The following is a 72089-nucleotide window of genomic DNA, read 5'->3' as shown; positions in this document are numbered from 1 at the left end:
GGAGGACCTAGGACATAGAAGTGAACCATTAATATGATAGGAACACTTAAAATAGTTACTTGGAATGTAAAGGGGGCTAACCTTGCCACTAAAAGAAGGAAACTCCTAATGTATCTTAAACATAAGAAAACAGACATAGCTCTTCTGCAAGAGAAGCATTTGGATGCAACAGAATCAAAAAAGCTACAGACGGACTGGGTTGGTCAGATTTTTTACAGCACATTCTCATCCAACAAACGAGGAGTTATTATCTTGATACGCAAAAATGTAATCACCAAGGTGTATGATCAGAAAACTGATGCAGAGGGGAGATGGGTAGCGATTGACATAGACCTAATGGGAAGAAGGTGCTCATTGGTAAATATATATGCCCCCAACATAGACTCTCCCGAGTTTTTTTTATGACTTAAACACAACTATACGGAGTATGGGTAATACTGATATAATAATTGGAGGTGACTTTAATCAAGTTAGACACAATGTATTAGATAAATCAGGTGATGCAGGTAGATCTAAGCCTATTGAGAAGTCCCAGATAGCTATTGATGCCATTTCAGAGGAACTTGGTCTAGTGGATTGTGTGGAGACTCATGTATCCTCAGGAGAGGGAATATACCTTCTCCTCCAATCCCCATGCATCATATTCTAGGATTGATTACTTTTTGATATCAAAGCAAAAAAAAATACTACGAACAGGGAGAAAAGGCAGGAAGACTACTGGCTCAGAGAGTGAAACAACAACAGACCCAAACCTTGATCCCGGTGATACAGAATGAAAAAGGGGAAATTGTAATAGATAATTTAGAAATCAACAACTCTTTCAAATCATTCTACCAAAAATTGTATACGTCACAGGATACTTGTAATGTTGGTGAATTTCATGATTTTTTGTCTATGACTAGTCTGCCAGTGTTATCTGAATCAATTAGGGAGGAACTGGGGGGGCCCATTACTTTAGGAGAGGTCCAACAAGCGATTAAAGATCTTGGCGCTGGGAAATCTCCGGGGGGTGATGGACTCCCCACAGACTTCTACAAGTCATTCTCAGATTTGCTAGCCTTCTCACTGTCCTGCAGGATGCGTTCCATAGGGGAAGCCCCAGAAAGTATGCAGGACGCAATAATAACGTAAATTCATAAGAAGGGCAAAGACCCACAATTGTGTGGGAGTTATAGACCAGTGTCCTTGATTAATGTTGATGCAAAGATCTTGGCCAAGCTTTTAGCAACAAGATTAGAAGGGTGCCTACCTACACTGATTCATCCAGATCAGGTGGGATTTATCAAGGGCCGGACATCAACGGATAATCTACGTAGACTGTTACATCTTGCATGGCAAACAAGGAATAGCGCAGAACCGACGGTGGCTTTCTCTCTGGACGCAGAGAAAGCATTTGATAGAGTCGAGTGGGATTATTTGTTTGCAATTCTTGAGCGGTTTGGGATTGGTAGTTCATATAGTAAATGGGTGAAGCTGTTGTATAGATGTCCAAGGGCGTCTGTCCTCACAAATGGGAATATTTCTACCCCTTTTAAACTCTTACGCGGGACTAGACAGAGCTACCCCCTCTCTCCTCTGATCTTTGCCCTGGCTCTGGAACCTCTAGCATCAACCATTAGGGGCCATATCAATATTAAAGGCATAGTTTCAGGGCAAAAAGAACACAAATTACTTCTATATGCGGATGATATCTTACTGCTGTCAAGCAACCCAGAAACTACAGTGCCACAGATCTTGTCTTTGATTGGTTCCTTCTCATGTATATCAGGCTATAAAATCAATTGGTCTAAGTCTGAAGCAATGCCTTTATCTAAAATATGCCCCCCAAGCATTTGTAGTAACTGGCAATTTAAATGGCTTCTATCTGGATTGGTTTATTTAGGTGTTATAATCACCCCAGGATTGGAAAACATAATGAATTTAAATGTATTACCCCTTATCCAAAAAACTGAAAGTAATCTACTAAACTGGTCAAAAATGTGTCTCTCATTGATAGGAAAGATAAATACCTAAAGATAAAGATGATGGTAGTACCCCAAATTAATTATATAACATACATTCTACCTCTGGATTTCCCTCCTCCTCTTCTTGCTAGATTTAACAGAGCCATGAACAGCTTCCTATGGGCGGGCAAGAAGCCTTCTTTCAATAAGAAGAAATTATATGCATCAGTGGAGGAGGGTGGTCTAGGATGTCCAAGAATAGATTGGTACCATTATGCCTTCTCACTCAGTCAGTTATCTAAATCAAATCTACCGGAGACCCGTGCTCCTGCTTGGGTAGTGATGGAGAAAGAGCTGGTGGAGCCCTTCTCGATGCAAGCTTTCCTTACCCAGACAGGAGGGGATATACCTTGTAGAAACCTGGTGCTGTCATTTTCTAGAGACAGCTGGAGAAGAGCCCATCAGAAGTCATGTTACATGAATTGAAGCTTACCTAGCGAGTTTCAGGAGCAGGACCACACCTCAACCGCGCCTCTTCCGGCACCCCTTAAATATACCATCCTAACCCTCTGTTCCCCTTTCGCTCTCGTATTCTGCGCCAGTACAGAGAACAAGCAACTTCGCTCTAAAGCACTTCCACGCGTACGAGCAACTTAATTCATCCACTCACCTCATTCAGGGAATGGATTTCATCTCCCTCTTCCCGTCGGACGATGACCTTTTCGACAGGAACCAGGACGGCCCAGCCCAAAGCTCCCTCCAGCCCACGGCATCAGCACCGGCAGCAGAAGCCGACAACTTCCCCGTCGCCACGGTGCCTGAAACCCCGCTTACTACGGCCCGAAAGCTGGCCAGGTCGCGGGCGAGCTCGGCTGGTTCAGTCCCTTCCATGGTCCACATCCCGCCCGGTTCATCGCTCCTCAACATACGAGACTACTACAGTTCACCGGATGAATCCTCCGCGTCTCCCAGCCCACCACCTTCCTCAGGAAAAAGAGGACGCGGCGATTCAAGGCCAATCCATCGCCGTCGCCGCAGTTCTCCAACTCCTTCGCCCTCGAGGATAACTCCAGCCCCCTGCCGTCGTTCCGCTCATGTCGGCCTCACAACTCGGAGCCGGTCGCAGCGTCACCACGCTCCAGCGAGGTCCCCCGTCGGCCAGCCTCCATCTAAGATCTCCGACTGGACCGTTGCCACCCTCCAAAAAACTCTCAAGGATAAAGGAATTCCTTTCCATCGCACAGACAACAAAGCAAAACTATTCAACAACCTCATGTCTGCCTGCCGTGCCCACCGCTCCGTCAACACCAGCGCTCTTCCGGGTGACGTCATCACGCGCACCCCAACGACACGTCACGACGTCAGCCTTCCAGCTCGAAGGCAGCAAAAAGTGCAGCAACAAATCGGGTCATCAGCAAGACCACACAACACCAGGGCTTCAGCAACCACCTCCCGTCAATACTTCGCACAATCAGCCACGTCAGTTGGAGCGCCTGACACCGAAGTTCCAGGACCCTCCACCTCCCACCTAGGTTCTCATCACCAGCACCGGCAGCCTACACCATCCAGGGCAAATGACACAGCACCCCCCGCCATCCAGTTCCAGCATTTGCAACAGCTTACGCTAGCCGGGGCTTCCGGCACCGGGATGCCGGCACCCCCCACCGCCTACTTCCAGCAACCACAGCAGCGCGCTCTAGCCGGGGCTTCCGGCACCGGGATGCCGGCGCCCCCCGCCGCTTACTTCCAGCAACCACAGCAGCTCGCTCCAGCCGGGGCTTCCGGCACCGGGATGCCGGCGCCCCCCGCCGCCTACTTCCAGCAACCGCAGCAGCTCGCTCCAGCCGGGGCTTCCGGCACCGGGATGCCGGCGCCCCCCACAGCCTACTTCCAGCAACCGCAGCAGCTCGCTCCAGCCGGGGCTTCCGGCACCGGGATGCCGGCGCCCCCCGCCGCCTACTACCAGCAACCGCAGCAGCTCGCTCCAGCCGGGGGTTCCGGCACCGGGTTGCCGGCGCCCCCCGCCGCCTACTACCAGCAACCGCAGCAGCTCGCTCTAGCCGGGGCTTCCGGCACCGGGATGCCGGCACCCAGCTTTCCTCCACAGCTCTCGCTGCAGCAAGTTCCTGCTGCACCTAACTCCGGTCTTCTCTCCCAACCCATTCCAGCCCAGCAGGCAACCGTCAACTTCACCCTGTCTACAGCTAATCCTCCCATTCGTCCTCCTTACACTTTCGCCTCCCGTCCTTCTCCGGTTCCCACTAATCTACGTAAACAAATCATCAACGGTAATTACATAGATCTCGCACACCTTCTCATGCCTTCCCTCCACCAACCACCCGTTGATAGATTCCTCGAAGGACACGAAGGCACCCTTCTCCGCCTGAAAGAGGGAACACCCGCCCGTTCCAGAGAACTTACACCCGCCGAGTTCGCATACGCCTACAGAGACGTTCTCTGCTCTCAATTTCCCACCCGCCGCCAGGAACTTGACGACTACATGGCCACCGTCCTTAATCTGGCCCTCCGTTTTGGAGGCAACGGTTTTTACCAGTACCACATCCACTTCGCCTCCGAAGCCGCCGCCCGCCTTCAACAGTTCAACGAGGCCACATACTGGGGCGTTCTCGACACAGAAACCTACTGCCGTATCTTCGCGGCCCGTGCAGCCCTTACATGCCCCCTTTGTGGAGCCCCGTCTCACCCAGCCTCTTCCTGTTCCATCCCCGCTCCCGCCGAGCCAAATCAAAACCGAACCAGGGCTTCAGCGTTCTCTCGCTTGTCATCAGCGGCCCCACCAGCACCCATACCTCCAAAGCCTGTTTCATCTGCCCCATCCGTCACCTTCCCCATAACCAAGGGCATCGATAAAAAAGGCAGGCCCGTCATGCACCAAGGAGGTCGCACCATATGCAACAACTTCAATGATGCCGGTTGCAACATGTCCCAGTGCCGCTTCCTCCACGTCTGCTCCTTCTGCGGTGGTGGCCACGCTCGCCCTGCATGCCCGCACAACCCCACTCCACAGAAGCTAGGTAGGCACCTTTCGACACCTATTAACATCCCTGCCTTGGCAGCAGCTCTTCGCAACCACCCCGATCTAGCTTTCGTCAAGTTCCTCCTAAACGGATTTAAAGAAGGTTTCCACCCCGGAATTTCCGCACAACCTTCCATTTCTTTCGAGGCCAAAAATCTTCTGTCGGCCTCAAACGAGCCAGAGTTAGTCGATAGTCTGCTCGCCAAGGAAGTTAAAGAAGGCTTCATGATCGGCCCATTCGCTCATCCTCCTTTTCCTAACTTCCGCATCAGCCCCCTCGGTATCGCAACCAGGAAATACTCCGGAAAGAAACGCATCATCATCGATCTTTCAGCACCCCACGGCAGTTCCATCCCTAGCATCAACAGCTTGATTCCGAGCGAGGACTTCTCCCTTAACTACGCCACCATCAACCATGCCATTGCCCTCATTAAACTCGCCGGCAAAGGGTCGTGGCTCTCAAAAGCGGACATCACCAGTGCCTTCAAGGTTCTCCCTATTCACCCCGACTTCTGGCGGTTCTTCGGTGTCCGCTGGCGAGGTGCATACTACTTCGCGGTCAGGCTCACTTTCGGGTGCAAAAGCAGCCCCAAAATCTTCGACACCCTGTCCGAAGCCCTCTGCTGGATCCTGTCCAACAACCATAAAATTCCGTTCCTCGTCCATCTCTTGGACGATTTCCTTATCATTTCCCCTCCCTCATCGCCACCCGCTTCTGGCCTGGTCACTCTGACTTCAGTTTTCTCCAACCTCGGGGTTCCCCTGTCTGCAGAGAAAACAGAGGGCTTTCAGGCTTCTCTCCCAGTCGAAAAGCTTAATCGAATCAGCCTTCTGATCTCAAATTTCCTGCTTGCCCCGTGCTGCTCCAAACGCCAACTTCTCTCCCTCCTAGGCCATCTCAACTTCGCCCATCGCATCATTCCTCAAGGGCGGGCCTTTATCTCTCACCTGCTATCCATCGCTTCTTCCGCCCCATCTCTCTTGACCTCCATCTCCCTGGACAGTCCAAGCCGCGCCGAACTCCGTCTGTGGCTCAACCTCCTCGCCAACTGGAACGGGATCACCTTCTTTTATGATGACCATCTGACTCACCCGCATGACATCAACCTGTACACGGATGCAGCTCCTTCCGCCGGTTTTGGGGGTTTCTACAACGGCAGATGGTTCGCAACAGAATGGCCCCCAGAGCTCGCAAACGAATGCCAGGTCGCTTCCTCCGCTCTCTTCGAGATCTACCCCATAATAGCCGCTGCTATTCTGTGGGGTCACGAATGGTCCCGCAAGGCCATCCTCATCTACTCAGACAACCTCGCAGTCGTTGACATAATCAACAAAGGACGCTCCAACTCTCCATCCATCATGCCGTTCATGCGCCGCCTCGTCTGGCACTCCGTTACTCACCAATATATTCTCCGCGCAGCTCACGTTCCTGGTCATTCCAACGCCATCGCTGACTCTCTTTCTCGTTTCTCGTTTCAGAAGTTCAGAAGCTTGGCACCTCATGCAGATCCCTTCCCAACACCGGTTCCTCCATATTCAGCACTGACTTTCAACTTGTAAATCCTGTCCTAATACCCCTGATCGTCGAATCCCAGAACTCCATCATCGACAGCCTATCACCCACAACCCTATCATCCTACTGGACAGCTTGGAAACGTTTCCGCTACTTTCACGTACAGCATAATATAACCTTCCCGTCAATCGATCTCATCACCCTGACTAGCTTCATCACCTACGCCCATTCCGTGATGGCCATCAAAACACACACCATCAAAGTTTATCTTAGCGGCATCAGCTTCTTCTCCAAGCTCATAACCGGCAGTCCAAGCCTAGCTTCCAGCCATCCCCAGATAACCTCACTCCTCAAAGGACTCCTACGTCAAGAGCCAGCAAAAGATCCTCGCCGCCTTCCTCTAACTGCCGACTTACTGTGGCCTGCATCCACACCATCCGCTCCGGATACGGCACTCCCCACGTAGCTTGAACCCTAGAAGCCATGTTCCTACTCGCTTTCTTCGGTTTCCTCAGATGCTCTGAATTCACCACCTCAACCATCCACTTCGACCCACGTCGCCACGCTTTTCAGACTTGTCTCATTTTTCAGAAGACACCATGGTATTCTACCTAAAACAAACCAAAACCAACCAATCCGGTCCGCCTACACCCATCTTCTACTTCCAAGCCCAATCGCCACTGAATCCCTTCCAGACCCTCGCAGACTACTCCGCGTTCCGGAAATCCCAGAACGCAACACCTTCAGATCCTCTCTTCATCTCCGAATCCGGACAAGTGGCTACTCGATTCTGGTTCCACCATCACCTCCGCCACGTACTCTCCTTGTCCGCCATTTCTCCCGTCCACTACTCCGGACACTCCTTCCGGATCGGAGCCGCCACTTCAGCCTCCCGCAATGGCGTCCCAGAACACTTCATTCAACTCATGGGCCGCTGGTCTTCCCAAATATATCACCGCTACATCCGTTCAGATCTCAAAGATCTCAGATCCGCCCAATCTCATCTCCTTAAGTAACTGGAGGTTTTTGGGGGTCCGTCATTGCCCGGGCGCTGCGGCGGATTCCCCAAGAAGCCTCCCCACAACGCATGCGACTACCAGAACCACGCTCATCATCGTCCTCAATAAATCATTTAAATACATCTTGTTGATGGTGTGGTCCTTGTTAGTGAATTGAAGCTTACCTAGTGAGTTTCAGGAGCAGGACCACACCTCAACCGCGCCTCTTCCGGCACCCCTTAAATATACCATCCTAACCCTCTGTTCCCCTTTCGCTCTCATATTCTGCGCCCCTCCCCCCCGCCCTATTCTTTCTTCCTCTCCTTCCTCCTTCTTATAGGGTCCTGAGGGGGTCCGTCATTGCCCGGGCGCTGCGGCGGATTCCCCAAGAAGCCTCCCCACAACGCATGCGACTACCAGAACCACGCTCATCATCGTCCTCAATAAATCATTTAAATACATCTTGTTGATGGTGTGGTCCTTGCTAGTGAATTCCTATTATACCAAAGGGTCATCAATATGGTATAATAAGTCGTTGAAAATTAATAAAAAATCTATTATGTGGGAAAATTGGGTGAGAGCAGGAATAATGCTAATGGTAGACCTGTTTGATGGGAAACACTTACTCTCCTTTGAACAGCTGGTGTCTAAATATAGTATACCCAGGAGAGATTTTTGGAAGTTTATTCAAATAAGGAGTTGTATTATAACAGCAGATAGAAAGAGAAACCTTGCCCCTGTTACTTGCATTCAGGATTATAACATGCTTAGAAAACATCAATCCCCAAACTATGAGGGTGTTAAGCTCACATGGGAAAAAGACCTTGGAACACCTATTCACAGGGAAGCCTGGAAGAAAGCAGTACAGTCATGGTATTTCATAGCCCGAGACATGCAGACACTTCTAATCTCATTTAAAATAATAATAGAATAGGAATTACTGGACTCCAGCAAAAATGTCTAGGTTGGGGCTTAGGGAGGGCGATAGCTGTTGGAGATGCAACAAAGAAAGGGGTACGTTGGCCCACATGTTATATGAATGTGAAATGGTACAGGACTTCTGGACAGCTATTGTTCAATGTATCAATAATATACTGAAAACAGAGTTCATTGAGGGCCCAGCATTATGCATATTGGGTATCATGCCATTGGAGACCAACCTATCCCCACAAGTGTGTTCCTGGGTGAAATTAGCCCTCATAATGGGAAGCAGGATAGTGCTAAGGCATTGGAAATCGAAAGAGAAAAACAGTTTCTCATCTCTCCAAGAATGGAGAGATGAGCTGGCTAGGATAGCTTCTTTTGAGCAGCTTATCCATAGAGTTAATAATAGTTTAAATGTTTTCAGGAAGATCTGGGGTCCCTACTTGGAAATTATAGGTGGAGATGATTATCATGACAATTAATATTCATATACCCCTAGGGCTGGACGATAATTCAGTGTTGTCGTTTGTCGTCTTTCGGTGGAGTCGTGTTGTGATGATATGAAGATATCTTAATGTCGTGACACAGGTTTCTGCCGTCTAGGTGGATGATGGCAAGCAGGTTTTACTTGGAAACTCTGATGGGATGACGTGTGGTAGGAATATTGTTTGAAGATTTTGGTTTTTGGGATGAACGTTGATTTGATTATTTGACATGAATTTGCATGTGCAAACCATGTCATGATAAATGTTGATGTCGAGAAAGGTCCTTGTGATTATGATGATATTGATTGTAACCATATCGTCCAGCCCTATATACCCCATCCTTGGTCTCTGTACATCGTCTAATTGTCTATCCTCAGTGAATGAATATGAGATGTAATACTGTTGTATGGTAGCCTGTGTTACACACTGTCAAGAGGAATGTGCATTTTCTTTTTTTTCCCTTTTTTTTTTTTCTTTCTCTCTTTTCTTTAAATTTGAATATTGTTTGTAAATTTATAATGTATGTTCAAATGCTGAAAAAGCAATAAAAAGTTTAATCACAAAAAAAAGAAACTGCCCTTTTCCATCTTTGGAAAAGGGCAGTTTCCAAGGATGACTTCCCAGATGGTTCTGTGTAACAAACCATCTGGCAAGTCAGGTTATTGGGTCACGTCAAGTAACTCTTTTCCTCTCATACTGTTAACCCTGCTACTCTATAACCGACCACCAGTGCCATCTGGTGGCGCACTGTCACAACTGCACCAATTGCAACACTATATATTCTATTTTTCCAATAATGTGTTTTTCGCCGAAGAGACAGGAATCAAAGCAGATTCACCCCCCCCCTCTCTCACTCTCTTTCTCTCTCTCTCGCTCTCTCTCCCTCCCTATGTCTCTCTCTCTCTCTCTCTCTCTCTCTCTCGCTCTCTCTCCCTCCCTATCTCTCTCTCTCTCTCTCTCTCTCTCTCTCTCTCTCTCTCTCTCTCTCGTTGATTTCCTTGTTGAAGCTGCTACTTTCACTTCCACTTAACGGCGTGACGCAGATTATTTAAGGACAATAGGTATTGTGGGCTAGGCAACATTTTATGTGTTTGTGTAAAGGTGTTGGCTCTACTATGAGTCTGTCTGAGGAGAGAGAGGAGGGGCTCCCTCCCTCTAAAACCACTCTGTCTGGGGAACATGACAGCCAGACCAAAGCTAAGAGGTAAGATGAGGATCTCTAACTGTCCATGACTGTTCTCCATCTCCATCTCAGAGTAAAAGCTCTGTCTCTGCTGTGTTGAAGCCCAGTCAGCAGAGGTTGTAACCAATTCAGTGGTCTGTCCACTAGGGGGCGGTGATCCGTTGTGGTCCGGACCAGTTAGTAAGTGGTCTGTGGAGTGGTACTTGCGGTCCTAATCCACCTTCTCCCTTCTCTCTCCTTCTTTGGCTGTGTTGGCAACACTTTTGTTAGCGGAATAAATGTCAGAAATCCTAATCCTTTGTCTATTAACTATATTCTATTATCGATTATGCTTATATTCTTATTGTTGCACTGTATTTTGCAGTTTGTGTTATTATACCTAGATAATAATAGATCTATCTATCTATCTATCTATCTGCTTTTATTTAACTGTTTCAAAATATGCTGAACCACTGGTCCGTGGAGTGGTCCTTGTGGTCCGGCCCCGTTGTTCAGTGGTCCAGCAGTGTGGTCCTTGTGGTCCGGACCAGCTGGTCCGTGGAGTGGGGACTTGGAGTGTTCACAAGTGGACTTTCATATTGTGTGGTATTTTGAAGACAGGGTCAATATAGCCAAGTTTATCCCGGTCGGTGACACAGTGTGGTTAATGACAGACCACTTTTTCACTACCACGGACTAGTCGTTGGGGTTGAGCAATAAATGTCACGTTATTTTTGATAGTAGGACCAGGACTAGACTCCACGGACCACTCACTAACTGGTCCAGAGGTTGTCCTAACATGTCTTTGCATGTTAGTGGCCCAAAAATGTCAGGAAGAGGTAAGAGTTTGAATTTGGAGGACTTCATTACCCAGAAATCCTGTGTGATGAGGTCAGTAAACTAAACGTCTTCTTCTTAAGGTGAGGTGGGTTGGAGGAAGGAGACAATATAGATATATAGATAGATATATATAGATATATATATATAGACAAATATTTTTTTTGATTCTTGAAATTTTGATGCTTTAATTTTGAAGGCAAAATCACTTCTGTTCTAGCCGGCTTGATGGGGACTGACCACTAGTGATGTCATGCAAATCCTGTATGGAAATGCATTCAGCAGAATGACATAATAGATGCAGAGATATTCAGATGATGATTCAGTTCCAGCTGTTCACAAGTAAGATTTACAGCCCCGAGGCGTTTCCAAAGTGATCTGCATGATGTCATCTATTGACGGGCAGAAGAAGAAAAAAAGCGATAGCAGTAGAACTAAAAAAGTAGAACTACGTGAAATCTCAGAATGAGTTAGAGAAGTCAGTAACAGAGACTCAGCTTTTGTTATGGAACAGTGTGATCTAGTGGGAAAATCAATGAGATGTATTTATTTATTTATGTATCATTGTCATTTGACAGTTTTCTGATCCATCCAGTCCACTAACTGTTCCTTGTGAGTCAGTAGTACATTTTTATTTTGTACAAAAATATCCATCTGTTCCTGTAAAAGACCAAAACCTAGTAATTGACCAAACCATAATAATTCACCATAATATAATAAAATCAAATGTTATAAAGCCCATAATGAAATAAAAATCCAATAACGTGATACAATCTTGAACCTGTGATATAATAGCTTTTTTGTCCATGAAGTAATAACTTCTTATGTTTTTATTATTAGTTTATGACATTACAGGCCTGATAACAATATGTTTGCTAAATAATGTAATAACATTAACCAGGAGGAAAGGAGGAAGTAGAGGAGGAAAGGACGAGGTTGAGGAGGAGGAGAGGAGGAGGTAGTGAAGGAAAGGAGGTTGGAGGAGGTAGAGGAGAACATAGAAGTGGAAAGGAGGTAGTGGAGGAGACTAGGAGGGAGAGGCGGAGAGGAGGAAACGAGGAGGAGGGAGAGAAAAGGTGAGGAAAAAGTAGAGAAGGAGAGGAGGAGGTAGTGGAGGAAAGTAGGAGGGAGAGAAGGAGAGGAGGAGTTAGTGTTGGGATGCTCCTCATGTTTCAGTGAATATTGTAGAAACAGTGCAGAAAGCTTTCAGCCTGAAACACTTGTTCTCCTGCTGCTGCTTTTGGCAATAAATGCATTAAGATTCATTTTTGAGTGCGTCTGATTTATTCATTGAATGTGTGATATAAGTAGAAGTAATAGTAGCAGTAGTTGTGGTAATAGTAGTAGTAGTAGTAGTAGTAGTAGTACTTTAATGACTCTTTTAAATTCCACTTGTGTTTTTAATGATTATCCTGTTCTATAGTGAGGCACCTGTTTACAGACGGGATTCTGGCGATACACGCAGACTAAAAAACTAAAACGATTTCTCAGCTGCTTAAAAGAGAAATAAACTGACTATAAAATCCTAAAACTGCCTCTGTCTGTGTACTTGTGAACCAGAGACACAGAACCTTTTCGAATATCTATTCCTTTAGTGACAGTAGTAGCAGTAGGCTAGTTGTGGTAGTAGTAGTAGCAGCAGCATCCTATCAGTGTAACAGGAGTGGTTTTACCTGTGTTTACTGGATATTAAGTTAAAATACTCCTTCCCTGAACAACAGATTGTGTCTTCATTAGGTTATCCATACCTCTTATGTTTCCAGATATGTGATATGTTGTTTTTCTGATATTCTCAGATTTTTTTTCTATAATTGCAATCTGCACTGGCATAAGTAATGCACTGTGATCAAATAGGCTATAGTGCACATGCTGTTATCTAGGCTACTACAGAATATACAGAATGATAAATAAGTTCCATAGTACCATTCAGGCTATACTGTCATAAATCTACAGGACCATAAGAGAGGCAGCAACATTCACCTACTCTAGCTTTCAGGGTGAGTATGTGAGTCAGTCATTGGGTTAACAAAACGTTGTTTTTAGTAACACCAACCTGTACACACTTCTACCTTCATCAAACCCACTCAGGCCCTGTTTATGTGGGCTCTACCACAGAACATGCAGACTCTACACAGAAAGGACAAGGGTGAAGATTTGAACTGAAGACCTGCTGTGAGGCCACAGTGCTAACCACTGAGCCACGCTGCTGCCTACTGTGAGATTTTCATGTGATCAAATTCCTCCTCCTCCATGTGTCACATCGTTTTGTGCTGAGGCTGCTCCTCAGTTCACTGTAGATGACAAGGTTAATGTGCTCCATCTAGTGGACACATAGCAGAACTACATTACCTGATCTGTGATTTGCCACAGGTTTGGCAATAGGTTCGACTGGTCTGATGTCATACTGATGTTTCTAGACTTTAAGTTATGAGGATGTGACAGCAGCCTCAGATCAACAGACAGACTGATGAAGGAGGATAAGCAGCGTCTTCTCTCTCAATGTTTCCTCTACAGATGAAGGTGGAAAGTGTCTTTGACTTGATCTGGTTGTGAGTTCACCAGGTAAGGATCCTACTAGGGAACATTATAAATGTTTCATGAATAGGCTGGCTCATATCACATTGTGTTGTATAACAGTATAGAGACTTGCCTGAGATGATGATGATAGGATTTTTCAAAATGTCTATTTGATGCTTGCAGATATAAATATGCATTAGAAGAAATTACAACATTTCTGTCTCAGTTGATGACAATGATAAGAGAATGATTTACTTTTAGTGATTGCCAAGTAGAGTGAGCACCAGTTAGATTGTAATCTCAGCTTGTAAAAAATGCAGGGAGTCTCAGAACTGGTCTGACAGCTTGGATCAGCTTGACTGAAGTGCATTTTATCCACTGTTAATACTTCAAGTGTGCAAAACACAACCATCTTACCAATACTGAGATACATTTTGTTTCACTCAAACCCCTTTTGCAACGTCCATCTCAATTGTCCTAGAGGTTTAAATGTCCTGTACCTGCTCAGTCTATGTGATGGAAAGAGAAGTTATTTTTTAATATTTTGTGCACTTAATGTATATGTGACATGTTACTGACATGAATGATCACAGCAATTGAAATAATATATCCTGTGACGGAAACATTGTTGTAATGAATCAACCATAGTGTGTTTGTGTAAAGGTGTTCGCTCTACTATGAGTCTGTCTGAGGAGAGAGAGGAGGGGCTCCCTCCCTATAAAACCACTCTGTCTGGAGAACATGACAGCCAGACCAAAGCTAAGAGGTAAGATGAGGATTTGTAACTGTCCACGACTGTTCTCCATCTCAGAGCTCAGCAGTGAAATCATTAACCCATCATTATTCAGAGTAAAAGCTCTGTCTCTGTTGTGTTGAAGCCCAGTCCAGCAGGAGAGACCAGACTCCCCTGTACCCAGCTGTGTGTCCATGAAGAGTGACAAGTCTACGGATCCTCCTCTTTATTTCAAAGATGGACAGCACTCTACTGAGCAAAGGTAAGAATTGAAAACAGATGAGTTTGTTATTATTCGATTCTACTGAACAGATGAAAGAAGTCAGGATACTCTGTTGATTTAGTTTCTTCTCTCAAAACATCACATAAAATAATCAGAGCAGCATCAGAGTCAAAGGATTTCTTTATTAATTTTAAAGAACAGCATTTATCAGACAAAAAGTACATTACATTCTTTTTTTTTTAACAATTACTGTATTTATCCAGAAGGGTTACATGCTCTTTTGCAGCATTGCTCTGCTACACATCCATACGGTTACAGATATTCATACCAGAGCTGCTCAGTACAACCACAGTCTTCTGCTGTTAGTCACTGAGCAGCTCTACCTGAACAGTCTGGGGGTTGAGATCCTTGCTCAAGGTCTAATTGGTGGTAGTTGCACAGGGTGCAGAAAGAGTTACATATTCACTCTGACTTTCAAAGTTGGTACTGGGATTCAAACTGGCAACCTGCTGGTCAAAACCCTGCTTCTCTAACATTTTTACTGCCACCGCCCCTGTTTTATCAATCCTTAGCAGGATCCAGCAGGAGAGACCAGACTCCCCTGTACCCAGCTGTGTGTCCATGAAGAGTGATGCGTCTATGGGTCATCCTATTCATTTCAAAGATGGACAGCACTCTACTGAGCAAAGGTAAGAACTGAAAACAGATGAGTTTGTTATTATTCAGTTCTACTGAACAGAGGAAAGAAGTCATGATACTCTGCTGATTTAGTTTCTTCTCTCAAAACATCACATAAAATAATCAGAACAGCATTTACAGTGGTGTTCACATTGTGTTTCTAATACTAGGATCCATCATGACAGAACACAGTCACGGTTAACCGCCTGTGTGTGCTGTGTGTGTGTGTGTGTGTGTGTGTGTGTGTGTGTGTGTGTGTGTGTGTGTGACATTATATGAAACTAACACATGTTTTCTCCAGTGTCCACCAGGAGAGGTAGTCTTCAAGCTGCACTCTTCAGACCAATGGGCTTTCAGTCTATGCCAGATGGATCTAATGATGTTATTCACAATTTTAGTAAGAAAGTTTATTTCAAATATTATTCTGTTCCAGCTGCTTGAGGAGAACATTGTCACTTTTATGAAGAATGAGCTGAAGAGATTCCAGAGGGTTCTGAGTCCAGATTACCCAGAATGCTTAGAGAGGCAGAGGGAGGATGAGGAGTTGGTGGACGGTGAGGAGGAAGCAGCAGAGAGGCTTTTCTGCAGATCACACTGCTCTTCCTGAGGAGAATGAAGCAGGAGGAGCTGGCTGACTCTCTGCAGAGCAGTAAGAGGCTTTTAACATGTTTAACATGATGGAGAGGGGAAATAGTGGGAAAATGGGAGATGTTTACATCTACATCTCTGCTGTAAATATAGACATTTCTCAAAAAAGACCTATTCAGTTCCAGATTGGAAGGTAAATGAGCACAATCCTCATGAATCCTCAGCTAAAATTATTGATATGTTCATGTGGGTGTATCATGCTGAACACAGTATTGTTTATTTAAAAAGAAAATACCACCACAGTTGCCTTTCACATTCGGCTACACACACAGTCAGGACCTGTTTGTCCACCAGTGATGAGCAGAATAGATGCCATGGGGTTGGGAAAAGTATGCATTCACTGAGAAATGCTTAAACTTCTCATATTTACAGCAACATCCACTGATTGATGTAATTTGTTCATTCAGAAACTGTTGCTGCAGTGTGCCAACGTCAACTCAAATCCAATCTGAAGGAGAAGTTTCAGTGTTTGTTTGAGGGGATTGCTAAAGCAGAAAACCCAACACTTCTGAATCAGATCTACACAGAGCTCTACATCACAGAGGGAGGGAGTGGAGAGGTCAATGATGAACATGAGGTCAGACAGATTGAAGCAGCATCCAGGAAACCAGTGAGACCAGAAACAACAATCAAATGTGAAGACATCTTTAAACCCTTACCTGGAAGAGATAAACCCATCAGAACATTGATTACAAAGGGAGTGGCTGGCATTGGGAAAACAGTCTTAACACAGAAGTTCACTCTGGACTGGGCTGAAGACAAAGCCAACCCGGATATACAGTTCACATTTCCATTCACTTTCCGAGAGCTGAATCTACTGAAAGGGAAAAAGTACAGCTTGGTGGAACTTCTTCATCACTTCTTTACTGAGACCAAAGAAGCAGGAATCTGCAGATTTGAAAAGTTCCAGGTTGTGTTCATCTTTGACGGTCTGGATGAATGTCGACTTCCTCTAGACTTCCAGAACAACGAGATCTGGACTGATGTTACGGAGTCAACCTCAGTGGACGTGCTGCTGACAAACCTCATCAAGGGGAAACTGCTTCCTACTGCTCGCCTCTGGATAACCACACGACCTGCAGCAGCCAATCAGATCCCTGCTGAGTGCGTTGACATGGTGACAGAGGTGAGAGGCTTCACTGACCCACAGAAGGAGGAGTACTTCAGGAAGAGATTCACAGATGAGGAGCAGGCCAGCAGAATCATCTCCCACATCAAGACTTCACGAAGCCTCCACATCATGTGCCACATCCCAGTCTTCTGCTGGATCACTGCTACAGTTCTGGAGCATGTGTTGAAAACCAGTGAGAGAGAAGACCTGCCCAAGACCCTGACTGAGATGTACATCCACTTCCTGGTGGTTCAGTCCAAACAGAGGAACATCAAGTATCATAGGAGAGCTGAGACAGATCCACACTGGAATACAGAGACCGGGAAGATGATTTTCTCTCTGGGAAAACTGGCTTTTGAGCAGCTGGAGAAAGGCAACCTGATCTTCTATGAAGCAGATCTGACAGAGTGTGGCATTGATATCAGAGCAGCCTCATTGTACTCAGGAGTGTTCACACAGATCTTTAAAGAGGAGCATGGGCTGTACCAGGACATGGTGTTCTGCTTTGTCCATCTGAGCATTCAGGAGTTTCTGGCTGCTGTTTATGTCTTTCTGTCATTCATCAACACTGGTGTCAATCTACTGTCAGAAACTCAATCAACATCCTGGTGGTCGACACTATTAAGAGACAAATCTAAACTAAAACACCTCTACCAGAGTGCTGTGGACAAGGCCTTACAGAGTCCAAATGGACACCTGGACTTGTTCCTCCGCTTCTTCCTGGGCCTGTCACTGCAGATCAATCAGACTCTCCTACAAGGCCTGCTGACACAGACAGGAAGTGGCTCACAGACCAATCAGAAAACAGTCCAGTACATCAAGGAGAAGATCAGGGAGAATCTGTCTCCAGAGAGTAGCATCAATCTGTTCCACTGTCTGAATGAGATGCATGACCGTTCTCTATTGGAGGAGATCCAACAGCACCTGAGATCAGGAAGTCTCTCCACAGACAGACTCTCCCCTGCTCAGTGGTCGCCTCTGGTCTTCATCTTACTGTCATCAGAAGAAGAGCTGGACGTGTTTGACCTGAAGAAATACTCTGCTTCAGAGGAGGCTCTTCTGAGGCTGCTGCCAGTGGTCAAAGCCTGCAATAAATCTCTGTAGGTGCATACATAACTGGATATATTCAATATATTACATGTAAAATTGATAGAGAAGAGAAAAAATAAATATTTTGAAACTTGTTGTTCATCACTGATTCTTCCTCAGGCTGAGCTACTGTCAGCTGTCAGAGAGAAGCTGTGAAGCTCTGGCCTCAGTTCTCAGCTCCCGGTCCTCTAGTCTGAGAGAGCTGGACCTGAGTAACAACAACCTGCAGGATTCAGGAGTGAAGCTGCTCTCTGCTGGACTGGAAAGTCCACACTGTAGATTGGAGACTCTCAGGTAAAATCAGATTATGATGCTTTTGTGTAACGATATGTTGTAACTATAACATTGTATGCTGTTTTATGATAAATTTGTGGGGTTTTTTTGTTTTTTGTAGTCATAATTTTTCTACATTTGTCAAACAAGGCAAACAAGTAAAACATGTCTGTTTTGTCAGGTTGACTCAAAACAAGCTCACAAAGAAATGCTGTAAGGAGTTGTCATCAGTTTTCAGCTCCCAGTCCTCTAGTCTGAGACAGCTGGACCTGAGTAACAACAACCTGCAGGATTCAGGAGTGAAGCTGTTCTCTGCTGGACTGGAGAGTCCACACTGTAGACTGGAGACTCTCAGGTCAGTATTCCTGAACTGAAGGTGGAACTGAAGGATTTTGGGTACTAGTCCACCGGGCTGGACAAATTATTACTAGCCCATTATAGATGATGTAATATAATATTATAAGTTTATCAAGACATCCGTAGGTATCTTTATCTTGCTAACAAACAAACAAGCAGGGATGAAAAGAAAACCTCCCCCAGCTTTGTTAAAGGAGGAAACCATGCTTTAAAATTATATGTACCTCCTTTTCTGGATGAGGTTCTTAATGCTGCTGTTGTTGTTTACATTGTCTACTTCTGTCAGTGAGCTAAAGAGCTAAAAAGCTGCCTGCCTGTCGCCTCAGCTTTGAGTGTTGTTGTTATGGCAACAGTGCAGAGTTCTGATAGGCCGGCTGATGCAGAGACAAGCCCTTCAATTTTATCACAGGCATAGCATATAAAATTAACCCAACACCCCTGTTGTGGCTTTTTTCTTTTAAAGGGATAGTTCACCCAACAATGAGCATTCTGTCATTATCTACTCACCCTCATGCCTGTTGTTTGTTTGTCCACATAACACACAGGGAGGTTCCCAGCACAGCTCTCTAGCAGCTTTCTCCAAAACAACCGAAGTCAATGGAGACCGTTTCTTTAGAGTTCCAAAAATAATCACATTTACTTTGTATCTCCTTTTTTTTAGCAAATCTCTCTCGCCTGACGGGTTGTGATTTTTGTATCTGACTCGCCCGAGATGAAAAATACTCGCCACTGGCGAGTGGGCAAGTATTATTTCCAGCTCTGGTCCTGAACCTGTAAAGACAATGCATGTTTAACATCAGGATTTAAGAGCTATTTTACTTGGAAAGGAAATCTTAAAATATATTCAAAATCGGTATTCTTCTCATCCAGTTTTACATACACAGCCATAATAGCAGTGCCTAACAAAACACAGAAATCAATCATATTAAATAAAAGAGAGTAACATTTCATATGTGTACATCTCCATTGAGGCTGAGTGGCTGTAAGCTCTCAGAGAGAAGCTGTGAAGCTCTGGCCTCAGTTCTCAGCTCCCAGTCCTCTAGTCTGAGAGAGCTGAACCTGAGTAACAACGACCTGCATGATTCAGGAGTGAAGCTGCTCTCTGCTGGACTGGAGAGTCCACACTGTAGACTGGAGACTCTCAGGTAAGATCAGGTTATGATGCTTTTGTGTAATAATATGGTGTAACTATAACATTGTATGCTGTTTTATGATGGATTTGTGTGTTTTTTTTTCGTTTTTTTGTAGTCATAATTTTTCTGCATTTGTCAAACAAGGCGAACAAGTAAAACATTCCTATCTGTTTTGTCAGGCTGAATCAAAACAAGCTCACAGAGAAATGCTGTAAGGAGTTGTCATCAGGTCTCAGCTCCCAGTCCTCTAGTCTGAGAGAGCTGGACCTGAGTAACAACGACCTGCAGGATTCAGGAGTGAAACTGCTCTCTGTTGGAATAGAGAGTCCACACTGTAGACTGGAGACTCTCAGGTCAGTATCCCTCAACCTTTTCAACAGACGATCATTTACATCCTGCTTTACATACAGGTTACTATCAGCAGACAAACCCCTGTGGAGGATTTTCTGTGCTCATGTAATTTTAAAACCAATTATGATACCAACATTTAGCACTTCCTAGACTCTGTGAATTACTTTCCATGTGGACATTTCATCCTTTCCTCTCCTTGCTGCCTCAGTTGTTGAAACCTAAAATACCAGAAAAGACTTCTAATAGTCTGTCTCAAAGTGAGTGGAGAACTCTGAAACTGGAGCAAATGAAACTACAAAGCTGATCAGTCAACTGTTTGTATTTGAGGCAGTTACAGTTTTGCTAGAATTTGACCTCATTATCACAACAACCACATCTGACATGTGGCTTGATTTGTCTGTGTCTCTCTCTCTCTCTCTCTCTCTCTCTCTCTCTCTCTCTGTGTGTGTGTGTGTGTGTGTTTGTGTGTGTGTGCAGGCTGTCAGGCTGTCTGCTCACAGAGGAAGGCTGTGCTTCTCTGGCCTCAGCTCTGAGCTCCAACCCCTCCCATCTGAGAGAGCTGGACCTGAGCTACAATCATCCAGGAGCCTCAGGAGTGAAGCTGCTCTCTGCTGGACTGGAGGATCCACACTGGAGACTGGACTCTCTCAGGTCTGGAGAGGCAACGTCTGCTAGAAGGCTGAGAGTCACACACATTTTCTCTGTCATACTGAGAAGCTGAGGAGTATTGATTAATGTTTAATGGTGGATATGAGTGATGTATGGGAAATCCTTCATAGGGAAGGTTATGTTTCTATCATCAAATACAATATTCTGGTCTGACTTTGTTTCCCCCACAGTGTGGACCATGGTGGAGTCCAGTGGTTGAAACCAGGTGTGAGGAAGTGTAAGTGTGTATTTAGTTTGATTCAGGAAAACAAAGCAGCAAACATTCAACTGCTTACATGGAAAGTCCCTCTACACAGCAGTTTGTGACATCTATTCATTCAAGTCCTACTGTGAATGAAGATGATGGCTGATATAATGTGTCATCATGAAACTGTTAAGAAATTAAAGGTCAAAGTGTTAATAAATCACCAAGTAATAAACAGCTCTGTTAGAATAAAAATAGTTTCTGTATTGTGTCTTGTTCTCTCCATCAGATGCCTGTGAACTCACACTGGACCCAAACACAGCACACAGAAACCTCTTCCTGTCTAAAGGCAACAGAAAGGTGACAGCAGTGAGAGAGGAGCAGCCATATCCTGATCACCCAGACAGATTTGACTACTGGCATCAGCTGCTGTGTAGAAATGGTCTGACTGGTCGCTGTTACTGGGAGGTCAAGTGGAAAGGAGAGGTTTATATAGGAGTGACTTACAGAGGAATCAGGAGAGGAAGGGGTGAAGACTGCGGGCTTGGATGGAATGAAAAGTCCTGGAGTCTGAGCTGCTATGGTGATCATTACTCTGCCTGGCACAATAACACACCAGTATCCACAGGAATCTCGTCCTCTGGCTCTGACAGAGTAGCAGTTTATCTGGACTGGCCTGCTGGCTCTTTGTCCTTCTACAGAGTTTCCTCTGACACACTGATCCACATCCACACCTTCCACTCCACATTCACTGAACCACTCTATCCTGGATTTAGGTTTGGGTCGTTTGGTTACTCAGTGTCTCTTGTCAGATAGAGGAGGGAGAGAGAAACACTCACACTGCTGACCAAAGACAGCTGCTGAAATGATATTCACTCTGTACAGGATCACACACACACACACACACACACACACACACACACAAACTATGCCTTAAAATGAGAATATTAATGTTTGTAATCACATCATATGTAAAAGAAACCAGATATTTTATTTGGAAAATGAAATGAATGAGATATTTAACCAGACAGAATCAAATTATTGTTGTTCACCTGGGAGCACGTTGTTGAAGATTGACAGGTTAAAATCTTTCCTTTGGACCTTTGTTTTATTTGGTATTTTATTAATGTCACACCAAGCTAAACATCTATTATGTTTCCAACAATTAAACTTAAAATTAACATTGGTCATATTGGTTTCAAATAAGCATGGTTTCAAACCATTTTATTTTTTTTACTGTTTTTATTGTTTTATTTTATTGTTTGATTTGTTGTTTAAATACTAAAATTGACACTATTATTTAGCATATCACAGTGCTGATTTCGGTTTCATCTAATCTTCATCCGTCAGTTGTGTAGGTTGTGTAGAAGGACACTCGTCAGGTAACATACGACTTCATTAATAAGTGTAAATACAACCAATTGTCACCTGGTGTGCAGTGCATCCAGTGGAAAGTGAGTATAGAATAGTTGGAAGAGTGGGGAATAACTCCAATCACAGTGAATGTTAGTTAACTAGTTTATTACTTGTGTTCGTACTAGCACTATTAGCTCACCCATAATCACATGCTAGCTCACTCCTATTCACAGCAATTGGTAGTTGCATCTGTGTACATTTGTGTTACTCAAATTGTTGCTGATTACATTACCCTTGTGTTTGCCCAAATGCAATAATAGTTAATTCCTCGCCCGTCAATCATCCTGGCCCGAGCATGCGCACTAGTATTAATTCACGGACTTCTCATCTCCTGAGAAAGGTACTGCAAACATATTTATTGGTCACTAGAGGGCAGGAGTGCATCTTCACATCACTGCATAATGATCTGCTGTTACTGTCTGTTGGGAAATGATGTCAACATTAGAACTGAATCACCCTGCTGCCTTCCTGTTGGCTTATTTGATTGTATTGCATTTCTTTAAACTATGCATGTTTATTTGCAATCAAGTTCTTTACCTTTGCTGTGCATTTTAATGATCTTATTTAGTTACCAATGTTGTATATTGTTTATTCAAGTTATTTAGCCTACTTGTTCTGTATTCATTACCTTCTACCTACAGAACCATTGACCATTGAAGCCAATTGTGATGTACCAGCAATGTATGGTTGTGGTGGTGGATTAATAAAGTTTTCAAGTGAGACGGCATCTGAGTGATTCTAACCGATAACCTGCAGTGAGCTAGCCTTCCAACCCAGCAAAAGTCAGATAAGAGAGAATCAGCCATAGCCAGCTATTCCTTCATCACAATAACTGTATGGATGTGAAGCAGAGCAATGCTGCAAAAGTATGTATGTATGCAAAGTAAAACACTTCCGGATAAATACAGTAAAAAAATAAGAATATGATGTCACGTTTTAATGCAAATAACTAACTTTTTATCTGATAAATGCTGTTCTTTAAAATTAATAATGACATCCTTGGACTGGTCACTCTTCTTGGACACACAGCTGGGTACAGGGGAGTCTGGTCTTTCCTGCTGGACTGGGCTTCAACACAACAGAGACAGAGCTTTTACTCAGCTTTTACTTACTTACTGAATAATGACGGGTTAATGATTTTACTGCTGAGCTCTGAGATGGAGAACAGTCATGGACAGTTAGAGATCCTCATCTTACCTCTCAGCTTTGGTCTGGCTGTCATGTTCCCCAGACAGAGTGGGTTTAGAGGGAGGGAGCCCCTCCTCTCTCTCCTCAGACTCATAGTAGAGCCAACACCTTTACACAAACACACTCAACATGCTGTGATAGATGGACTGATTCATTAGAATAAAGTTTCCTTTACAGGATATATAACTTAAAGGGCTGTGATCACTCCTGTCAGTAAAATGTCACATATATACTGAGTGCACAAACCTCAAACCTGCAGGCTGTGTCCTGATTAAACACGTTCAGAAAGCAACACGTCAAATTACTGCTTCTACTTATGCTCTTATTAGATGACGTCACTAACACTCAAACACTAACATGCTGGAAAACCGTTGGAAGTGTTGAGTTATGTTTTGACCTAAACTGCGGGCTTTCAAACAGACACGCTTAGTGATGTTACGTTTGCGAACGATCCGATTCTTTTCAACGGCTCTTTGATATGAACGAAGGGAACCCAAGTCGTAGATGAGAGACGTTCTTTTTATCGCCAGATTATCTATCTGATTTGCACTAAAATCTGTTTTGCACAAAAATTAATTAGACTTGTTTTTTATTGTGCCAATATTAAGTACTGCATGAATTGCATTCAAGGCAAGGCAACTTTATTTACATAACACATTTCATACAGAGGTGAATTCAATGTATTAAATTTACTGACAAAGCAGAGGGAGATGGCATCACCTTGTGTAATGTTTACAATGCCGATCATTGACATTAGGTCTGACATCAAGTCTCTGATCTTTACAATGTTTTTAAGGTGATAAAAGGCTGATTTAGTTATTGATTTAATGTGACTACTGAAATTTAAGTCTGAATCCAGGATAACACCAAGGTTTCTAGCTTGATTTTTGCTCTTAAAGGACAGACTATTTAGGTGAGCAGAGACTCTAAGTCTTTCTTCTTTAGCCCCAAAAACGATGACTTCAGTTTTTTCTTCATTTAACTGGAGAAAACTTTGGAACATCCAGCTACTAATTTGTTTAATGCATTGTCCCAGGGAGTCTATTGAACTGTACTCGTTAGGTGACACGGCTATATATATTTGTGTATCATCTGCATACATGTGATATGAAACCATACAATTTTGAATAATATCAGCTAATGGGAGTATGTAGAGATTGAATAACAGAGGTCCGAGAATTGACCCTTGTGGAACTCCACACGTTGTTGGGAGACGCTCTGACGTACAGCTACCGATTGATACAAAATAGTCTCGGTCCTGAAGCTAGGACTTGAACCAATTTAGGACCATGTTAGATAGACCAAACCAGTGTTCAAGTCTGTCTATTTATTGTGATCAACCGTATCAAATGCAGCAGTAAGGTCCAGTAACACGAGGACAGAGACTTTACCAGAATCTATGTTGATATTAATGTCATTCAGAACCTTGATAAGAGCAGTCTCGGTACTGTGGTGGGGCCTAAAGCCAGACTGGAAAATGTCAAGGTAGTTATTTACTTCCAGAAAGTTGCTGAGTTGTCTAAAGAAAACTTTCTCAATGATTTTACTGATAAATGGCAAGTTTGATATGGGCCTGTAGTGGTTAAGTACAGATGCATCCAGATTAGCTTTTTTTTTTTAATGTGGCTTGATTACTGCAGTTTTCAGGGCTTTGGGGAAGCCCCCTGAAAGCAGTGAACTGTTAACTATCTGTAATACATCTGTTGCCAGGTAACTAAAAACTTTTTTAAAAAACACTGAAGGCAGCGGATCAAGGCAACATGTGGAGGGTTTGAGATGTAAAACAATTTCTTCAAGAGATGTGAGGTTTATGACATCAAAATGAGTCATCTTTACCGGATTAGTTCTAGTAGATTGCTGAGGCATGTTATATAGCGTAAGTGAGGAAGCACCGATAGTTTGCCTAATCTTTTGGATTTTTTTCTGTGAAAAAATAAGCAAAGTCATTACATGACTTTGTAGAGTTGAATTCAGGAGGCATTGGTACTCATGGGTTGGTGAGTTTATCCACAGTGTGCGTGCATTATTAGTCTCTGAGTTAATGACCTGAGACAGGAATGATTGTCTTGCATTTTTCAGTGCTAAATAGTATTTCTGGAGACTCTCTTTATAGAGATCATAATGAATTTGGAGTTTAGTTTTCCGCCATTTACGCTCAGTTTTTCGACACATTCTTTTTTGGATTTTGGCCTGAGGGGCATTCCTCCATGGTGCCTTTTGCTTACCAGAAGAGACTTTGACTCTAACTGGCGCAATTTCATCGATGACATTTAAGATTTTAGAATTGAAATTGTCCAGAAGATCCTCGACTGACGTTGACAGAGAGGGGGGTATCGTGGAGATTGCCTGAGAGAATGCTATGCTGCTGTATTCATTGATATAACGCTTTTTGACTGTTTTGGACCTAGTACGAGTGTCCACTATGACAGTCATATCAAACAGAACACAGAAATGATCCGATAAGGCAGCATCAAGGACCATGACATTGGAGATATCAAGACCTTTGGAGATAACCAGGTCCAATATATGGCCTTTGTTGTGAGTAGGCTCTTTTACATGCTGAGAGAGTTCAAATTTTCCAAGATAAAGGAAAGTTCTTGGGCATTCCTATCATTTGGATTGTCAGCATGAATATTAAAATCACCAGTAATAATTACACGGTCAAAGTCAGTTACAATAATGGACAACAATTCTGCAAACTCATCAAAAAATGTAGCTGAATATTTTGGTGGCCTATAGATATTTAACAGGATAGTTTTAGCACTCCTGTTTAGTATAACTGCGAGATATTCAAAGGAGTTGTATGTACCAAATGATAATTGTTTGCAAAAGAACACATCCTTGAATATAACAGCTACACCACCACCTCTTCTTCCTGCTCTAACTACATCCAGAAAGTTAAAGTTGGGGGGCGCTGACTCAATAAGAGCTGCTGCCCTGTTGTTTTCATCCAACCATGTTTCGGTTAAAAACATAATGTCAATTTTATGATCTGTAATGAAATCATTAATCAAAAAGGATTTGCCTGCCAGTGATCTTACATTCAGCAAAGCCAAATGTATTGTGTCAGGGACAGGTTCAGCGATTATTGTCTGTTGGCAAGGAATACCAATTAGGTTTGATAATTGTGCAAACTGAGTTGGATACACCCTGTTACCTCTATCTCTAATCATAACCGGAATTTTCGATATCGCACGATCAGGGCTGATCTCACATGGAGTGATGCTTTGTGAAGGACAATTGATGGGATACAATGTAGAATTACCAGTACTTTTGTGAACAGAGTGAAACACTGGGTGAAAAAAGTTGACATTTATCAAACAGGAACCAGGGAGTCAGGAGATTTTACTTGATTGTACAGCAAGATCAATGTTCATAGATAGCAGAGAAGAACCCCTGTAATTTGGGTGAAGACGGTCAGATTTAAAGAGCTCAGTTCTGTTATGGAAAGAAGTAAAATTGCCCACATAAATTACGTTTTTGGTATTGCAGCAGGCTTTCAGCCAGATATGGAGCTGGCGTACGTGGCTGAACTTAACATCACCAAAGCAAGGGGGGGGGGCTGGAGATTACGTAATGTTTACCAGCCGCTTGCAGCACATCCATAAGACGAAGGAAGTCATCTTTGAGTTTCTCAGACTGTTGAGATTTTATGTCGTTTAATCCAACGTGTGCAACGACTGTGGAGATGGAGGGATGATCATGAATACATTTTGGAAGGACATCAGTGATGTCCTGTACTCTGGCTCCTGGGAAGCAGAGAGTTTTTGCTTTAGGGAGCGATACATGACGGACGATGGATGATCCAACCACCAGAACAGTGGGGGGACAGTGTCCCCGGGGAGTGTTGCTTGGAGGTCTGTCCGGATCAGATGACATGGGAGCAGGCTCAAGTACAGGTCCAGTGGGGGGTTCCGCGGGGGCTAGGAGCTGCCCGGGTTTCCTTCGGTGTGGGCTTGGACTTGTGGGCTTGTTGCGGGCTTGGAGTTAACCATAGCCTTGGTGGATAACACTGATGGGGAAGCCCTCTCCGCAGCTGCCAGAGAGGGACGGACCTCCAGAGTGGCACCTGAGCCAGAGGACAAGCATCCATTTGGAGTCAGAGAAGGTGGACAGCCCAAGTTTTCCAAAGCCTGGAACTTGTTTTCAAGTCTCAAGACTCCAGAGGTGCGGGGCCGAGCAGCAGAAGAGCCACGGGACCCTCTGCCCTTCACTAGGCTCCAAGGCTCGGGCACGGATGGAGTGGAGCAGGATTGAAACTTTGGTTTTGCTCCGAGGCTCGGCCAGATGTCCTCCCTCAGGTGTAAAACAGATGCGGAGGCTAGGTCACCACTAGCAGCCATTGAGCCTGACCACGGAAGAGTTGTATCGTTGTTCCCACAGACCGGAGAGCGAGGCGGGCAGGACTCTACCGGAGCATTGCCGCTAACTGGGCCCAGGATGGAAAGATGTTTCGACTGGGTTGCTGCAACGGTGGAAAACCCCAGGATCAACTTATCCTTCTCCTCTAGTTTGTCTTTCAGGTGAGAAATGTCCAATTTCAGCTTAGCGATGGTAAATTCACAGGAGCCACACTGCGCCATGCTGAAGTAGTCTAGGCGGTAGTCTCCAGTAGTAGAAAGTGTCCGTGTCTGACTTGATTTTGATTTATGTATTCATGTACATTGTTTGTTAAATGTTTTGATCTCCTTTCTTTGTCTTGGTCTGCTTTTCCAGATACTGTAACTACCACTCCAAATCATCTGCTTCATCAATCCATGTGTGTCTGTTTTGTTTTTGGCTGGACCGCAACAGCGGGGCCAGCCCTACAAACACGAATGTCTGTCACTGACTGACTGACTGACTGACTGAGTGATCAAGTTACACCATTGGTCGGCCATGGCACGTGGCACATCATAGCGTCACAGAGCCAGAAATGTAAGTTCCGTTTTCTCCGCCGTCTAGTTTCTCCACTGAGATCAGGAGCCCGTTTCTCCCACACAGTAAGCAGGCTGACCAATATCATGCAAGTAGAATCTATACAATTATATCATATCACCGTTTATGTCGATGCATATGCGCGAGCTCAGTCCACCTGAAATCCTCTGTTCTGTCGGGGGAGAGAGACACACAAACAAGCATGGAGGTTTCATCACGCCGAGGGCTTATTGCCGACCTTCCCAAAGTTTCACGGGGCCACGGTTCTGGCCAGTGCCACTAGCTGGGCGCCGATTTGTTCCCGATGATCCGGCCAAGATTTCGGCTGGGGTCCCGACGACGATGCGCCCCCGGTGTCCGGCGAACAGCGTTTTCGGCACCGACGGGTAACAGAGCGCCTGGCGCTTGGATCGGCAGGATCGATGCGGGCCGTGGGCACGGTGGAGACGACAGCGGTGGAGAGAGAGACGGGACGCGCTGGAACGATCAGTATGGATGTATGGACTACTATTCTGTATTAGCAGTCTACAGCGGAGTTAGTTACACCATTGGTTGGCCGTGGCACGTGGCACACTCATACACGGTCCAGCCATATACTAGGTTTTGACCTAGTCTTGTTTCTTACTGTGTGTTAAATAAATCACCATTCACTGGACTTCATCTGAGCTTCCTCATTCATATACTGGCATTCTAACCGATGCCCCCTGATGATAGTCACCAGCCAATCCTAACCAGCCATTCCTAAATCCTATTTAATACTATGTGACATGAAATTACTATCACCCAGGTTGCATAGCATTATAGGCACATTTTTACCAATTAATAATATGACTAAACCCCCTTCCACAAACCCACAATCCCCATGGTGGGTTTGTGGAAGTTGTTTGCACCATGTACTGTCAGATTGGAGAAGCATCCAATCCACGCTGTTGTCAATTTTCTTCTTCTTAGCTAGCTAAATAACTAGCAATTAGCTTGTAGCCTACCTTGCACAAAAAATGAAAGAAACAATAAAATATACACACCACCAACACAGTGCAAAATATGAAACTACAATCAAATTCTAACTATTTTTCTAAATGGCTATTTTTCTCTCTATTTATCTCCTAACGCCTCAACTGACCCGAACAAAAACCGGCGGCCCGGTCCTAGTGCCTGTATTGTGCTGGATGGCTGAACTCGTGTTCTGATTCGGTTAGACACATGTCAACCATCATTAGACTAGTGAGGCTCCGCTTCATGCTTAAAAACATGTCATACTTCATAACTATCCAGTCAATGGCTAATAAAGTAATCCATTGAGTTACATTAGTTGGTGAAGCAGAGAAAATAGTTGCTTCACTGCAGTTCCTCTTAATAACCAGAGGATGGAGCTGTTTTGCACCAAAAAATTGTCAGGCAGGTTTTTGAACCATTGTGGGCTTCACAGAGAACTGTTTGAAATAATATTTTATAATGCAATATGTGCTCTTTTTTTTTTCAGGGAAGCTCTGCTTCACCTGCTGTCTTAGAGAAACCTCCTCGGGTCTATTGGTTGCCATGGCGACAACTGCTTCCAATTCTTCCGGTAGAGTGGTGAAGGCATCCAGTGGTGAAGTGGTAGTGGGTAGCAGCTGGTTTGGGATGGGGCCAAAGCCAATATGGAGAGCGAAAAACACAAAGAAAAGGCTGGTGCTGAAAAAATATGTGAAAAAAAGCTGAAGTCATTGGAGAGTGGCCTCATTGTGTCTCCATCTCTCAGTGAGTATTCTAGTTAAACTGTACTGAACAACAATATGAATGCAGCATGTAAAGTTTTGGTCCCATGTTTCCTGGGTTAAATCCCATTAATTTTCCATAAAAAGCCTATTTTTCTCTAATCTTCTGTCCAAGTTTGTTTACATCCCTGTTACTGAGCATTTCTCCTTTGCCCAGAATTTCTCTCAAATGATTTTCTCATATGTTGCTTTTATATTTTTGTTCAGTTTAGAATAATATATCGTAATACATCTTGGCTAGTATTGTATCGTGACGTAAGATTAAAGGAACAGTTCACCCAAAATGAAAATCCAGCAATTATCTACTCACCCCCATGACACTTTGCATGGGGATCTGTCTTCGGAGTTGAAAAAATAACGGAATATAACCATAAAATGGCTCCATGCAGCTCGTCCAGCATAATCCAAGTCTCCGGAAGCCAACAGATCCCAAAGTGACTTGAAAAGACAGACATTTACACCATTATTTAGCTGAAAGTGTGTCAAAACTGTGTTCACATGTGCGCGTACCCCGGCCTTCGAAACTAGATAGGTAAGACTCTCTCTTTACTGTATTTTTATCATCCTGTAAAGCACTTTGAATTGCCCCAGTGTATGAAATGTGCTATACAAATAAAGCTGCCTTGCCTTGCTTTGCCTCTCATATTAGAAGAAACAAGATAAGTTCAATTAGTGAACAACCATATTAATGTTTGATGTCATGATAATAATGAAAAATGCCATAATATGTGCCATTTTAACTATAAAGGCTGCATGTATTACACTATGCAGAATACATATAGAACAGAGACTTAAAGCTGGGGTAGGCAACTTTTGAGAAAAGAGCAAGGCAGAGGTAGAATTTGAACATACACAGCCTCTCTGCTCCCTCCCTCTGCCCCATAACCCCTCCCACTCGTTCATAACGCCTCCCCCCAAAGGAGCCTCATGCGCGTTCATGAGTTCACCTGTCAACTGAACTGAGCTACTGATCGATGTGTGATTCCCAGGTAAGAAGAAACGCTGGTAATAAAAAACAAACAAACATTGAGCATTTACATGTTACTCTCAGAAATGAGTATAATTGTGCTTGGTAAGCTAAAGACGTTTGATAAATGAAATAATTTCCCTCGTAGGCTGTATATTAGCCAAGTAGGTTAGCAAGCTAACGTTAGCTAGATTACGATAGCATTACCAATATAAACAATGAAACTAGCCGCAACACACTGGAACACAACAATTTCGATATGCAGCCTATAGACAATTTGTTGTGTGGCGCCTGGAGAATCCGTGATAAGTATCCTGATCCACATGGACAATATGTAGGTTTTGTTTACAGTTGGGTGTAATTACAATAATTGCTGTTCTGCAATACTACTATGCAAGATCACTGTACTGCAATTTGGTTTATACAATATAATTTCACTGCAATTAGGATTGCTTTCTTGCTGCATTTGCACATATTATGTACATTTTTTTTGTATTTGTTTCATGTTTGGTTTTACTTGTAATAAATGAGGACATTTATATCTGCCTTTCATTTACAGTCACAGCATAAACCACACACAATACTCCCAACGTGATTTCAGTAAATTTAACTATGCATAAAAGATGACTTTTCAGGAGATGTGGTATAGGATCTAATTTTTAATTCTAAAATAATACTATACAAAACCGAAATTGGATGAATTTGTCATACAAAAAAAAAACAAAAAGAAAAAAATCTCAAACAGTAATATTTACTGTGCCAGGTAATAATGAATAATGAATTTGAGTGTGCAAAGATAGACACAAGGTGTGGCCTCCAAAGCTGGGTCAGTGTTCAGTAGGGTCAGGTAGGACCGGCTGTGCAGACGGCCTCCATCTTGTGCAGGAACAATCTTGTGCGGTGGTGGACCTTGCCCTTTTGAAAGAATATCACAATTACATATCTGACAGCAGCATTTCACTGAGAGGGTTTTGGTCTCTGAAATGTGAACTTACAGTATTCATGGAAACCCCATAACAATCAAAAGCATGACTAAAATTGTTACTGTTAAAAAAATTATAATAATGGTATGACATCAAATAACAGAAAAGTACATATCAGCACAAACATGGGCACTAACACGTAAGCATAGTTTCCAAAGCTATGTAAGACATGAAATGCAGTGGTAGTGCTAGCAAAGCTTAGCCTGCCAGCAAGTTATGCTCACCTGTCAGAGAGTCTCTGAAGGGAAGAGAAGGGAAGCAGGAGGCGCAGCCATGGTCTGCAATCCAGGTTTCCGGGGAGTGGATATTATTAGGCGATCTTTCTCGTAACTGCAAAAAACATGTAGCTCGTCAAAAAAAGCAAACTCTAAAGCATTGTAACGGCAGGTGTTTTACTGTAACCTAAATTGGTTTCCTTGAAATTACAATTGTGCAAAGTGAGCTAGATCTATATCGCTACCTAGACACAGGATGGCGTTAGCATCCCGGCTAATAATCACCTCTGTATGAATGATCGCCGTATCGAAGGGATTATTCATGTGAGTTTCCAGTAACGACTACCATGCAAAATAATATAAAACATCAGGCTGTACTGTTATAAGTGTAACGGCAGGAACCTACAGACAGCAACATTCACCAGCTACCTCTAGCTTCAGGCTGAATGAATGTAGCTCGGAAAGTTATTGGAATCTCAGCAGTTTCCCTCACCGATATCGTTTAGAGACCCACGGCAGCTCAAAAAGGCTCAATGTGTATCCTAACGTTCTGGAACTCCTTTACATACCCACAGTGTAGCTACTCAAACCCACTTCCAACCAATACAGATCGGTTTGTCTTTGCTTTTGCTTCTATGGTGCTAGCTCTGCTAGCTTTGTCTCTACCAGCAGGCTACTACATTGACTAGCTGTTACATAACTAGCACAGCTGCTTACCTATTACAACATACTGTTTACATTATTAAAAATGGAGCACAGTCACTCATAAAGCAAAAACCAATGCTACTGTGCTGATGTACAAACGTGCTACCGGGCTACTTGCTAACTCAAAGCCGTTCCAGCCGTTCTCAGACCGCTTGAATTATAGATAGAGGGAGGTATATTACATAATGATATGACATTTTGGCCAAATAACAGTAAAATAAAGTTGTCTACCCTAGCTTTAAAGGGTAACTTCGATATTTTTCAACCTGGACCCTGGAAGTGCGTTTCATTTCTGTATTGCGTCCTTTCCATAATGTTGTCAGACACTTATAATAACAATCTGAGCCTGTCAGTGGCAAAAACAAGCACTTTTAGTGGACGTACATTGACGGTTCGCATTTGCCCCGTCGGATTACATTGCAGCCCGTTTCGCAGCTGCCGGCTGAAGCGATGTCACTCAATACTGGACCAATTTCAAAAATTGTTGTCCCCATTAGTTACTTAGACACAGGGAGCAACACAGTGATAAAGGGAACAAAAAGGTCATTTATTTTACCTTTGGCTCATTCATTGGGTCCGGGAAGCTTTTGGTGTCAGGGCGGCTAAACTGAGTCAAACAAAAAGCACAATTCTAAGCTCCCCGACTGACCAAAAACAGGAAAGAGGTTGGGGGGGTTTGGTCAGCAGTGTGAGTGTTTCTCTCTCCCTCCTCTATCTCAGGGTCATGACCCCCAGGTTGAGATTATTTTGGGGGGGGCGCGGGATGGTTGTCAAAAAAAAAAAAAAAACAGAAAAAATTGATAAATATTTTTTGATAATGATTTTTTCCATTAACTCTCCCATACAATGATAAAATATATAATGTATAGATAATATATATAATATATAGTCATTATAAAACAGATTTGAGTGAAACACTGGAGGGCACCAAGAAGTCGTCTCCTCCAGCTTGGGTGGCACAATGACAGGTGCTTGGCCAAGCTAGCTAACAACTACTGCAAATAAGTGGCTGAATATGGAGCGGTGGCTTCTCAAAAAAAGTCTGCCAGCTCAAGATGCAGACCAAGAAGAGATGTGTGAACGTGGGCCTTAAAGTACACCATCAACTGAAAAATGTAAGGTTCCGACAGATTCCCTGGCCTCCACCAAGCATCCGAAATATCAGTCTGAGTTTCTGCAGTACAGATTCACGTGCCTAGCCAAAAATGAACTGGAATATCCACAATGTGTACTGTGTTCTGAAGTGCTTGGCCACGAAAGCTTGAAAATGGTGAAATGGAAGAGACATTTGCAAACCAAACACTCATCCCACATTGACAAACCATTAGATTTTTTTCATCGCAAGGAGGGAGAACTGCGGAGCCAGAAGACGGCTGTACGTGAGCATGTTACAATCCCTGCCAGAGCCCTGTTAGCTTCATATGAAGCTTCATATGAAGCTAACAGGGCTTCAGTTGCTCAGTTGCTCAGTCGAAAAAGCCCCATACTATTGCCGAGAGCCTGATCCGCCCAGCAGTGATTGCAATGGTCAAAGCTATGCATGGTGACAAAATAGCTAGCTCGCTTGAGACTATTCCAACGTCTAATGACACAATGGCGAGGTGCATTGGTGACATGGCAAACGACATAAAAGTCCAGCTCATTGACTGACTGAAGAAAAGTGGAAGATTTTCCCTGCAAATTGACAAATCAAAGGATGTATCCAGTGATGCGCAGTTGCTTGTTTTTGCAAGATACAGCTATGAGGGGAAAATGTACGAGGATATGTTGTTTTGACACTCGAGGGAACTTGTACTGGTCGTGACATTTTTAACAAACTGGACAGTAAAATGCACGAGGAGGGGCTAAATTGGGAAAATTGTATCTCTGTGTGTACAGATGGAGCTGGCCCCATGCAGGGGACAAGGAAAGGACTAAAGGCTAAAGTTTTGGAAGGGGCACCGCATGTCAAATTCACGCATTGCATTATTCACAGAGAGGCCCTGGCGAGCAAGAACCTCGAGCCACAACTCCGCGACGTTCTCCAAACAGCCATTAAAGTTGTGAACTTCATCAAATCTCGCCCGGTGAATACCAGACTGTTCACCACTCTGGATCGGAACACAAATCTCACACTCAGGTCAGATGGCTTTCACGGGGGAAAGTATTAACCAGATTATTTGAACTGCGTGAAGAGGTCCGTATCTTCCTAACAGATTGCGGGTCCCCCCTCGCTGACCACCTGACTGACCCCAAGTGGGTTTCTAGCCTTGCGTATCTGGCAGGCATATTTGATAAACTGAACTGTCTAAACGTGTCCCTCCAAGGCCCAAACACCAATGTCCTCATGCTTTCTGACAAGGTTACAGCGTTTACTAGGAAGCTGGAGCGGTGGGCCGCGTGAGTCGAGGAGGGCAGTGTTGAAATGTTCCCCGAGCTCAAGGACTTCATGGACAATTCTGACATAAGCATCCAAACGATGAAAGGAGGTATTGCTACTCACCTCAGAAGCCTGCTTGACCATTTCAATCGGTACTTCCCAAAAGACGACACCCCAGAGAGAAACGACTGGATACCCCAGCCTTTCACCACCTCCACTGTCCAACACCTGTCATCGGAACTTGAGGATGCGCTCTTGGACCTCTCCTCTGACCGCACATTACAGACCGGTTTTGCATCATGCACACTGGAGGAGTTCTGGCTGTCAGTGGCTGCAGAATACCCAGGACTATCGAAGGCTGCCATGGATATACTTATTCCTTTTGGATCTACTTATCTATGTGAGAAGACATTTTCCTCACTGACATTTATCAAGAACAAATACAGATCACGGCTCGTCAGAGTTGAAGATGATCTTCGTGTCGCAGTCTCCAGCATCAAACCAAGAATACAGCTGCTTTGTTCAAAGAAACAGGCCCAGCCATCCCACTAAAACGAATAAGTAAATGCTATCCCTGTTACAAAGGGAAAAAAACTGATAATACAAGCCTATATGCCTTTACAGGTCTAACTGTTAAAAAAAACTAAATAAACAGATTGAGAATCACTATTACAAAAGGGGAAAAATACAAAACGAGATGCATGATAATATGCTACAAGCCTACAACAGGCCTAACTGTTATAAGAACTGTGAATGAACTGGGAATATAAGCCTGCATGGACTGAAACGTATTTGCACTGTGCTTAAAGCCGTTTTGCAGGCCCAACTACCTTAATAATATGAGAATGTACTGGCCCTAGTTTTGACCTATTGCCTTGATTCAGCTTGTAAAGCAGTCGTGTCGCCTCCTTCACAATGAGTTGTGCTGTCGGATCTTGAATAAAAAAGTAAAACTGTAATTAAAGCCAAATTGATTTAGATTTAGTTTGTGTACGTTTGGTAGCTGTCATGTGTGCGTCTGGTAGCTGTCATGTGTGATAGAAACCCCTGGGACAAACAGGGAGCAGAGAAGCAGGGGGTCGCTCAATCTTCCACTGCTATGATGTCTGTGTCCCGTGCGCAGAGAAAATAGGCTAAATACGTGCCGAGCTCCGTGCCATGCGCGCCTGTGTAAGGCAAGGCGCCGAAGTGAAGCGGGTCACTACAGTGTGTTTCAAGGGTGAGGCGAGAGGGAGGGGATAGCGAACCCCATCCTACATTTTTTGGGGGGTCGCGGCTCAAAACGGTTGAGAACCACTGCTCTATCTGACAAAAGACACTGAGGAACCAGATAACCCAACCCAGAACCCAGAATAGAGTGGTTCAGTGAATGTGGAGTGGAAGGTGTGGATGTGGATCAGTGTGTCAGAGGAAACTCTGTAGAAGGACAGAGAGCCAGCAGGCCAGTCCAGATACACTGCTACTCTGTTGGAGCCAGAGGAGGATATTCCTGTGGATACTGATGTGTTATTGTGACAAGAAGAGTAATGATCACCAGAGCAGTCCAGATTCCAGGACTGTTCATTCCCTCCAATCCTGCAGTCAGCACCCCATCCTCTCCTACTGATTCCTCTGTATGTCACTCCTATATAAACCTCTCATTTTCTCTCGACCTCCCAGTAACAGCAACCAGTCAGACCATTTCTACACAGCAGCTGAGACCAGCAGTCAAATCTCTGGGTAATCAGGATATGGTTGTTTCTCTCTCACTGCTGTCACCTTTCTGTTGTCTTTAGACAGGAAGAGGTTTCTGTTCGCTGTGTTTGGGTCCAGTGTGAGTTCACAGGCATCTGATGGAGAGAACAAGACACAATACAGAAACTATTTTTATTCTAATAGAGTTGTTTATTATTTGTTGATTTATTAACACTTTGACCTTTAGTTTCTGAACAGTTTCATGATGACACATTATATCAGTGATCATCTTCATTAGTAGTAGGACTTGAATAAATAGATACCACAAACTGCTGTGTAGAGGGACTTTCCATGTAAGCAGTTGAATGTTTGCTGCTTTGTTTTCCTGAATCAAACTAAATACACTGTAAAAACGGTGGGCTCAGAAAGGCTGCACTCGTACTGATTACTCTGACTGGTTGTTGTATAGACCCAGGTCCGCTGCAGGGTGTCCGATAAGAACTTAACCGGATGCCAATCTGTTTCTCAGTGTTCTTTATTCACTCCCACACGATCAACACACGCTCATTTCTCTTACTGATTTCAAACTGGTACATACATGGGGTGTGTGGTTCTGAAAGACAATATAAACAAAACAGAATTGAATGTTTGTTACAATTACCGTATTGACCTGAATACAAGACGGGGTTTTTTTCCTGGAAATACGTCTGAAAAAGTGGGGTCGTCTTATATTCGGGGTCTAGACTTTTAAATGTCATTATACATTCACAACAACAGATGGCGCCAGATCTGTAAAACGAGTCAAGCGAGCCACCGTCTCTCACAACTAGCCTACAGCGCCAGGCGCCTAAAAGATGGAGAGACACAGTGACCATCTCGAACAAAGTGGCTCAAAAGTAGGCCAAGTTAACCAACAACAGCGGAGGAGTTATGATGCCAATTTTAAGATCATGGTGATCAATGCAGCAGAGTCATCAAACAACTCTCGAGCAGCTAAGAAATATGATGTCACAGAATGTAATGTTCGAAGATGGCGAGCCCAAAAAGACCGTCTTAAAAATGCTAACAGTCAGAGAAAATCTTACCGTGGTCCTCAAAGCGGCCGCTTCCAAGAGATTGACAGGAGAGTGTGTGAATACGTGACTGAAAAACGGAACGATGGTATGCCCATTACCAGAGCCATCATTCAGCTGAAAGCCTTGGAAATCGCCAAAGAGCTGAACATACCCACCACCGACTTCAAAGCTAGCCTCGGCTGGTGTAGAAGAATGATGCGGCGCAATGGACTATCATTGCGACGCAGGACAAGTCTTGCCCAGCGCTTGCCCTCAGACTTCAGAGAGAAGCTACTGTCTTATCAGCGCTATGTGATTAACTTAAGGAAACAGCACTCATACCCCCTGGATCAGATGGGCAATGCTGATCAAACGCCTGTGTTTTTTGACATGCCAACATCTGTCACTGTACACAAGAAAGGTGAGAAATCAGTCATTGTGAAGTCTACTGGAAACGAGAAGAGCCGAATCACTGTCATGTTGGCGTGCCTCGCAGATGGAACCAAACTCCCCCCGTACGTTATTTTGAAACGCAAGACAGTACCTAAAGAGGCAATGCCAGCTGGCATTATCGTACGTGCCCAGGAAAAGGGCTGGATGGAGACTGGGCTTGTAGTGGACTGGCTCAAGGTTGTGTGGGGCAGACGGCGTGGGGGACTCAGAAAGAAGAGGAACATGCTGGTTTTGGATGCGTTCCGTGGACACTTGACTGAGCCAGTCAAAACTCAAGTGCGGGCGATGAACGGCGACCTGGTGATCATACCGGGGGGCATGACAAGCCAGCTACAGGTGTTAGATGTAGTCGTTAACAAGCCATTCAAGGATAATCTGCGCAAGAGATACACAGAGTGGCTCCTGTCTGGTAATCACGCATTCACACCGTCTGGAAAAATTCAGAAGCCTGCAGTACGTCGGCTCTGTGAATGGATCCTCCAGGCATGGGATGCAGTTTCCCCAGAGAGCATCATCAACGGATTCAAGAGATGCTGCATATCAAATGCCTTGGACGGCAGCGAGGATGACGTTATATGGGAGGAGCCGGGTGAACCAGAGCATGGAAGTGACGATAGTGAGAGTGAACACAGCGAGGCAGAGGACCTCTGTGAGGAATAGTCTAATGTCTAATGTCCTGACATGACATATGAGGAGCCGAGTTAGGCCAATTTGCACTACTGTTTTATTGCAATCTAGCCTGTTTTTTTTCTCTGTCAGTCAGATTTGTTTCAAGACTGTTCTACAATTAGACTTCACTTTGATGGTTAATGCAGTTATTGAAATTTTGATAGGCTACATGGTTGTTTTTTCACTATGAGATGGATAGCCTAATTGGTATTAGAAATACCAATAGACTACAGTTTATTTTCATTTTTGTGGTATTTAAATACCATGAGTCATTAATTTACAAATGTGATTACATTTTATTTAATTTAAATGTGACAGTTTCATCGAAAATATATTGAAAACATGATTTTATTTAAAACATGTTAAAAACAACAGCCTACCTTGTTTTATTCAATGTGTTTTTATTATCATTATTTTCAAATAAAATGATTTTCTTTATAAAAACAATTTTGGTTTTCCAAAAATGAGTCTTGAAAAAGGGGGGGTCGTCTTATAATCAGGGTCGTCTTATATTCGGGTCAATACGGTACTTATAACTCTCAAACTGCCAGTTTACATAAAGTAAAACACAAAGTGGCCAGTAGTGGATATGGCAGTATCAATGTCATTCATAGTTAACATTTTACTTATTAGATAATAGCTGAAATACCATGACTCAACTCAACATACATTCAGTCTCCCTTCAGGGGAAATTAAGAATTGCAAATGAGCCTACTGCCATCTATCGGTGAAAGGAAAAAACTGCAGTTTCACCTAATTACAATCCTGACAAGAATCAGGGCCACAAGGTCTATATTTAACTGCGCATGTGCGACTACATGCATAGTAGAAGGTTCCGTGGCTACCGTCGCCTATCAATGCTAATAGTGATAGCCTATAAGCATTACATCAGCCTTCATAACTTAGCAGTAGGTAGCTCTACACATAAATACTTATCCTGACCAAGAACTGTAATATGTTAAGCCATATACACAACAGTAGTAAACCCAATATAACTCCATAACAATGTACATGAACGAAACAAATATGCTAGCCTGCCACGTGTTATGAGACTGTAAATACTATTGCTATCACGTACACCACTTATATCCCAAATCTATTTTCACAGTCCTTCCCACTCAATGTTCGGACTTACTTTTAGATGCACGCACACAATGTACCGGTCATATACTTAATCCAGCACGGGAAAGAGGTCTAGGAGCCCATGAGTCGGGACTGGCGTTTTCCGCTCTTGAGAGTCACTACGGAAACTAAACGGAAGGGGGCAGTGTGAGGCAGATATCTATAGGCAGTGTGTTCCAGAGCTTTGGGGCAGAACTGACAAAGGCTGCATCCCCGTTATTCTTTCGGCTGTTGCTGGGAACCTCCAATAAACCAGCAGCAGATGATCGCAGTGTTCTTGAAGGCAAGTAGTGAACAAGGGAGTTAGCAATGTAGCTTGGTCCTAGCCCATTAAGGGCTTTGTATATGTAACAGGCCAGGTATGGAAGGGAGGGAACACTGGCTGGGTGGCGGGTGTTTCAACCCGGACCTAATTGAATGGGGGACCAAATTAGCCAAATTGCTGACAGCTGGGTCTAATTAGGGGGGAGTTGGTACTGTGGGGCTGGCCTCTGTCTCCTGTTTTAAGAACAGTTGGGGAGAGGAGAGGGGGAGACCAGTCGGGAGGAAGACACTGACACAGATCCGGGTTGGGAAGGGACCGAACGACAATGACTTCGACGAGGCGGTAGGAGAGATGGAGTCGTGGAGTGGAGCAGTCGGCGTTGACGGCGTACTCTAGCCAGCCCCGACCACACTGCCTGGAGCGTCGAAGAGCCACGTCGGGACCGAGGGAGGGAAGCCACAAGACTGGTCATATCTGAGGGGAGGCCTTGTTGGATTTGTGGAGGGGTGAAGTCGCGACTCACCCCTCTTTCAGATAAGTACCCTCACATCTCTGAACGTTATTGTTCCCTCAGCATGTAGCCGATGGGCTGGACGGCCTAACAGACAGACTCTTTTTAACAGTGTACCTTTTTAACCTTTGGATTTTAGCTATTGGTGTTATGTATGTATCTTGGCCCAAATCCAGTCGACACCCTAATTACCTTGGCATCCGAGTGTCCACCATTGTAGGCGGCGATCCAGGCTGTAAATTGCGTGCCGTGTGGCGTGTATGATTTCAACTAATTCTAAATACCCAAGAGGTTCCTAATCACGTGTGGGGTTGTAGTGGAGCACTGGAGTTTGTTGGGTATCCTTGGTTTGCTATTAACGACGGACTGATCAACTCCCGACCTAGCTGCGGGCTGAATTTGATGTTTCCAATCTCCATCCAGAAGGCCTGGTGTGAGGGATGTCTCCTGCATGGTGAAGTGACTGTCTCCCTTGTTCCTAGTTTCTCCGGAGGGACTCGAGCCTACAGCGTTGGGCCTCAAGGAGTGGACAGACCCTACTAAGGAGGAGGGACGGCTTACCTGCTGATGGATTCTGGGCTGGGGGGTTTTTTTGTATCTTTTTTAATTCTAATAAAGTACTGTGAGCATCCTAAGTCCTGTGTCGTGTTGGATGGTTTGGGTTGGCTCCCCACTAGTATAGCAGATATATTGTAGGAACTACCGTTTGGCCACGGGCTACATATATAAGGAGGAGGAGCTTAAAATCAATTCTAAATGTTAGAGGAAGCCAGTGTAGAGCAGCTCTTCGTTCTGGTTAATAGCCGAGCTGCAGAGTTTTGAATGAGCTGAAGTCTCTCAGTGGTTTTTTTCGGGAGACCAGTAAAAAGTACGTTACAGTAATCGAGTCGGCTTGAAATAAAGGCATGAATCAGTTTTTCAGGATCTTTTTTATTTAGAAATGGACGTATTTTAGCTATGTTTCTAAGGTGGAAAAATTATGTTTTCGTCACCTTGTTAATGTGGGACTTGAAGTTTAGATCTGAATCTAGGATAACACCAAGACTTGTAACCTCAGATTTAATCCAGGGAGTCAATCTTCCCAGATTATTAAACAGCATTTCCCTTTTTGTTTTAGGCTAGTAGGATTTCAGTTTTGTCCTCGTTAAACTTTAAAAAAAATTGTGTACAGTTGCATGTCATCTGCATAACTATGGAAACATACATTGTGCTCTCTAATGATGTCACCAAGTGGCAGCATGTATAGTGAGAATAATAATGGAACAAGGCAGCTCCCTTGTGCAACAGATGTCATGTTTCTCAGACACATGATCTCCAAGACTGACTTTCTCCATTTGATGTATGTTTTGAACCAGTTTAACACACAGTCAGAAAGACCAACCAACTGTTCAAGACAATTGATTAAGATATCATGGTGAATCGTATCAAACGCTGCACTTATGTCTAAGAGGACAAGAATTGAGACCTTATTTTCATCCGAATTTAGTCTGAGGTTGCTGATTATTTTAGTAAGAGCAGTTTCAGTGCTGTGGTATGTAGAGGTCTTCATGGGTCTACCCGGACCCTAGGATCCGAGACCCGACCCGGGACCCGTACAGGTACGGGTCCATGTTTTATTATGGTCAGTCGGGTCCGGGTTGGGTCCCATTCTATTACCGCGGCTCCTGGGTCTGTTAAAATAATAATATAATAATATAATAATATCATTATGTGTAATACCCGAGTGGATCCGAGAAGACCCGTGATCAGACGAGAAACGCACGGAAGCGCTGTGTAACTTGTGTGATGATCAGGCTGACCTAGGATCAGATAACAAGAGCGAAACTAAGGTGAAAAAAACATTGAGCAGCGCCAGCGAGTCGGAGTGGAGGAAAGGCACAAGATGGATACTGTCACGGGGATGCCCGATGCCCTATATTAACATATACAGCCAAACATTCCCTGCATTAACTTTCATTTCTTTACAATAGATTACATCTTGGTGCCATTAAGAGATGTAAGTTAAGTGTTACAGTGTTTTGGTTTTGATTTCTTACATTCTTGCATTTTCTTTGTAGTCTGTGTCTCACTGCAGTGTTCCAGCCATACCTGGAGGCCTACCGGCATTGGCGTTATTTAACATTCCCGCCTGCTTTGTTGACGTAACTCCGTAATCTTTACACATCACATAATTCATTCAAAAGTTAAATAACGATGCGGAGACATTTCACTATTTATCATGTTTAATGAAACAGTTCACAAATTACTCTTACCGCCGGTAAATTGAACGGGGTTATCTCGGTCTCTGAACTCGTCTACGATCACGGCAGATCGGAGGCCGAGGCTAAGCTCTTTAACAGCAAACACGTGCCCTATTTCTACAAGGCCGCATGTCTGGATATCGAGGCGGTGTTTGACAAATCGTACCAAGATACATCCCTACAATGCGAGTCTTTCACCTACAAGTTCCCCTACTGCACCAAGCACATGGTGGCGGACATGACAGACTACAGGACTAAGCTGGTTCAGACGCTCAACACGGGCAGAGAACAATTGCCCAAACAGTGTAAGCACGTCTCCATCCCCTCTCTGGCGCCTGACATGCCGGGCCAGCAGCACGACATTACTTGCATCTCTCTCGTGCTCCTCAAATCCCATATACCCAAGACCTCACCCGGCACCCACAGGAAGACACTGATAGTTCTCTATAACAAATGTAAGGTCACAGACAACCGTTACCCGGAGGCTGACCATGAACTGGCAAGGGCCGCCGGTATAGACAATGTCAGGAGGATCTTGGTTCGCCCGTGCTCCGGCGAACTCGCGCTCCTGGAGAACATGATCCAACTGCTGTACCAATACGACATAGAGCTCCTGTACATGTTCAACCCCGAGTTTGACGTGAGGGTGATCGACCAGCGCGTACATTTCTATGCGGAATAAAACTACGGCAAGCGCCTTGATGACGCGACCCAGGAATGGTGTTCCTCGCTGCTACGAGCCTGGCATGGGATCTTTGTGAACAGGGCCCTGGCCGATGACATGGCCCCTTTCTTTCAGTTTGAAAACGTCCGTTACCTGGATATGTACAAGGAGATGATCAAGAACGTAGGTGTGACCTTGACCAAAGGAACCTTGACGGAGTACAAGCTACGAGTGATATCTACGTACATAGAAAAGTTCAACAAAGCCAAGGCTAAACTGGGGCACTTCAAGATGAACAGCTGCAGTCTGAACATCATAGATCTGTACAGGATGGCGGGCACCAGAGACATCAAGTTCGCGTGCACCAGCATGAAGTTGAATGACGTGCCGCCTTTTGTCATCACCAAGGACAGGAAGCTACACGGAAAGCCCCCGAAGGACACCAGGAAGCTTTGCAAGCTGGCAGATGTCAGTTACTCTAAAATGGATGAGATGATCAGAATGGGGGGAAAGAGTCTCTTCGCCGTGCTCATCTACAACTTGGTCGACTCGCAGCTGTGCGCCAGGCTGGCCAAAGTCCTCAACCCCGTATCCGCTCTGTTCCACCAATGTAGGACCACTCTCAACGTAGATGTTGTGGTGCATGGAAGAGGGGAAAACTTTGGCGGCTTTGTGCAGAGCATTCACTCGGTTCAGATCCCTCAACTCAAGTTTACACTCGATACTCTCGGAGTCAAAGCGGGACCCGTGGGTATGAAACAGCCAAAAGCGATGGCATCCTCAGCTCGAATCTGACGACGGAGACAGTGACAGTGGAAGGGAGGGGCCATGTGCGATGCTCTCACGGGCTTACACTACTCCGGACCCGACATGGGCCTGGAGCTCTCGTTCGACTTCTCGGGCATGTACCCGTCCATCATGTGCGCTCTCAACATCTCGCCCGAGACCACAATCCCCTGGCCTCCAACTGAATTCCCCCACGATCTATCCGGTTGGGTGTGTTACAACTGGGGAGTGGAGGGGTTCCAGTACGCCTCGCTCATCCTCAAGTACGACCAGGCCCAAGTCCGTGCACCGGCCATATTATCTTCCTCGGTTGAACACTATCTCAACCAGCGAGCTGAGTTCAAGAGGAAGCTTAAGAACCCTGACATCAGCGAAGCCGAGCAGATCTACTACAAGATGTAGGAGGGAGAGTGTAAAGTGCTGGCCAACTCCTTCTACGGAACGGCTCCCTACCCCTGCGGGCCTCTCATATCCGGCCACGGCAGACGACAGATTTCCGTGGTAAACAGCTGCGTGTCTACCTTTTACCAGCACCGCTAGATGGCGCCCGGATGGCGATGGGTGCCAAATTTAAGCAGGCTGGCGAGCGGGTGCCTGCCTTTCTGGACTACGTACACACGGCCTTGGTGGAGGACAGTCTCGAGAGGATGTACATGATAGACAGAGGCAACATAACCCAGAAGGTAGTCAGAGACCCCAGAGGAACATTCACCGAGGAAGGCTACCCTGTCTATGTGGCCAGAGCCCCCGGGTCCAAAGAGTCGACTGAAGTCACTGGGCCCTTTGAGAAGCCGCTTTCTACAGATATCCGTTGAACCTCCAGGCCAACACAGGGTGTATCACCGCCATGTTCAGAGGCTCGCTGATGTGTGAGGCCAAGCGCTCCGAATCCAGCGAACCCCTCGACAGAGATAAGGACTACAATTCCAACCGCGGATCCGATGACGACTCGAACGGATGTCACGAACAGCACGGAGAAACCCCGGTCGATCCTTCTTCTCACACAGAGCTCATCCCTCACCCCTACCAGCCTTTCAACAAATGTTTCGCCAACTCTAGGCTCTTGATAGCTCACTGTGCAGATCACACCTTGGTCAATCGCTCCGGGAAGCTCGTGGCTCACTGCATCATCGACTACTGCTTACCCCGACACATGTACAGCTCCGCTCTGGGGCCACATTGCCTGGATGATTGCGAACAGCACCTGCTCACTTACATCGCCTCTGTCAGGCAGAGGTTGAAGAGGGCCACCGCGGCGTTCAACTCCACCACGAACAACTGTCCCGAACACATGATACCAGCCTGCGGGACCCGAGAGTTGGAGCTCCTCAAGACAAATAGGGAGACTGTGGCTCGTCTACCGGGTGAGAAACTCGAGGCCTGTCTCAAGGTCATCGTTGACGACATGTCACTAAAGCCCCATGATGTCTACAGGAACCTAAGCGCCTCGCTCGGGAAGAGGCTCACCGAAGCCATGGTCGAAGGCATAGTGTCCGTCCGAGACGTCAAAGTATCGATTCTCCCCTGCTCGGAAGCCTCCATCTCGCTCTCGGTGCCGACAGTCATGCTCGCAGATGCGGGGATCGTGTCTTACACCGGTAGGCTTTCGATAGTAAGAAGCGAGCTGTGTGAGAGGACTCTAGTCGACCTGGCCGGTCTTCTGTATCAGACCGTACTCCTGTTGCAGATACACACTCCCGACGCGTTCAGCTCCGTGCCCGCCATGTACCCCGAGTCCGTTCTTTGCATCATGCCCTACTCTTGCGGCGATGTAGACCTCATGCGAACGTGGATCGACACCTTCAGGGAGAAGAAGTGGCTCAAGGCCATACGGCCCAAACTCGACAAGAGGACAAATCCTCTTGCTGACTACAGGGAGGTCGTGTACCATTGCACGGGCTGTAAAAACTTCTACAGGGACCTGTTCGCCAACAACGTTCCGGCCCACAGGCTCATCGAACGCGTCTACGGCGTAGACAAGTTGAGAAAGATAGGACAGTGTGTCAACGAAAGATGGTGGCTCTCTTAAGATGTCACAGGACGTCCCTGTCACAGAGCCTCTTGGACCCCCCACTACACGATCATTCTGTCGAGTTAGACTGAGATGAAAAATCACCGTGTATAATAGGTTAGATTGAGACGAAAATCACCTTATATACGACTCCGTAGACACCACACTCCCGTTAAGCATGTCTTTCAGTCAGAAGGAGTACATTTTCTCCCACACCATGACCAGGGTCAGTCAGGCCCGACAGCCTGTGACGTTCAGAATCGACCTACGCGACCTCATACCCCTCGGCGACTGCAGTACTCTGTTCGTAATCAACAGTATGCGCGTCACCGCCTACAAGCAAGGGACCTTGGAAAAGATACCCATGAAGTTCACCGTAGTCAACGAAAAAAAGAAAAGGGTCCTGACGAACGATCTGTGCAAGCTGTCCTCCAAGTGGCCGGTCGACATTAACGGCGGCTCCTCTATGAAGATTACAGGTACCGACACCGAACCTTTCATTCGTACCCTCTCCGTGCACGATGATGAAAACAGACAGGCTCTTGGCAATGTCTTGGCTTTCATGATGTCAAACAGCCTTTGGCAGTTTGAATTCACGTGCGCGTTGTGTTCGGACACCGGTTTCACCCGCGTTATGAAAGGGCCCAATGGACTACCCTCGTTCTCGTTCTCCCGGTGCGTGGACAACTCCGTATGCATACCGTCCAAGGAACCCTGCGCTGACCAAGAGTACGAGGCTCTCAGAAATCTCCTAGCTCTCTTGCGATCGGCTTCCCGTGACAACCTCGACATTCTAAAGCAAGTTACCCGGGAGATGGCCATGAACAACCGATCCTTTCAAGAGCTGGACTGTGCATCTTTCCCTCCTCGGCATGTGCACACGGAGACCATCATAGTCCCATACGCGCTGATGAAATACATTGCCTCCCTGTACCAGACCATGAGCGAGTACGCCGACAACTTCGCCATCGTAGACGAAACGACACCCCACGTGAAGGTATTGATCGAGAGCCCCTCCGAGAACGTAGGTGAAATCACCGGGTATATGTCCCTGACCGTAATCTATGGACCAACTGTCTCAGCCATTTACAGTAACCTCAACCATGACTTGAGTCACAATCTGCACGCGGATGGATGTGATGATCAACAACTTGATGGCTCCCTTCTCGTCAACGTCACACAGTGGCGCAAGGATGTGTTGATCAGGAGACTGCCATTGTATTTTGGGTTGAACAATCATTTGTCCTTACAGGACTGGTATAACTTCTACTATGGCTGAAAAGATGGAGCTGAGAATAAATGATTATTGTAATGTATGTGAATAAAGGCAACATATCTGTGAAACAAATGGTCATTCGTTGCATTTATTGACACTGACCTGGTCTTAGGGGTTGTGTACATGAGTATTTTGGGTATGGATTTTAAAAACGCCCCCCTATTAATTGAATATTCAATTAACCTCCTAAGACCTACCGTCCACATGCGAGATGTCTTCACATTTGATTGTTGTTTCTGGTCTTGCTGGTTTCCTGGATGCTGTTTCAATCTGTCTGACCTCATGTTCATCATTGACCTCTCCACTCCCTCCCTCTGTGATGTAGAGCTCTGTGTAGATCTGATTCAGAAGTGTTGGGTTTCCTGCTTTAGCAATCCCCTCAAACACACACTGAAACTTCTCCTTCAGATTTGATTGGAGTTCACGTTGGCACACTGCAGCAAGAGTTTCTGAATGAACAAATTACATCAATCAGTGGATGTTGCTGTAAATATGAGAAGTGTAAACATTTCTCAGTGAATGCATACTTTTCCCAACCCCGTGGCATCTATTCTGCTCATCACTGGTGGACAAACAGGTCCTGACTGTGTGTGCAGCCAAATGTGAAAGGCAACTGTGGTGGTATTTAGTTTTTTTTAATAAACAATGCTGTGTTCATCATTATACACCCACTTTAACAAATCAATAATTTTAGCTCATGATTCATGAGAGTCAGCCAGCTCCTCCTGCTTCATTCTCCTCAGGAAGAGCAATGTGATCTGCAGAAAAGCCTCTCTCCTCACTCTGCCTCTCTAAGCATTCTGGGTAATCTGGACTCAGAACCCTCTGGAATCTCTTCAGCTCATTATTCACAAAAGTGACCTGCAGAGAGTCAGCCAGCTCCTCCTGCTTCATTCTCCTCAGGAGGAGCAATGTGATCTGCAGAAAAGCCTCTCTCTCCTCACTCTGCCTCTCTAAGCATTCTGGGTAATCTGGACTCAGAACCCTCTGGAATCTCTTCAGCTCATTCTTCACAAAAGTGACGATGTTCTCCTCAAGCAGCTGGAAGAAAATAATATTTGAATTAAACTTTCTTACTAAAATTGTGAATAACAACATCAGATCCATCTGGCATAGACTGAAAGCCCACTGGTCTAAAGAGTGCAGCTTGAAGACGGTTATGACCAGAGTGGTTGTTTTGTATTTCATTTGTAGCTGAAGTAAAATGTAAAGTAAAATGTGTTGTTGTACATTTACACACCATAAATATGGAGTTCAGGTCTGTTTGAAGCTCCTGGACAGACTGACCACTGGGAACCTCTGACCTCTCCTGGTGGACTCTGGAGAAAACATGATGTATTAGGTCATATAATGTGACACACACACACACACACACACACAGGCGGTTAAAGTGACTATGTTCTATCATGATGGATCCTAGTAGAAACACAATGTGAACTCCACTGTAAATGCTGCTCTGATTATTTTATGTGATGTTTTGAGAAACTAAAACAACAGAGTATCATGACTTCTTTCCTCTGTTCAGTAGAATCAAATAATAACAAACTCATCTGTTTTCAATTCTTACCTTTGCTCAGTAGAGTGCTGTCCATCTTTAAACAGAAGAGGAGGATCCATGGACTGGTCATTCTTCATGGACACACAGCTGGGTACAGGGGAGTCTGCTCTCTCCTGCTGGATCCTGCTAAGGATTGATAAAACAGGGGTGGTGGCAGTAAAAATGTTAGAGAAGCAGGGTTTTGACCAGCAGGTTGCCAGTTTGAATCCCACTACCGACTTTGAAAGTCAGAGTGAATATGTAACTCTTTCCCCACCCTGTGCAACTACCACCAATTAGACCTTGAGCAAGGATCTCAACCCCCAGACTGTTCTGGTAGAGCCGCTCAGTGACCAACAGCAGAAGACTGTGGTTGTACTGAGCAGCTCTGGTATGAATATCTGTAACTGTATGGATGTGAAGCAGAGCAATGCTGCAAAAGAGCATTTATGCAAAGCAAATCCCTTCTGGATAAATACAGTAATTGTTAAAAAATGAAAGAATATAATGTCACATGTTTTAATGCAAATAACAACTTACTTTTTGTCTGATAAATGCTGTTGTTTAAAAGTAATAAAGACATCTTTGGACTCACAAGGTTTCCGTCACAGGATATATTATTTAAATTGCTGTGATCATTCATGTCAGTAATATGTCACATATACATTAAGTGCACAAAATATTAAAATATAACTTCTGTTTCCATCATATAGACTGAGCAGGTAAAGGACCTTTAAGCCTCTAGGACAATTGAGATGGACGTTACAAAAGGGGTTTGACTTCTGATTGGGTGGGCAGCCTACAGCCCGCCTCCAAAGTTGCCCACTGCCCCCCCCCCCCCCTTCTCATCGTGTTCAGGCACAAACACACAGAGGTCTGAAGCAGACCTGTCCTGCACAGTGTGGCGTATTCACACCAGATCAGGCGTGGCGGCACTTCCCACTTGTGCGGAGGTGTAGGTGTGTTTATTTGTGCTTTAGAACGTAACCGCTGTGAAACAATCAGATAATAACGTTTCATTTCTCTGATTCACCAGCTTTCTCGCTACCACCGCTCCCTCTCATTCATTCATTCACTCTCTAGCTCTCTCGACCACCGCTTCCGTCTCGTATATATAGAGTTATTTGATTTAGTTGTTTTCTTTGTCACTTTTCAGTTTGAGTTTGAATAAGACTACCTTCTATTTTTGTAAATGTTGGTTATGGTGAGACATCTTACTGGATTAGGTTTTAATTTTATTTGAAAACTAAGCTCAATTGAAAATAAATGTTATTGGAGTTGTTAAAATCTGGATGAAGGATTTTTTTTTTTTTTTAGGGTAAATCAATCTGCCCTCCACTGATTCAAATCATAGGGTAGCAGCAAACTTAGAAATGCTGCTTCACTACCTCCCAATTTCCCTGCTTCAAATTGTTCTTTATAAATTAGAACAGAATAAAATAGAATACTACTTCATTAATCCCCATGAGGAAATTATTTTCTGCATTTAACCCATCCAAAAACACACAGCCACAAGCTGTAGAGGCCTGAGGAGGAGTTTGCATCTAATCTTGACTCTGACAACCCTCCGGTTGCCAGTTGTCATTTTGCCAGATTTTTGTGCCATCTGGCCAGGGATTCAAACCGGCAACCTTCAGACTACTAGTCTGCTTCAGTTACCTCTGGGCTACCTACCGCCCAAATTGCCCACCTATTATTTCTACCAGCCCACCCTAATATAGCAGGCTAAAACCGGCCCTGATCCAAGCTGTCAGACCAGTTCTGAGACATTTTTTTTTCATATCATTGTCTTCAAAGTCAGACAGAAACGTTGTAATTTCTTCTAATGAATATTTATATCTGCAAGCATCAAATAGACATTTTGGAAAAACCCTATCACCATCATCTCAAGCAAGTCTGCTATACTGTTATACAACACAATGTGATATGAGTCAAGTCAAAGACACTTTCCACCTTCACCTGTCAAGGAAACATTGAGAGAGAAGACGCTGCTTATCCTCCTTCGTCAGTCTGTCTGTTGATCTGAGGCTGCTGTCACATCCTCATAACTTCAGTATTGAAGTCTAGAAACATCAGTATGACATCAGACCAGTCAAACCTATTGCCAAACGTGTGGCAAATCACAGATCAGGTGATGTAGTTCTGCTATGTGTCCACTAGATGGAGCACATTAACCTCGTCATCTACCATGAACTAAAGAGCAGCCTCAGCACAAAATGATGTGACACATGGAGGAGGAGAAATTTGATCACATGAAAATCTCACAGTAGGCAGCAGGGTGGCTCAGTGGTTAGCACTGTGGCCTCACAGCAGGTCTTCAGTTCAAATCTTCACCCTTGTCCTTTCTGTGTAGAGTCTGCATGTTCTGTGGTAGAGCCCACATAAACAGGGCCTGAGTGGGTTTGGTGAAGGTACAAGTGTGTACAGGTTGGTGTTACTAAAAACAACGCTTTGTTAACCCAGTGACTGACTCACATACTCACCCTGAAAGCTAGAGTAGGTGAATGTTGCTGCCTCTCTTATGGTCTTGTAGTTTTATGACAGTATAGCCTGAATGGTACTATGGAACTTATTTATCATTCTGTACATTCTGTAGTAGCCTAGATAAAAGCACATGCACTATAGCCTATTTGATCACTGTGCATTACTTATGCCAGTGCAGATTGCAATTATAGAAAAAAAATCTGAGAATATCAGAAAAACAACATATCACAAATATCTGGAAACATAACAGGTATGGATAAACTCATGAAGACACAATCTGTTGTTCAGGGAAGGAGTATTTTGGTGAACTTCATATCCAATAAACCACGCCTAGGCTACTACTGCTACTGCTACTACTACCACAACTAGCCTACTGCTACTACTGTCACCAAAGGAATAGATATGCACTAAGGTTCTTTGTATCTCTGGTTCACAAGTACACAGACAGAGGCAGTTCAGGATTTTATAGTCAGTTTATTTCTCTTTTAAGCAGCTGAGAAATCATTTTAGTTTTTTAGTCTGAGCGTATCACCAGAATCCCGTCTGTAAACAGGTGCCTCACTATAGAACAGGATAATCATTAAAAACACAAGTGGAATTTTAAAGAGTCACTAAAGTACTACAAGTGCTACTGCTACTACTAGTAGTCTACTACTACGACTAGCCTACTATTACCACAATTACTGCTACTATTACTTTGACTTATATCACACATTCAATGAATAAATCAGAGGACGCACTCAAAAATGAATCTTAATGCATTTATTGCCAAAAGCATCAGCAGGAGAACAAGTGTTTCAGGCTGAAAGCTTTGTTTCTACAATATTCACTGAAACATGAGGAGCATCCCAACACTAACTCCTCCTCTCCTTCTCAATTTTTTCCTCTCCTTCTTTCCCTCCTCCTCTCCTCCTCATTTCCTCCTGTCCCCCTCCTGTCCGCCTCTCCCTCCTCCTCTACCTCCTCTTCCTCCTTTCCTGACTACCTCCTCCTCTTCTCCTCTGCCTCATCCTTTCCTCCTCTACTTCCTCCTTTCCTCCTGGTTTATGTTATTACATTATTCAGCAAACATATTGTTATCAGGCCTGTAATGTCATAAACTAATAAAAACAGCATAAGAAGTTATTACTTTATGGACAACAAAGCTATTATATTACAGGTTCAAGATTTTATCACATAATTTTATTACATTATGGTGAATTATTATGGTTTGGTCAATTACTAGGTTTTGGGCTTTTACAGGAACAGACGGATATTTTTGTAGAAAATAAAAATGTACTACTGACTCACGAGTGGTCAGTAGTACATTGGTAATGGAGTGGATGGATCAGAAAACTCTCAAATGACAATAATAAACTAGAAGAAGTGTGCTTGCTGTCCTTGCAACAGTCCCACAGTCCCTTAGACTTGGTGTTTCCTAGTGTTGCTAAGTGGTGGCTAGTGTTGTTATCACAATGTAGAATATTAGTCACCCTGCTTTAAAAACTACTAATGGGAGAAAATGAGAGTTTACCTGTACACAGAGAGAGAGAGAGGGGGGGGGGGGGGGGGGGTTGTAGAGCCAGCTTCCGTTTATATGAAATCGGCGTCCAAAGTTCATCATCTTGTTCACAAAACACAATTCTGCTAGCTCAATCTAGTTGTAACTAAAATATTCGGCCGCAAATATTTTTTTATCAGTATATTAACAGCATAAAACTGAAACAGCGGAGATAGCTGGTGGCTGGTAATCATAATCAGCCGTCATTAAGTCCGCATTAAGTCTGCTGTAGACTGATCATTTGAAGAATAAAAGTCCATACATCCATAACTCCATGGAAGTGTTCGAAGCATCCCAAAACTAACTCCTCCTCTCCTTCTCTCCCTCCTACTCTCCTCCACTACCTCCTTTCCTCCTCTACCTCCTCCTCTACCTCCTTTCCTCCAAAATGTCAACTTTTCATGAACTAAGAAGAAGCTTGTCTTTAGCAGATGAACATGCAATTCTGAGTCTATCCAGTTTGTTTTGAAAAGGTTTCAGAAACCCAAGGCTCGCAGGATTTTAGAGGAACATGTAATCATCCAGTTGAAGATAAAACATGAAAATTACAAAAATTGGAGTTGCGAGCTTTCCACAGCAAAATATTCCTGTGACTCCAGAATGTCCATGGATGGTAGAGAAGTGCAGAGGAAAGAAATTAAGCTGGGCAGAAAAGACTTGTCAGGTCTGCTGCCTTGTGTCTCACTGTCTGTCCTTTCCTTCCAGGCTGAAGAGCGTGCAATGGAAGCAGCTGTGGTGAAACAGGAGGGACTGGGTCCTCTGTGAGGACGACCAGCGTGAAAACACTCTGTACACAAACTGCTCTTTTCATTTTAGATAATCGACTCGTCGTTCTTTTTAAAAAATAAAATGTTTATCACATGGTGTTGGTGTGTTTGTTACTGCTGATAACTGCACAGTGTTGATCCAGTTTTTGATAAACTAAACATGAACATGCAGGCGAGTAGAAATGCATTTAAATCTCGTATATCTCATTACTTATTCTTCAACAAATCTATGAAAACAGCTTTTAAATTTTAAATATTTAAAAATTTTGCTGTACAATGTCAAAATGCAGGAAATAAGATGGAAGTTTAATGATCCTTGTGGGGAAACCAGGTCACTGAAGCGGCAAATAGTTAACAGGATACAGCAAGAAAAATAGAATATGAATAAGAATAGAGCAAATGGGGGCATTAAACATGCTGTCTGTTATCCTTAACAAATATATTCATATCACAGATGTGCATAAAGCACAGAATCAAACTAGAAAATCTTACTTCCGGGATGAGTGACACATGATCGACCAATCAAAGCGGGCTGAGGGATTTAGGACTTTTCTCTGATGCTGCAGCCAAATCATGTTAATGAGTTTTATCCTTTTTCATTTTCTGTTTCATATTGCACATTTTCTCAAAACTATATTCTCACAAAGTATGTGTTTTTAATTGTTTTTTACCTCAAATTATTTACTTCTACTTTGTCAATACTCTCTCTCTTCATGCAGTAATCCAGACGTTTTTCATACTCTCACTTTTACATTTCTACTCAAGTTCTAGTGTTGAAATTTTCAGCTGTGTATGCCCGGTTCTTATTTATGTTCCATTTTATATGTTGTCTTTGCTCGGCTTGCAGCCCCTCCGGACGTCCTCTGTCCACCGAACAGCATCAGAGAAACACTGATTTTTAACGTGAAACTGCTTTAGGGTTAGGGTTTTTGTTTTTACCTGTTTTAATCACCGGGTCCATTTGTTTTGGAGAGAAGGAGACCTCTGTGGGTAATTCGGCTGCCAGTAGAAACCTCCTGAACAATGAACACTGAAGGAATCCTAACCGGGAGAAGCTGACTGCAGAGCACCTTCTGTCAATGAAGATGTTACGGCCCCCTAAACATCTTAAGGCTCGACTGGAGACCGGAACATATGGAAGGACGCCAGGACCACTGAGTAACGGAAAATCAAGTTTTTTCTTTATTTTTAGAAGGGGAAAAAAAAACATACTCAAAGGGAAAAACAAAACAAATAAAAGGGGTTGGAGATCCCGGCCAAACAGAACAAAAGATGGGGAAGATACTGGGCCAGCCACGCAATGGGCCGTACGAACCCAGCTCTTCCCCCTAAACTACCAAAAGGAAAAGTAAACTAGACTGTACCAAAACAACACCCGATAACTGAACTACCGGTGATCTCCAGCCCAAACTAAAATAACAAACTCACCAAAACAAGAACATGCTGTAAAAAGAAGTCAAACAAAAAAACAAGGCAGGGAAAAAAAACCCAAACGACAAAGCTGCAGGCTGTCGGGCGAATGGCCGTCACTGCTTTTCAGGTCCCCCTTTTACTCTGCCAGTTAATTGGCTTCAGGTGTTCCAGCTAAATTAGAGAAACAGGTAGAGGAGAGAGCACCAGAGAGAGAGAGAGAGAGACAAGGAGAGAACAAAACACACCCACCAGAACTGTGCAATAATGCACATGCAAGGCCACACGTAACAGAAGACAACAACTCCCATGATCCCACGCTACTTCACGATGTCATCAAACTCCGTCTTTTGTTATTGTTTTGATTGAGAGACCCCTAGTGGCAGAAAATTACATATTGTGCATTTAAATTGTTGGAAACATGATAGATGTTTAGCTTGGTGTGACATTAATACCAAATAAAACAAAGGTCCAAAGGAAAGATATTTGAACCTGTCAATCATCAACAACAGACTCTCAGGTGAACAACAATAACTTGATTCTGTCTGGTTAAATATCTCATTCATTTCATTTTCCAAATAAAATATCTGGTTTCTTGTGCATGTGATGTGATTACAAACATTAATTCTCATTTTAAGGCATAGCTGTGTGTGTGTGTGTGTGTGTGTGTGTGTGTGTGTGTGTGTATGATCCTGTACAGAGTGAATATCATTTCAGCAGCTGTCTTTGGTCAGCAGTGTGAGTGTTTCTCTCTCCCTCCTCTATCTGACAAGAGACACTGAGGAGTCAAACCCAAACCCAAACCCAGGATAGAGTGGTTCAGTGAATGTGGAGTGGAAGGTGTGGATGTGGATCAGTGTGTCAGAGCAAACTCTGTAGAAGGACAGAGAGCCAGCAGGCCAGTCCAGATAAACTGCTACTCTGTCAGAGCCAGAGGAGGCGATTCCTGTGGATACTAATGTCTTATTGTGACAGCCAGAGTAACGATCATCAGAGCATTCCAGACTCCAGGACTTTTCATTCCATCCAAGCCCGCAGTCATCACCCCTTCCTCTCCAACTGATTCCTCTGTAAGTCACTCCTATATTAACCACTCCTTTCCTCTCAACCTCCCAGTAACAGCGACCAGTCAGATCATCTCTACACAGCAGCTGATACCAGCAGTCAAATCTCTCTGGGTGATCAGGATATGACTGCTGCTCTCTCACTGTCACCTTTCTGTTGTCTTCAGACAGGAAGAGGTTTCTGTGTGCTGTGTTTGGGTTCAGTGTGAGTTCACAGGCATCTGATGGAGAGAACAAGACACAATACAGAACATATTTTTATTCTAATAGAGCTGTTTATTATTTGTTGATTTATGAACACTTTGACCTTTAATTTCTTAACAGTTTTATGATGACACATTATATCAGCCATCATCTTCATTCACAGTAGATCTTAAATGAATAGATGTCACAAACTGCTGTCTAGACGGACTTTCCATGTAAGCAGTTGAATGTTTGCTGCTTTGTTTTCCTGAATCAAACTAAATACACACTTACACTTCCTCACACCTGGTTTCAACCTCTGGACTCCACCATGGTCCACACTGTGGGGGAAACAAAGTCAGACCAGAATATTCTCTTTGATGATAGAAACATAACATTCCCTATGGAGGATTTTCCATACATCACTCATATCCACCATTAAACATTTGTCAATACTCCTCAGCTTCTCAGTGTGACAGAGAAAATGTGTGTGACTCTCAGCCTTCTAGCAGATGTTGCCTCTCCAGACCTGAGAGAGTCCAGTCTCCAGTGTGGATCCTCCAGTCCAGCAGAGAGCAGCTTCACTCCTGAGGCTCCTGGATGATTGTAGCTCAGGTCCAGCTCTCTCAGATGGGAGGGGTTGGAGCTCAGAGCTGAGGCCAGAGAAGCACAGCCTTCCTCTGTGAGCAGACAGCCTGACAGCCTGCACACACACACACACACACACACACACACACAAATCAAGCCACATGTCAGATTTTATTAGTAACCTACTGTGAAATTAGTTGTGATAATGCTGTCAAATTCTAGCAAAACTGTAACGGCCTCAAATACAAACAGTTGGCTGATCAGCTTTGTGGTTTCATTTGCTCCAGTTTGAGAGTTCTCCACTCACTTTGTGACAGAATATTAGAAGTCCTTTCTGGTATTTTAGGTTTCAACAACTGAGGCAGCAAGGAGAGGAAAGAATGAAATGTCCTCATGGAAAGTAATTCACAGAGTCTAGGAAGTGCTGAATGTTGGTATCACAATTGGTTTTAAAATTACATGAGTGGAGAAAATCCTCCACAGATGTTTGTCTGCTGATAGTAACCTGTATGTAAAGCAGGATGTAAATGGCTGTCTGTTGAACAGGTTGAGGAATACTGACCTGAGAGTCTCCAGTCTACTGTGTTGACTCTCCAGTCCAGCAGAGAGCAGCTTCACTCCTGAATCTTGCAGGTCGTTGTTACTCAGGTCCAGCTCTCTCAGACTAGAGGACTGGGAGCTGAGAACTGAGGCCAGAGCTTCACAGCTTCTCTCTGACAGCTGACAGTAGCTCAGCCTCAATGGAGATGTACAGATATGAAATGTTACTCTCTTTTATTTAATGTGATTGATTTCAACGAATGCTACTTATTCCTAGAAAAGGCTTAGCTGATGAAGACTGTGATGTACAGTTGGTTTTACTACTGTTGACAAAATGTACTGTTGTAAGTCGCTTTGGACAAAAGCAAGTTATCAAAGTTAACAGATTTGTCTGAAATTTGTTGGACAGATCGTTCTTGACCCAAGGATCAGTTGATTGGATTTTGGTGGTGATTTGGATCTGGGATTTCCACCATTAGAGGATTCAAGTTTTTTAGCCATAACTATTGTGCCACATTCAAGTGTTGGTTGGAAAGTCCAACATCCAAGACTTCCAAGTCGGCTGCTAAACAGCGTTGCATTCAAGTGCTATTTTCAAGAGCTCCGGGTAAATCCAACACTGAAGACAAATGATAACCAAACAAACCGTAATGGTTGCAGATCTGCAAATTCAGGCTGCAACTTTGGAAGTTGGAGAATTGTTCAGCATTGGTGGACGTTTGCGCTCTGCCAAGTGCCTTATAGTTTACCTTGTTAAATTTGAACATTACATCACTTGCACAGATCTAGCATTAATAAAATATGATATAACAACACAAACATGTGATTTTTGTGCATGTATGTAACTTTAGAGCATGATCTCTCTTGATAAACTGGAATATTACATTATCTATACTGGGCTAGTAATAATTTGTATGGGCTAATAGAAATTTCAGCCCACTAACCCGGTGGGCTAATACCCAAGATGCCTAAGGTCCACCTCTGTTCAGGAATACTGACCTGAGGGTCTCCAGTCTACAGTCTGGACTCTCCAGTCCAGCAGAGAGTAGCTTCACTCCTGAATCCTGCAGGTCGTTGTTACTCAGGTCCAGCTCTCTCAGACTAGATGACTGGGAGCTGAGAACTGAGGCCAGAGCTCCACAGCTTCTCTCTGACAGCTCACAGTAGCTCAGCCTCAATGGAGATGTACAGATATGAAATGTTACTCGCTTTTATTTAATATGATTGATTTCTGTGTTTTGTTAGGCACTGCTATTATGGCTGTGTATGTGAAACTGGATGAGAAGAATACTAATTTTTAAGGGGTTGTGGTCAGGCGTGAGAGATTTGCTAAAACGTAAAAAGATATTTAAGGAGATACTAAGTAAATGTGATTATTTTTGGAACTCTAAAGAAACGGTCTCCATTAACTTCAGTTGTTTTGGAGAAAGCTGCTACGGAGCTGTGCTGGAAACCTCCCTGTGTGTTATGTGGACAAACAAACAACTGGCATAAGGGTGAGTAGACAATGACAGAATGTTCATTTTTGGATTAACTATTCCTTTAAAAGAAAAAGGCCACTAGAGGGGTGTTGGGTTAATTTTATATGCTATGCCTGTGATAAAATTGAAGGGCTTGTCTCTGCATCAGCCGGCCTATCAGAACTCTGCACTGTTGCCATAGCAACAACGCTCAAAGCTGAGGCGACAGACAGGCAGCTTTTTAGCTCTTTAGCTCACTGACAGAAGTAGACAACGTAAACAACAACAGCAGCACTAAGAACCTCATCCAGAAAAGGAGGTACATATAATTTTAAAGCACGGTTTCCTCCGCTAATGAAGCTATGGGAGTTTTTCTTTTCATCCCTGCTTGTTTGTTTGTTAGCAAGATAAAGTTACCAAAGGATTTGTCTGAAATTTGTTGGACAGATCGTTCTTGACCCAAGGATCAGTTGATTGGATTTTGGTGGTGATTTGGATCTGGGATTTCCACCATTAGAGGATTATAGCTTTTTAGCCATAACTATTGTGCTGCGTTCATGTGCTGGTGGGAAAGTCCAACATCCAAGTCTTCTAAGTCGGCTGCTAAACAGTTGCATTCAAGTGCTATTTTCAAGAGCTCCGGGTAAATCAAACACTGAAGACATATGATAACCAAACAAACCGTAATGGTTGCAGATCTGCAAATTCAGGCTGCAACTTTGGAAGTTGGAGAATTGTTCAGCATTGGTGGACGTTTGCGCTCTGCCAAGTGCCTTGTAGTTTACCTTGTTAAATTTGAACATTACATCACTTGCACAGATCTAGCATTAATAAAATATGATATAGGACACAAACTTGTGATTTTTATGCATGTATGTAACTTTAGAGCATGATCTGTCTCAATAAACTTATAATATTATATTAATATTACATCATCTATAATGGGCTAGTAATAATTTGTCTGGGCTAGTAGAAATTTCAGCCCACTAGCCAGGTGGACTAGTACCCAAATTCCTTCAGTTCCACCTCTGTTCAGGAATACTGACCTGAGAGTCTCCAGTCTACAGTGTGGACTCTCCAGTCCAGTAGAGAGCAGCTTCAGTCCTGAATCCTTCAGGTCGTTGTTACTCAGGTCCAGCTCTCTCAGACTACAGGACTGGGAGCTGAGACCTGACGACAACTCCTTACAGCATTTCTTTGTGAGCTTGTTTTGATTCAACCTGACAAAACAGATAGAAATGTTTTACCTGTTCACCTTATTTGACAAATGCAGAAAAATTATGACTACAAAAAACAAAAACAAAAAAACACACAAATCTATCGTAAAACAGCATACAATGTTATAGTTACAACATATTGTTACACAAAAGCATCATAATCTGATCTTACCTGAGAGTTTCCAGTTTCCAGTGTGGACTCTCCAGTCCAGCAGAGAGCAGCTTCACTCCTGAATCCTGCAGGTCGTTGTTACTCAGGTCCAGCTCTCTCAGACTAGAGGACTGGGTGCTGAGACCTGATGACAACTCCTTACAGCATTTCTTTGTGAGCTTGTTTTGATTCAACCTGACAAAACAGATAGAAATGTTTGACTTGTTCGCCTTGTTTGACAAATGTAGAAAGATTATGACTACAAAAAACAAAAACAACAAACAAAACACAAATTTATCATAAAACAGCATACAATGTTATAGTTACAACATATTGTTACACAAAAGCATCATAATCTGAATTTACCTGAGAGTTTCCAGTCTACAGTGTGGACTCTCCAGTCCAGCAGAGAGCAGCTTCACTCCTGAATCCTGCAGGTCGTTGTTACTCAGGTCCAGCTCTCTCAGACTAGAGGACTGGGAGCTGAGAATTGAGGCCAGAGCTTCACAGCTTCTCTCAGACAGCTTACAGCCACTCACCCTGAAGAAGAATTAGTGATGAACAACAAGTTTGAATATATTTATTTTTTCTCTTCTCTATGAATATTACATTTAATATATAGAATATATCCAGTTATGCATGCACCTACAGGGATTTCTTGGAGGCTTTGACCACTGGCAGCAGCCTCAGAAGAGCCTCCTCTGAAGCAGAGTATTTCTTCAGGTCAAACACGTCCAGCTCTTCTTCTGATGACAGTAAGATGAAGACCAGAGCCGACCACTGAGCAGGGGAGAGTCTGTCTGTGGAGAGACTTCCTGATCTCAGGTACTGTTGGATCTCCTCCACTAGAGAACGGTCATTCATCTCATTCAGACAGTGGAACAGATTGATGCTTCTCTCTGGAGACGGATTCCCCCTGATCTTCTCCTGGATGTACTGGACTGTTTTCAGATTGGTCTGTGAGCTACTTCCTCTCTGTCTCAGCAGGCCTTGTAGAAGAGTCTGATTGGTCTGCAGTGAAAGGCCCAGGAGGAAGCGGAGGAACAAGTCCAGGTGTCCATTTGGACTCTGTAAGGCCTTGTCCACAGCACTCTGGTAGAGGTGTCTTAGTTTAGATTTGTCTCTTAATAGTGTTGACCGCCAGGATATTGATTGAGTTTCTAACAGTAGATTGACACCAGTGTTGATGAATGACAGAAAGACATAAACAGCAGCCAGAAACTCCTGAAGGCTCAGATGGACAAAGCAGAAGACCTTGTCCTGATTCAGCCCACGCTCCTCTTTAAAGATCTGTGTGAACACTCCTGAGTACACTGAGGCTGCTCTGATATCAATGCCACACTCTGTCAGGTCGGCTTCATAGAAGATCAGGTTGCCTTTCTCCAACTGCTCAAAAGCCAGTTTTCCCAGAGAGAGAATCATCTTCCTGCTCTCTGTATTCCAGAGTGGATCTGTCTCAGGTCCCCCATGATACTTGACGTTCCCCTGTTTGGACTGAACCACCAGGAAGTGGATGTACATCTCAGTCAGGGTCTTGGGCAGGTTTCCTCTCTCTCTGGTTCTCAACACATGGTCCAGAACTGTAGCAGTGATCCAGCAAAAGACTGGGATGTGGCACATGATGTGGAGGCTTCGTGATGTCTTGATGTGGGAGATGATTCTGCTGGCCTGCTCCTCATCTCTGAATCTCTTCCTGAAGTACTCCTCCTTCTGTGGGTCAGTGAACCCTCTCACCTCTGTCACTATGTCAACGCACTCAGCAGGGATCTGATTGGCTGCTGCAGGTCGTGTGGTTATCCAGAGGTGAGCAGAGGCAAGCAGTTTCCCCTTGATGAGGTTTGTCAGCAGCATATCCACTGAGGTTGACTCTGTAACATCAGTCAGGATCTCGTTGTTCTGGAAGTCTAGAGGAAGTCGACACTCATCCAGACCATCAAAGATGAACACAACCCGGAACTTGTCAAACCTGCAGATTCCTGCTTCTTTGGTCTCAATAAAGAAGTGATGAAGAAGTTCCACCAAGCTGTACTTTTTCCCTTTCAGTAGATTCAGCTCTCGGAAAGTGAATGGAAATATGAATTGTATATCCTGGTTGGCTTTGTCTTCAGCCCAGTCCAGAGTGAACTTCTGAGTTAAGACCGTTTTCCCAATGCCAGCCACTCCCTTTGTCATCAATGTTCTGGTTGGTACATCTCTTCCAGGTAAGGGTTTAAAGATGTCTTCACATTTGATTGGTGTTTCTGGTCTTGCTGGTTTCCTGGATGCTGCTTCAATCTGTCTGACCTCATGTTCATCATTGACCTCTCCACTCTCTCCCTCTGTGATGTAGAGCTCTGTGTAGATCTGATTCAGAAGTGTTGGGTTTTCTGCTTTAGCAATCCCCTCAAACACACAATAAGACTTCTCCTTCAGATTGGATTTGAGTTTACGTTGGCACACGGGAGCAACAGTTTCTGAATGAACAAATTACATCAATCAGTGGATGTTGCTGTAAATATGAGCGGTGTAAACATTTCTCAGTGAATGCATACTTTTCCCAACCCCATGGCATCTATTCTGCTCAACATTGGTGGAAAAACAGGTCCTGACTGTGTGTGCAGCCGAATGTGAAAGGCAACTGTGGTGGTATTTCGTTTTTTTTTAATAAACAATACTGTGTTCAGCATGATACGCCCACATGAACAAATCAATAATTTTAGCTGATGGTTCATGAGGATTGTGCTCATTTACCTTCCAATCTGGGATTGAATAGATCTTTTTTGAGAAATGGGTTAAGCAGCTGGAACAGAATAATATTGAATGTGAATAACAACATCAGATCCATCTGGCATAGACTGAAAGCCCACCGGTCTAAAGAGTGCAGCTGGAAGACTGTTACGACCAGAGTGGTTGTTTTGTATTTCATTTGTAGCTTTAAAGTAAAATGTAAAGTAAAATGTGTTGTTGTACATTTACACACCATAAATATGGAGTTCAGGTCTGTTTGAAGCTCCTGGACAGACTGACCACTGGGAACCTCTGACCTCTCCTGGTGGACTATGAAGAAAACATGATGTATTAGGTCATAAAATTTCACACACACACACACACACGCAGGCGGTTAAAGGTGACTATGTTCTGTCATGATGGATCCTAGTAGAAACACAATGTGAACTTCACTGTAAATGCTGCTCTGATTATTTTATGTGATGTTTTGAGAAACTAAAACAACAGAGTATCATGACTTCTTTCCTCTGTTCAGTAGAATCAAATAATAACAAACTCATCTGTTTTCAGTTCTTACCTTTGCTCAGTAGAGTGCTGTCCATCTTTGAACTCAATAGGATAATCTATAGACTGGTCACTCTTCATGGACACACAGCTGGGTACAGGGGAGTCTGCTCTCTTCTGCTGGATCCTGCTAAGGATTGATAAAACAGGGTGGTGGCAGTAAAAATGTTAGAGAAGCAGGGTTTTGACCAGCAGGTTGCCAGTTTGAATCCCAGTACCAATTTTGAACTTTGTCAGAGTGGATATGTAACTCTTGGTAAAGCTTTATATTAAGGTCCTTGTAATAACCATTTAGTTTTAGTTAGTTTTAGTTAGTTTCTATAAAAAGTTAGTTCAGTTATATATATAGCTATTAAATAATTCTAAATTGGATTGAAATTAAATTGGTTTTGCATGTGTGTAGTACAGCCTAACACACTAATTGCCAAACGGGTAGATATTTGATATCCATTGGTGGTTAAATTGCTATCTTCCAATCGGAATTTAAGAGAAGTGGGACTTAGTGCTGACTGCAAAAACTATAGAGCTCAGGGAGAACACGTGGAAGCAGCAGAGAAAGGACTATCCGTCCTGAAAACACCATCATAATATTCCTAACTGGGTTGACGACATGTTAGACCTGTGTGAATGCTGTGAAGGTAAAGCATGACTTCATTATTTTAAGTGTGGTACTGTAGCTAAATGTTATGGTTTAAACCTAAAGAAATGCTAATTGCGGCTAGCGTTAGCATGGCAATCACTTTGGCCATTTGTTTATGTGAATGAGCTATCAGATAGCCTGTAAGCTAATAATAGATTATGATACATGTTTGTGTTATGTACTTGATTTTTAGTTGGATTTTATGCATATAGGAACATAGGCAGAGAAAGGAGCAGGAAATCCTCCATGGGCCAGGAGGACAACACAACTGTTCAAGCTGTTTCCACATGCTTCGCTTCGGGAGGACAACGTTTGCCTGTTTGGATCCGCCTGCAGTCGGCCTCACGCGCCATTTTCCTGCATCGCCCTCATCAGGCCATTTTCCTGCATCGTCCTCATCAGGTCTACCATCACAGACTTTTATTTTTGCCTTGCTCGGTGCAGTGGACGCAATATCACCTTCATCTTAAAGACCTCTACCCACTCAGCAACGACTCAGGCCTGCAACGATTATTTAATTTGGACATTTTTATTTGTTTTAGTAGGCCTACTATTATTCCAAAGACTGTGTTGTGTGTGTGTGTGTGTGTGTGTGTGTGCGTGTGTGTATCCACAACTGCTGTATTTCATTTTGAGAATAAGGTAAAGAAAGTATGGTCAGTTAATTTTAAGCTACACACTTTGCCTCTGTGGAATGTAAAAGATTGATATTGGAATATCTGGGTATTTGCTTTGATAATTGGAAGTTGTTTTTTATTTTCTGTTTTTATATTTCACATCTTGCTAGCTAACTAAAAGCAATTGGTTTGCATTTAAAGTATCTAGTGTTGAGTTGTGGTAATTTTATATTGTCACATATTTCAAAGGGAGTCATTGAGTTCAGGTTAACTGTAGTTAATGTGGCTGCCATTTACGTGAAAATGATGGAAAGTAAAAAGAAAAATGTTTTTAAAGAGCTGTCTTAAAGTGTGTTTTTGTGCTTCACCTCTAAAACATTGTATTTATATGTAATTTTTTATTCACATTTTATCAAACTTGACCACATGTAGTGCTCATTCCAGATGGGGGAGCTGTGAAAAGCATAGTTAACTGTTAATAAGTGCATAATAAAGGATTAATTAACCGTAATAAGGCATTGTACTCGCTTTAGATCCGGTAGCTGCAAAAGCTTAGTTAACTGTTAATAAGTGCATAGTTAACTGCTAATAAATGAATAATAAAGTATTTATTAACCATAATAAAGCAACAAAAAAGCTTAGTAAAGTTTAACAATGACATAATAGTTAAGTTGGTAAGACTCAATAAATGTGTTTGTAATGCTGTTATAAACAATTTTAAGAAACTCTTAAGGCTTTTATTAGCGTTCTTAAGCAGTCTATAAATTGTTAAGTTTCTTATAAGTGCTTATAAATGGCTTATAATCTAACAATAAATGTGTTTATGATGCTATTATTAACACTTATATAGTCGTATTAATACATAATAGTGTTAATAAGCACCTTATAAGGACTTATAAGGGCCTTATTACCTATTAATTAACGCTTATTACAAGGACTTTAATATAAAGCGTTACCTAACTCTTTCTCCACCCTGTGCAACTACCACCAATTAGACCTTGATCAAGGATCTCAGCCCCCAGACTGTTCTGGTAGAGCTGCTCAGTGACCAACAGCAGAAGACTGTGGTTGTACTGAGCAGCTCTGGTATGAATATCTGTAACTGTATGGATGTGAAGCAGAGCAATGCTGCAAAAGAGCATGTAACCCATCTGGATAAATACAGTAATTGCTAAAAATAAGAATATAATGTCACATGTTTTCATGCAAATAACTTACTTTTTGTCTGATAAATGCTGTTCTTTAAAATTAGTAAACAAATCCTTGGACTCTGATGCTGCTCTGATTATTGGATGTGATGTTTTAAAGAAACTAAATCAACAGAGTATCATGACTTATTTCCTCTGTTCAGTAGAATCGAATAATAACAAACTGTTTTCAATTCTTACCTTTGCTCAGTAGAGTGCTGTCCATCTTTGAACTCAACAGGATAATCCATAGACTGGTCACTCTTCATGGACACACAGCTGGGTACAGGGAGTCTGGTCTCTCCTGCTGGACTGGGCTTCAATACAACAGAGACAGAGCTTTTACTCTGAATAATGATGGGTTAATGATTTCACTGCTGAGCTCTGAGATGGAGAACAGTCATGGACAGTTAGAGATCCTCATCTTACCTCTCAGCTTTGGTCTGGCTGTCATGTTCCCCAGACAGAGTGGTTTTAGAGGGAGGGAGCCCCTCCTCTCTCTCCTCAGACAGACTCATAGTAGAGCGAACACCTTTACACAAACACACCCAACATGCTGTGATAGATGGACTGATTCATTAGAATAAAGTTTCCTTTACAGGATATATTACTTAAAGGGCTGTGATCACTCCTGTCAGTAACATGTCACATATACACTGAGTGTACAAACCTCAAACCTGCAGCTGTGTCCTGATTAAACACGTTCAGGAAGCAACACGTCAAATTACTGCTTCTACTTCTGCTCTTATTAGATGACGTCACTAACACTCAAACACTAATATGTTGGAAAACCGTTGGACGAGTTGTGCTGAACCTAAACTGTGGTTTTTCAAACAGACACACTTCCTCTTTTTATAGGCTAAATAAGCTACTCGCATGCATTGTGATAGTATGATAACATATATGCTGCCTGAGTTTTTAAAAGTATAATATACAATAAACTGTCACATAAAATGTTGCTTAGCCCACAATAGCCTACCTTTTGTCCTTGGGTTAGGTTAATCTGCGTCGCCCCGTTAAGTGGAAGTGAAAGTAGCAGCTTCAACAAGGAAATCAACGAGAGAGAGAGAGAGAGAGAGAGAGAGAGAGAGAGGAGGAGGAGGGGTCTGGTTTGATTCCGGTCTCTTCGGTAAAAAAAAACACATTATTGGAAAATAGACCAGAGTTTAAATTTTGATTTTAAATTGACACCTTCATCATCATTTGATGCCGCGTGACGACACTGGTCTGGTGTCATTTTACTGCAGCAGATTTGCTATGATTCAATTTATTATGCTTTTTTGTAAAGGCAGACTTTTTTTTAATAAAAAAAGTGTTAAATCAGAAGCAGAAACAATGTTCACGACATCTGGATAGGATTCATTGTACAAACCATGTGGTGTATTGCAATTGGTGCAGTTGTGACAGTGCGCCACCAGATGGCACTGGTGGTCTGTTATAGAGTAGCAGGGTTGACAGTATGAGAGGAAAAGAGTTACTTGATGTGACCCTGAGGGATGTAGATGCAATGTCTATCAATAAAGCAGCTCTTGGATGAGATCTCTACTGCCGTAGTGAACCTGTGTTAATAAAACACGACAAAACATATCTAGCCTGTGAAGATGGTGAACTTCAAACAGGAGAACTACTGCAAAGTAGGTCGACTGTAGTACAAATAAGTTTTGGAATGTGTTTTAAATAAAAAAATAATACACTCTCATATCTCATATATTTGTACTTATTTGCCTCATTTTCAGTCATTGTAGATGACACTATGTGACAGAAATTACTATCGCCCAGGTTGCATAGCATTATGGGCATGTGTAGGGGATGACTGACAGCTTGGATTTCATCTGAGATCGTGTCACTGCTTTGTTTCTGAGCATTAGAAGGGCGAACGCAAACAAGTTTAAAAATGGGAGGAAACAACATTTTGTTTTCTCGTGATAACGGGTTGATTATCTCGTTATCTCGAGATAACAAAACTCGTTTTCTCGAGATAACGAGATAATTAACTTGTGATCTCGAGATAACGGCATTCAAAAAATAATTGTAAGCACGACCGTTCTCGGCTTCCGTAAAATTTTGTTTACTTGCTTTTATATTCATCACCTGTTCGTGCGCCGGAATTGACAGACGATCACAATGCATCCTGGGAAATATGCGCTTGTGAAGTCTACATCGTTGTTGACTCGCTCCCGATCTCAGAAAGTTCACTTGAGTTATCAGAGTAATGGAACGACACTTTAGATGGAGGAGGGGATTCCCCCGAGGGGAAGTCAACGAGGGCCGGTTGAAACAACTAATGAAACGCACTGCGCACTAAACGGAAAGTCAAGAACTTATTAAAGGATCAGGCTGGTGTTTTTTAATGCATTTCTTACTGTCAACTAATCCTATGAAAATAACAAAATCAGCAATGATTTTGTTTTGCCAACAAGTCTCGTCCATGTAGCCGGTGTCCAATGCAGCCATAGAACTCCATTGTATTAAAAACGAGTAAAAACATGTCACAGAGCCATGCTGCTGCTCTGCAGCATATTTCATCATCACCATGCACCGGGCCGGACCACTTTTTCCTCAAACAACTTAATAAGCCGGCTGTAAACACTTTGCCATCTCATGAAAGTAGTTCTGTAGCACAGAAATAAGAAGAAGAAGAAGAATTTGTTCCCATTTGAATTTGATTTGGTAATAACTACAACAGCCTGACTTTTCATGGTAACAGTTAGCAATTTTTAAAATATAAACTATGTCTTTGTGAGCTGTATTTAAAGGTTTTTAGCTTACAATTGGAGCCAATGACTTCCGGGTTGACGGCTAAAAATGGAACGTGGGAAGTCAGAAAGTAACGGGAGTAGAGCAAACGCATTGTTGATTTTGTTATTTTCATAGGATTTGTTGACGGTAAGCAATGCATTAAAAAACACCGGCCTTATCCTTTAAGGAGCAAGCTGTAGGAAAGTCAAATGCAAATACTATTTTATTCTCAACACATTACACATTTACACGCATCATAGCCATGCAGGCCGATGCAAGATGCCATATGTACAGTTTCACGTCATATTTAATGTAATCATTCCATTGAGTGTTTCAGTGTTAACCTCCTGTTTAGTCTTTCTACAAGAGTAAGTCACTTCTGTTTGTCCTGGTGGCTCAGTCTGATAGTGTCTTCCTCAAAGTGGTGGAAGAAGTACTGAGATCTTTCAATTAAGTAAAAATAGCAATACAACAATGTAAAGATACTCCATTACAAGTAAAAGTCCTGCATTCAAAATCTTACTTGAGTAAAAGTACATAAGTATTGGCAGCAAAATGTACTTAGAGTATCAATGTAAACATACTCATTATGCAACTGAAAGTTATATTTTTCATAAATTATTGGAATATTAATACTGATTTATTGACATATAAGCAGCATTTTAAAATTGTCAACGTGAAGCTAATCTTAACAATTTAGCTATACTTTTGGGTAGTCTAATCTATGACAATGCTATTTTATAGTTATTTTATAAAGATGATCAAATGTTTAAATATAAAATATTGATCTGAAAAGTAACTAGCTGTGAAATAAATGTTATTGAGTAAAAAGTACAATATTTCCCTCTAAAATGTAGTGGAGTATAAGTACAAAGTAGCATAAAATGGAAATACTCAAGTAAAGTACAAGTATCTCAAAATTGTATTTAAGTACATTACTTGAGTAAATGTACTTAGTTACTTTCCACCACTGCTTCCTCATAACATGAAGGTCCTGGGTTCCAGCCTGTCACAGTGGAAGTTTTTAGCCTTAAAAATGATAAACAGTTTGGCTGTTCCTCCTGCTCTCTCTGTTTGACGCAGCTCCACCCACCCAGATCAGCACTGTAAACTGCTTGAAACAAACACACCTACCTACTTACCTATAACTATTATTAGTTTACTAAACTACTTAACAAATACTGCTGAGGAGCTGATGCGGTCGCTGCTAATTTACAAGGCTTTCATCTTTGAAATCAATTCACTTGCTTTTATATAACAAGTTTGGGATTTTTACAAATTTAATCTTTTGCCATTTTTTCTAATGTTTTTTTTTTCTCATCTTATTTCATTTTATATATTTATTTTTCGTTTAATCTTTTATTTTGAATGTCTCCTATTTTTATTTCTTATATATATATATTATATATATATTTTACTGTTCTTGTTTTTATGTCTCACCATAAAGAAAAGTTTGTTTTTGAGCAATTATTAGATTTAAATGACATCCACTCCGGTAGATGGCGCAGTGTACACACTGTATTCACTGGTTTGTAAAATAAGAAAAAAAAAAAAAGAAAAAAAAAAACTCGCGTAGAAGAAGAAGAGAAGGAAAACAACATGGCGGCCTCCACGGAGCACGCTGAAGCTGCTTCTACGGTGACAGATCCTGAAGAAACTTTTAAAACAGAAGATCCAGAAACCAGAGGAGGCTCGGAAACACCCGGAGCAGAACCAGATCCTGAACCGGAAGATCCAGATCCGGACGATGACGGAGGCGAGCCGGCGGCACCGCGGGTCCGGGACACACCGGAGGACATCAGGCTGGAGGCGATAGCCAACACGGTGGCGTTCCACCCGAGCAGAGACATCCTGGCCTGCGGGGACATCGACGGGGACATCTACACCTTCTGCTACTCCTGCACGGAGGGCGAGACGCGCGAGCTGTGGTCCTCCGGTCACCACCTGAAGTCCTGCCGCGAGCTGGCCTTCTCCCCGGACGGCGCGAAGCTGTTCAGCGTGTCCCGGGACAAGGCGCTGCACGTGCTGGACGCGGAGCAGGGCCGGCTGCTCACGCGCATCCCCAAGGCACACGGAGCCCCGATCAACACGCTGTTGCTGGTGGACGAGAACACGGTGGCGACGGGAGATGACGGAGGCACGGTGAAGGTGAGGAGCAAGTACTGCGTTCAATACTACTGATACTACTAATACTACTACTACTGTTACTAATACTACTGCTCCAACTGCTGGAGATGACGGAGGCACGGTGATGGTGAGCAAGTACTACTGCGTGTAATACTACTGATTGTACTACTATTACTAGTATTACTGGATACTGTGAAGGAGGCACAGTGAAGGTGAGGAGGACAGGAAATACCACTACTAATACTAGTGATACTACCAATCAAGGCTATTATAGTTTTGCATTTTTCATTAGTTTTTATTTTTATTTCGTTTTCACTTTTTGTTTTCCATTTCAGTTCAGTTTTAATTAGTTTTTAAAGCGGGTTTGCTAGTTTAGTTTAGTTTTTATTTTTTTGAAAATGCTTTGTTTTAGTTTAGTTTTTATTAGTTTCAGTGTTGGTTTTGGTCTATTTTTGTAATATATAAAATAA

General features: G+C 43.5%; 2 protein-coding genes, 1 long non-coding RNA gene and 1 pseudogene across 3 annotated transcripts; 2 read left to right on the top strand and 2 right to left on the bottom strand.

Annotated features, from left to right (window-relative positions):
* The first annotated feature begins 10015 nt into the window (after nucleotides 1–10015).
* Nucleotides 10016–21979, top strand: LOC139659464 (NACHT, LRR and PYD domains-containing protein 3-like; annotated as a pseudogene).
* A 14694-nt stretch (nucleotides 21980–36673) lies between these two features.
* On the bottom strand, nucleotides 36674–64347 carry LOC139659461 (NLR family CARD domain-containing protein 3-like). The gene is made up of 12 exons (XM_071537745.1): nucleotides 64323–64347; nucleotides 61689–63492; nucleotides 61406–61579; nucleotides 61061–61234; nucleotides 60718–60891; nucleotides 59211–59384; nucleotides 58234–58407; nucleotides 57613–57786; nucleotides 57378–57424; nucleotides 56931–57121; nucleotides 46879–46884; nucleotides 36674–37006 (listed from the first exon to the last, which is right to left on the bottom strand). Exons 1-12 carry the CDS (start codon nucleotides 64345–64347, stop codon nucleotides 36674–36676), a joined length of 3450 nt encoding a protein of 1149 aa, XP_071393846.1.
* LOC139659467 (uncharacterized) lies at nucleotides 49036–49764 on the bottom strand. The gene is made up of 3 exons (XR_011696229.1): nucleotides 49666–49764; nucleotides 49339–49417; nucleotides 49036–49139 (listed from the first exon to the last, which is right to left on the bottom strand). It is a non-coding gene; the product is annotated as an uncharacterized lncRNA (long non-coding RNA).
* Nucleotides 64348–71090: 6743 nt separating the features above from the next.
* wdr55 (WD repeat domain 55) lies at nucleotides 71091–71640 on the top strand (the record flags this gene model as incomplete). The annotated part of the gene is made up of 1 exon (XM_071537746.1): nucleotides 71091–71640. A coding segment is annotated over exon 1 (549 nt), but the record flags the coding sequence as incomplete, so codon positions are not given.
* Between the last annotated feature and the right edge of the window lie 449 nt (nucleotides 71641–72089).

The sequence above is a fragment of the Centroberyx affinis genome, unplaced genomic scaffold, assembly GCF_046629955.1.
Source record: "Centroberyx affinis isolate AG114_WGS23_722 - 3 ecotype Tasmania unplaced genomic scaffold, CSIRO-AGI_Caff_v1 ptg003111l_1, whole genome shotgun sequence".
Lineage (NCBI taxonomy): Eukaryota > Metazoa > Chordata > Actinopteri > Beryciformes > Berycidae > Centroberyx > Centroberyx affinis.
Note: the sequence above shows the minus strand (reverse complement) of the source record. Positions and strands in the feature narration are given on the sequence as shown.

Bases quoted from the DNA above. Each gene is read 5' to 3' on its own strand.
- LOC139659461 (XM_071537745.1), bottom strand. From the start codon at position 64,347: ATGGACAGCACTCTACTGAGCAAAG. The intron at 60,892-61,060 runs GTAAGATCAGAT...CTGTTTTGTCAG, and splicing joins TGGAAACTGGAAACTCTCAG to GTTGAATCAAAACAAGCTCA. The intron at 58,408-59,210 runs GTCAGTATTCCT...ATCTCCATTGAG, and splicing joins TGTAGACTGGAGACCCTCAG to GCTGAGCTACTGTCAGCTGT.